The 72089-nt window shown below is 34.5% G+C and overlaps 1 protein-coding gene across 1 annotated transcript; it reads left to right on the top strand.

The window, feature by feature from the left end:
• The first annotated feature begins 46691 nt into the window (after window positions 1-46691).
• Window positions 46692-59593, top strand: LOC127872557 (putative nuclease HARBI1). Its single transcript, XM_052415882.1, has 6 exons — window positions 46692-48129; window positions 48298-48407; window positions 55578-55678; window positions 57991-58057; window positions 58616-58672; window positions 59565-59593. The coding sequence occupies exons 1-6, from the start codon at window positions 47750-47752 to the stop codon at window positions 59591-59593; spliced, it is 744 nt and encodes a 247-aa protein (XP_052271842.1). The 5' UTR covers window positions 46692-47749.
• The last annotated feature ends 12496 nt before the right edge of the window (window positions 59594-72089 follow it).

Below are 72089 nucleotides of genomic sequence, written 5' to 3'. Positions count from 1 at the left end.
CTAATATAGCTCAGTAAACACATTGAAGTAGCTAACACAGTTAATTCCCATATATGATCTCTGAAACGAAACTTGCTGAAAACATTTAAAATAACGATATTTATTTTCATAAGATTTGCTAAACATAATTAGAACCAAACCAACATACCGTACACAGACGACACAAAATATATAAAAAAAAGTTGGACAATTTAAATTCAAACAGATATTAGTTTATTTTCACAAAATTTACTTTCACTTTTCTCGATTTCCAGAAAATGACTTTTACATGTTGCATGAAATATTAAGTTATTTATTGGTCATTGCACAATAATATGAACTGTACACGACGACACTTGTGTGCAGTCAGTATACAATACAATAATTGTTCAATAAAAAAGGGACTGAAACAGCGTAACTGTAACGAAACAGCGTGTTAGAATTATATTTTATCAAGAGGAAATGTCAATGCCATACAATTCGCGAGATACCCCGGTACTTTAGTTTAAATTCAGAACGAAACTTTGAATGGACATAAAATTATCTCAATGTTGTACCCGCTACGAAATGTTTATTTACAAATAAATACACCCACGCCAATTTTCGCGCGAGTTTTATGAGGACAATGACATTCATTAATTTCATCTAAAATTTGTAATCGAAAATAGTTGTACACGACGCGTGCAAACCATTTCAGGTGATTTACGCATGTTGGAATACAACTGTCCTGATTGGGCGCTTATTACATCAAGTCTTTAAATAGAAATATTTGCCGAAATTCTTTTGATACTTTCAAAAATTGAGAACATTTGTGTTTATGACATTCTTAAGCGCTCTTATCGTTAATAGTTCCCAGAATTTCTTTTAAAAATGGAAATCGGGCATATATGGGATTATCGAGTAATGGATAAAGACGGGAGAAGTTGCATGTTTGCGATTGAGACAGTTGAAACGTATGTATCGGGGAATCGAGAGACTCGGGATAATACGATTATTACAATCAGTTATGAGTTCTCCATGGCTTCAAACTGTTAATTGCATAATAAATTACGCAATTATCACTCCTCTAGGTGCGGTATCATACAGCTAGGTGCGAACACGGTTTTCTTTTAAACACGGCGTTTAAAAAGACAGAAAAAAAACTGTTATGGGCATGGGTGTGAAATACATGTTGAACTTTGAAAAATGATACTCAGCTAAAACTTCTAACAATCCCATGTTGTTCTAAAGACAAATCAATTTTATTTTTCGGTTCGGGTGTGCTTGGCTTGTTTATGTCCGGATGTAGTTAATCTACATTTAATAAACATTATGATACGGAACTTGTAATCAGTTTCTATCCAAGGTAAATTATAGTTAATAAGATTGTTCGCCGAGTGACTCGGCGTCAATTCCCAAACAATTTCTACGGCATCATGCCGAGGCGTGTCTCGGCGACTCGGCCACCAGTTAGTCGATGTCGCGAACACTTGATGTAGTCAAACTCCGCGGATCGCGGAATTTGTTGGTTTGGCGTGAGATGTACTGTAAATGCCATATGACATGCATTTTTATAATGTCACATATTATAATTTGTTAATCGATATCATTTGTTAAATAAGTTTTAGTATCCAGTCGGGTTGTTGCGATCGTATTGTCTTGTCAATAGTAATTCTCTTAGTTAGTTACTGTACATGACTGTTAAAAAAAGATAAGGAGCGTTGTGAGAAAATGTTTATCATGCCATATGCAAGCGCGGCTCCAGATCAGCCAGCGAAATTTCGAAGTCTGGTCAGGAGATACCATATCCGTTATACAGTCAAGTAAAGCCACATCAGGTTTGGTGGTCATATTATTAGTCAAAATATCACAGTATACGAGCATTTGGATGCAGAGACATGACTGGACCCACTGTCAGCTGTCATAAGACTCATTTTCGCATGACGCGACTCAAGTCCATGGCTTTCATGGAATTAACCTATGCTCCTACTAGACCAGTTTTACCAGTTATTTTTGATGCATAACATGTTTTAATTCAGAGCAATATAACGGATACACACGCATACCTTATATCGTTTAGGATTCAATGTAGAATGCACATTAAATATGATTTGTTAATGTGCATCCATGTTTATAAAATCAGCGAAATAATAAATACTTACATATTCATGTGTGTTAAAAGGTTTACTTTCTTAGATGGCATTTTGTTTATCATGTAATTGTTCTGAATCACCATCTCTTTATGCGAGTATTGGTAAAAGTAAATATTGATTTATACGCCCCATTTTCCTTTTAAAGCCATTTTCCATAACCTTTTAAGTTATATATTTCTAGACGGTTTTTATTTTTTTTTATTTGTCACACAAGTCTGCACATTATTAGGATTCTACATTGTACTATATACGCTATGATTAAATTTTATTCACAAACAAGACGCATAGCATAAACTCATACAATATTTAATAAAAAAGGCAACTCGCCATTGAGTCGATTTTGCCGCTTTTCAATCTTTGTTTGTAAACATGTATTTTATTTATATGATTTAAAACTTGCAAATAAAATTCTTGTAACTACAAAATTAATAAAATGTATACAAAAAATGTTATGCACTATTTTCTCGCGATAACTTCTGGTGACGGTAAATTCTGAATTTTTAATTATTAATTAGCTTCTAACTATCAGTATGTCGGCTAGATGCATTTCACAGCATTTACAAATGACTTGATTATGAACACATTGCTTTATTTTGTAGTGATGGAAGGCTGTTTTCAGTTGTTCGTTCTATTTTACAGATTTCACTGTCTAATATGTGTAACAATTCAATAACCATGGAGACGAACGCAATTCGCCCTATGGGCGAACATGATATTACCTACTGGTAGAGGCATTTGGATGAGAATTTACCATATATTCATTTCAATTAAGACACATTCTATAAAGAATCCCTTAGTTTACAAATAACAATGATCACATAATGCTTTATCTTTGAAGTTGCTCTCATTTTCTTTGTCACCCAAAATGGTGCCGTTGTTGTAAAGTTCAAATAGACACAATACGTGACCATGTCATTTGTTCCCTTTTAAATACACACTTTTGACAACCTGTTGACAAATTTATGAACTTATAAATTCAAAAAAAGACTGTAACCTAAATTATTTGAAGTGTTAATAATGTAAGGACATTATGGATAAACCAATGAGTGCTTAGGTCGAAAATAAGCTGGGGACCAAATGGTGACTAGTAAAAAACATAGGATATGATACTATAATCCTACATCAGCTGAGTTGCAGCTTTGGTCTAAGAGCTTGTTATTATAGAACAATCAGTGTATCAGTCAATGTTTGGAGGTAGGTCTTATTACTCAGAATTAAATGTAAAATAACAATATTTTACAATATGATATCAGGCTTTAATATATCGTAGACACAAAAAACAACAACATCCGTAAACAAGCTATTTTTACAAATATAACCGCAAGTGCTATGACGTCTTTATTAACACATCAAACGTCACCCCTGCACAACAGAACTGAACAGACCGTAGATGAATGTCTTATACATATAAACATCGTATAATATAAATAAAGCAATGTAACGTGTCAGAATAAATTAATTGTAGTCAAATCAATATTACAATACATATATATATATATATATATATATATATATATATATATATATATATATATATATATATTACTGTTGTCCAAATGAGTCATCAATAAAGTATTTGTTCGTGCATTTTAATGTGATGACAAGATTGTAGTATACATTGTGTAACTAATGCCCTCTAATAATATATGCTAATTACTATTTGATCTGAAGACTATAGTCTCAAGTTTAAATGAATGATATTTTTATGCGTATTAATGCCACCATTTTTGTACATTTTCCACCAATCTATAGGGCCACATTGGAAATAAGTTGCAAACCTTTCATGGGACATCCTGTGGTATATATATCATGTCTTGATTTCAACATCTTGTAACTACTTGTTATTTCAGATCTCTGCCAAATACACTGACTATTTACTTGTAACTGAATTTAAATGATTAACTTTGACTGTGATATTCTAAATGTGATATATCAATGCATTGTGATCCAAAACCTGTGATAATTGTTTTCCAATTGTTAAATGTTGTAAATTGACTGTATTGTATGTTCTGTACTTGTATGACATATATATATACATATGCATGAATAAATCAATATTTAGAAAAGTGTGTCTGACACTGTTTCCAGACATATTACAGTTAAATTACTTCATGTCAGTAATGGCAGTCAGGGATGGAAACTATCTTTTTACAATTGTTGCCTGCACTGTCGACCATATTTAGTATTTTTGTTTCCCAGCTAAAGAGTACCGACCTAAAACCATGGGCATGCCTGTGATATGTATCTTAAAGTTTCTTAAAAGATAAATAATATATATTTTAACAACACCACTATCAGTTTTAACATTTCCAATACAGTATGTCTTATTTTGAGAGGCCATTCTGAATTGAGTTCATTTCCAAGGGCAAAGTTATGCCTTAATATATTAATATTACCAAACTGAACATTGTTACATTGTCCCTAATTTTAATGGCACTGGATTGTTTAAGGCTTTGAAAGGCTAGTTGCCTGGCCGGGATAACAACAGCTGGAATTAAAATGCCTAGGATAAAATATAAACAATATCTGCCAGAAGTACTGTATGTTTGCCATCATCAAAATTCAAATGTACAGAAAGAATCGTTTTTCAAATTCAATCAAGCCCCACTCATTCCATTCCATGAAACCTTTCAGGTGTCTCAATACTTATAATAACCCCACTGAGGGGCGTATGGCTATGGTCCATATACAATTTGTGACCGCCTGGCTGGTCAAAATAATGCCATTGGGACCATCGTGGAGTTTACTAGTTCTTATATTACACCGAGGAGTTTTCTCTGTACCACTGTACAGTGTTGTATGATTGTTTATGGTATAGAATATAAATATATTGATTAAATCTCAAAGTTTGTCGCCTGCAGCCGAACATCAGCAATGTTGCAATGAATATAATTTAAGAAATACTGATTCTTTAAAGTTTGAATAATGTTGTTGTTTTCACTGCAATAAATAACTAATTGGATAGAATTTGAATATTTTGCATGTAATAATATCTTATCTTAAACAATAACATTAATAAATATTATATTATACTACTCCTTAAAGATATTGGTCCTATTATATCTATATTATCGGTTAATTTAGTTCAAATTTATTGGTGTGTAACCCGAACTATATTTTCGGTGTAATATCTTCCGCCTAGAGGCGTTAGAATATCCTTCCACCAAATACACCCGAGAGACAATCGCCGTTATGGCGGAATTGTCCGAGGAGTCCCGATTGTGCTGCACTTCTCTAACATAAAACGGAATGCAAACAGCATTGTTTGAAAAATCATTAACTTTAATTGCCACACATTGACCTATATAAACCTTTCTGAATGCAACTCCATATTCATTACAGTAGTAAATATATATACATTCTTATAAAGGCAGTTCTTGCATTTCCATGTGAGCAATATACTTGTTTTATTCATTCCCTATGAATCTTTCAATGTAGATAATTGCACCAATGTTTAGTACATAAAATAACAATACATGCTTCAAATTGTCGTAATGAAATGTCACAAGTTAGAATTAAGAGTATGATATCAACTAACTATTTCGACTTATTTTAAGTGAATATTTAGCGTTTGCTTTAAATTTCCTTTTATACTAGCGTATGTGCAAATGTGCCCTACAATGGTGATTTAAGGATACAATGGTCATAGAGGAGGCCGGATGGTCATGGGCACCCCAAAAAAGCAAAATCGGGGCGACCTACTAGCCAAAATTAGGACGGTCATTAAGCAACGACACGTATTTAAGAATGGGAAATAATCAGAATAGATATGCCTCATTAAACGACTTATTCCAAGTTACAATTGCTAGGACATGTAAACATTACCATTGATCTTGATGAAGACATCGTGGAGGATGCTATTGGTTAAAGGAGATGACTTATCCGACAATGAAGCAGCGGGAAAAAATGGCTGACAATGAACCGGCGTTTCATGGACAAGTTAGGATTTATCGTGAAATAATAGATTATATGTAAATAATGGACAATATTACTCAGCAGTTAGGTAATATCTATATAAATGTTTAACGATTACTAAAGATGAGTTTATAAACAAGCTTAAAAATACAAAAATGCATCGTTAACACAAGTGCTTATCAGGCAGTTGAGTGCACTCGAATTCGGACAAGTACTTCGGATTCGAAATAAAACAATCAACAGGTGTACAACCCGAATATTGTTTATGTGTAAAATGGACGGGTATAATACGGACCGTTATGCATATGTTTTGGCTGTCATATACACTGTTTTTTTATGCTTAGGTGAATAAAAGGAATTGTACAGATGCACAACAGATTAAAAGGTAGCGGTTTACAATTCATGATAAAAGTTAATGTTTTGTTTTAAAGATCATTGTCATTGTCCTGAAGTGCAGCGTATATAAATACCCCCCCCCCCCCATCCAACGATTGTAGTTTACTCCTGTAACCAATCACATTGAACTTAATGATGAGGACTTACTTAGTAAAAATCTCATTATCATCAATAACATATATTTAACATGCTTTCACCTACGTTAATGAACAAAAACGGAAGTTTACATCAAACTTCACAACTCTATATAATAAATTATATGAAATATTTAAGAAATAGTAAACTCCACTGAGATCCTAATGGCATTATAGTGACCAGCCAGGCAGCCACAAACCGTATATGGACCGAAGCCGTAGGCTGAGGTCCATATACAGTTTGTGGCTGCCTGGCTGGTTACTATAATGCGATTGGGACCGAAGTGGAGTTTACTATTTCTTATATTACACCGAAGAGTTTCCCCTTTACCATTGTACAGTGTTGTACGCTTGTTTATGGTTTTGATCAAAAAGAGATAAACTGAAGAATTTCGCAGGAATATTGACGTCATTTCGTTAAAAATGACGTCATTTTACAGTAAAACAGTGCAAATTTAGTGATGTGTAACCCCGAACGGTCCATATACAAAAATAGTGACCGGTCCATATACAATAGGTTCCTCTATCGCATTTTATAGACTGAAACCGGTCATATAGATATAGAACGACCAATATCTCTGAGGTGTAATATATACACATGTTAAATAAGAATGTCCTGACGCGAATTATAGTTAAACCGTTCATAATTTATTGTCACACAAAGATTCTCTCAATCCTTTGATTTCACGTACGGTTACATTTACACAGGATGTCCGGTTACAAGATCAAATATGTCTCTCATTGAAGCTTTTGTTGTCCACATCTTCATATAACACTTGTATAATTGAGATCACACTTTTAAAACTGGTCTTTGCAATATGACACCGTTATTTAAAGAGAGTATGCATGATTTTGTAGTATATTGATAAAAATATGTTACAATAAAAAACAAGAGGGCCAAGATGGCCCGAGTTCGCTCACCTGAAAGGAGTCGGTTCATTCAATCTTTACCTAATGTCAAACTTGACCTAGATATTGACCAGACAAACATCCTGGTCAAGTTTCATCATTATTGAACCAAAGCGCTGGCGTACAGGTAGGGAGTGTTTTTGTTTTTGTAAGATTTGAAATGGTGCCCTTTCATCGAACTTGACTGAGATCTTTCAGCAACTTTGATAAAGAATGCTTGAGAAATGTGAATGCTAGAGTGTTTACAAACCAAATGTGGACGGACGGACAGCGGACAAAGACCAATCCTAAAACCTCACCTGAGCAATCAGGTGAGCTAAAAAGTGTGTTTCACCGATCTGAGCCATTTTCCAACTTGTCAAAGAAATTAATAAAAACCAATGTATTGACTAAGTTTCACGATGATTAGGCAAAATATGTGACTTCAATAGTGTTCGATCACAAGGTTTCTCTCTATATAGTCACATAAGGAAAACTGCCCCACCCACCTGTCAGCCATGTTTATTGACCCATCGGGACCATTTGCAAACTCATCTGAAATATATATAAAACCAATCGTTTTACCAAGTTTCATGATGATTGGGCAAAAAATGTGACTTCTAGAGTGTTCACAAGCTTTTTTTACTATATCAATATAAGAAAACTGCCCCCCCCCCCCCCCCCCCGCCAAACATGTTATTCAACTGACCGGAACAATTTTCCAACTTAACTCTCGTATCAAGGAAACAAATGTTCTGACCATATTTCATGAAAATTGGGCAAAAAAATATGACTTCTAGAGTGTTCACATGTTTTCACTATATACATAATAGAGAAAAATGACCCGCCCACTGGCCGCTATGTTTTTTCACCGATCTGGACCATTTTCGAACTCGTCCGACATATCAATAAAACCAATGTTTGGATTAACTTTCATGATGATTGAGCCAAAATTGAGACTTCTAGGGTGTTTACAAGGTTTCTGTATTGCCATGTAAGGAAAACTGCCCCGCCCACTGGCGGCCATGTTTTTTAATGGACCGGAACCACTTTTGAACTCAACCAACATATCATTAAGACAGACATTTAGACAAAGTGACATGAAGATTGGACATTAAATGTGACTTCTACAGTGTTTACAAGCTTTTTTTGACCTAGTTTTTGACCCAGCATGACCCAATTTCGAACTCGATCGAGATATCATTGGGGCAAAACTGACCAAGTTTCATGAAGAGCGGACAATAAATGTGGCCTCTAAAGTGTTTACGAACAAATGTGGACGGACGGACGGACGGACGACGGACAAACACCGGTCACAAAAGCTCCCCTGAGCAATCAGGTGAGCTAAAAAAAACATCCAACCTCGAATAACAATTAACACATAAATGATACACAAATCTACACTGTATTATTATGAAAACATTAATAATCAAAGGGGAGTAACTACTGTAAACTTAAATGCAATACTGAGAAGAGTTGTCTTACATGTTACGTGACCTTAATTCATGATTGTTTACAAGCTTTTTTACTATATAAATATAAGGAAAACTGCGCTGTCCCCTGGCAACCATGTTTTTCAACGGACCGGAACCATTTTCAAACTAAACTCACGTATCTAGGAAACAAAAGTTCTGACAAAATTTCATGAAAATTGGGCAAAAAAATGTGACTTCTAGAGTGTTGACATGTTTTCACTATATACATATAGAGAAAAATGACCCGCCCACTGGCGGCCATATTTTTTCAACGATCTGGACCATTTTCGAAGTCGTCTGAGAAATCAATAAAACCAGTGTTTTGATTAGTTTTCATGATGATTGTGACTTCTAGAATGTTGACAAGGTTTCTCTTTAGCCAAATAAGGAAAACTGCACCACCCGCTGGCGGCCATGTTTTTCAACGGACCGGAACCACTTTTGAACTCAACCAACATATCATTAAGACAAACATTTTGACAAAGTTACATGAAGATTTGGCATTTAATGTATCTTCTACAGTGTTTACAAGTTTATTCTTTTTATTGACCTAGTGACCTAGTTTTCGACCCGGCACGACCCAGTTTCGTACTCGACCGAGATTTTATTGGGACGAAGCTTCTGACCAAGTTTAGTTTATTAGGATTGGATTAAAGGTTGGTGTGTCGTATGAATAGATATCGGTGCAGGAAATTTAAAATGAGAGGTAAAACTAAATTTACATTCATATCGAACATGCATGATATACATGCTGGCGAATTCGACTGTTAAGAAATTTTTGATTTCAGAATTAAATAACGGGCTAATTTCGCATTTTTCGACACATGTTCTTATTAACTTTTATTTTAATTTATATTAAAATACATGTATAATCAGTTTGTTACACATTTTATATAAATTCATAAATATTTGACAAAATCGTGCATACTCTCTTTAATTATTGATTAAAGTCACATTAGTTAATATTAGTGTATATGTTACATATTATTATCCATCAATGAAATGATCACTCCACGATAATTGACTGAATAACTAGTCTAGAAATGTCTACAGTTTCTTCCCGACACTCTTGACACTCTCATCCTGGCTACTTGGTGGGGTTCTGGAATACGTCGGCGTCCTTCGAGTCCACGAGCGGTTCCGATTCAGCAACTCAACATGTAAGTTTAGTATAGACTGAAGGATTCTGTTTGTCTCCTTGTGCTGTTGGTTGTTTCCCTTATTGGCATCGGTTTACCCCCTGATTCCTTTGTTTATGGTCTTAAATACGTTGAGTGTTGATTTGTTCTATGAGTTCACATGTGTTGTTGATCTTATCTGTTTTCGAATTTTTGTTGTTGTGGGTATTAGTCGTCTTAATGTTCTTCTGTTCAATTTTTATATTCGTTGCATGTTCAAGGTTTTCTTTACTATCGCTGAACAGGCAGAATAGGTTCGTATTGCAAGGGAGTGGCTGTTGGATAAAGAGTTTGATATTGTACTTTTTCCATTTAAGTGTGGAGCTGGCTGCTGTTGTGGTTCATGATCCAAACGAAGGTTAGACAATACATATGGCCTCTAGAGTGTTTACAGGCTACATGTTTACTACGCATGACGCACATCACACAACGAATTACGATCAAACGCGGGTTACAAAAGCTTATCATAAGTATGTAGTTCTACAGGGAGCTTAAAAGTTATTTAATGATGTGATTGCATCTCACATGGTTGAAGATACTGACATTAAATAGTGTTTGTCACTGAAAAATTGACAGATAAAGATCGAAAAGGTATCAATATAATGATTAATACAGTTAATTTATAATTATTAACAAAGTCCGTCTAGAATAATGTTCACATAAAAAAGTAACAAAATGCGTAAAACAATATGCATTTACGGGGCGTTGCTGCAGTTTTGCTGATTTTTTTCCATCTAATAGATTTTGTCCAAAATTTATATTCAAGATACATAAATACAAAAACTATATGAAAAATGAAATAAAAACATAGGGTCACCGGCCTTGTTTTGATTGTATTCACCATAATATAAAATGTACTTTTTCAATAAAACTGAAAAATCTCTAATTGCGTAAAAAAGTAAAAAAAAAGCTAACCCCACCTGGGATCGTACCACTGACAATTGTATTATGAATTTTGTTGATGATACTAATAAAAAATATTGAGTTGTGATATTAGCATCATCGGTGTTGATATACATATATCTTCGGTTCAATAAACTTCCGAAATACCCCTTAATATTTAAAATAAATAAAAAGAGCAATTGCAAATGTCCTCGTCCAAACGATAACACAACAAAGAGAACGCCCTTTAGAGATTGCCTGTATGTGGTGCTTAGTGGCGTATTGTCTAACGCTTGAGCGTCTTAATAACGTAGAATGGTCTCAGTATGAAATAACATATTATCAACGTGAGTATCTACACGGTGCTCTTTATTCCTGTTTGTGTTAATAATTCGGGCATTATCTTTTCGCGGACACAAGTTCGTTACCAACCTAATATTTTTGAGCAGAAAGTATTTAAATATCTTCTGCTTTATAAGTCTATTGAAACCGCTTGACCCCCCCCCCCCCCCGTATTGGCTAAATTGACGTCAGAAGTTAAAAAAATGTTACCATATACACATGACTTGCGTAAAAGCTATTCGCATTTGCTAAATGGCGTGAAAAGATTAAGCAGAAATGGGTAGGGGATGGAAGAAGATTGATTTACTCGTTGAGCTGGAGGTTTTGCTAAACAAATTACAGTATGGTCAGTTTTTTAATATGTGTCCCATTCCTTTGACAATATATAACATTGTTGGCGAACTACAAAATGGCCTCAGTGGTTATTTGTACGTTGTTTGTGAAAGCGGCTTTTGTGAGAACTCTTACTGTCAAAAGTGTACTAAATTGAAAACACAAATCTTCAATGAAATAGGGAAGGAGGAAAGTATTCTTTTCTCATGTATGCATTGCAGGATCGCGATGCCCTTCATGCGGAAAATAATAACAAAAATGGATTCCTTAGGATCAAGGGTGGAAAAGTTGGAAAAATCGCTCGGAAATGGAACATGTGCCAAGCATATAATAAAAAACATTATTCGAAAGGATAAGGAAGAGGAACGGGATCATGAATCCAGGAGACTGAATGGTGTGGTAAATTCTCTACCAGAGGATCTCAAAGACATCATCGAAGGACAAAATGAGTGAGACATCAGGGGAGTAAACATTATTCTTAATAATAATTTGAATTTGAATGTAAAAGTAGATAAGATTATCAGATTATGTAAATTTTCCCCAACAACTCATCAGCGCCCGAGGCCCCTTCGTTTCACAGTAAGCAATTTTAAGGATAAACGTTCAATCCTGAGAGCAGCAAGTAAATTAAGAGAGAAAATGATGGTTAAAAATAATAGCCATTAGAAAGGGCAGACTTGTCGAACTACCTGTTGTAGGAAGTGGTGTGGGCGACCATAACTATGTCCCCGACCGGCTTCCTCCACCCAGAGGTGGCAGGAGAGATTCTTTTCAAGGATATTGATTCAAATTTTCCAACATGTACATATGTTAAAAGTTCCAGTTTTGATGTTTTAACTGTTAAAGTTGATCTTCCGTTTATCGCTGTTCATGAAAGTAAATCGGATAGTTTAAATAGTATTTCAGACTGTTCATCAAATGTATATTCTGAAAATTCAAGGTTATCAGAGACCAGTTTGTGAATAAATAGTTCTATTAATGACATTGATATTGTTGATTTAGATATTACTGACAGTTTAAGTATTACAAGTACTTACATGAATGTGTATGCTGCATGAGACAAATTCATTGAATACAAGATCCACAGACAATTTTGCTGAAATATAAATCTGTTGATGTTACACGAAGAAAACAAATCACATTACTGTTTGATTGATCATATTATAGGCAAATGGTGTTTTAGTTTGTTTGATCTAAAAATCGGTAGTATCGGTCAAGTGCAACTCTTAACTTCAAAGTTACATTTACCAGCTGCGTTTATGATACCATCATAATTTTAACTAGCTGCATCTGTCTATATATTGCTTTAAGCTATTTGTATATTTCCATCATTCAAAAGTCTAACCCATTTAAAAAGGCAGAAACTTATATTAATAATAATACGACTTTGATCATCCAGTATCGCCTAGTTAGAAAATTCGCTATTACATGTCGATGACGCTATTTTAGTCGATAACGATAATTAGGGGTCTATTTTAGCCGATAACGATAATTAGGGGCTTATAAAATACACGAGATAGTCTATTCCCAATGACCCGCATCTTTTATTGACTTGTATATAGGCACACGCCTGCAGACTTACATTTGGCACACGCTTGCAGACTTACATTTTTCGCGGATTCTTTATTGACGGCTTATATCTTTCTTATTCTTTTTGATTATAAACATTAAATCATAACTTTAATCATGCTGCTGCTGCTGATGATGATGATGATGATGCTAATGTTGCGGATGATTGTGACAAACAGTTCTTGTTATGAACTAAGAGACGTTTGTGTTCATGAGGGAGAACACAATTGAAATGTTTATGTGAGGGAAATGGCGTCTACAGTTCAAATGGAATCAGCCGAGTACAACGAATAACCTTCAACAGGTACATACACCTAAAAAAACTATTGTATTAAATAATAAACAAGAGGGCATGAAAGGCCCAAAGTCGCTCACCTGAGATAACAATATATTATTGGGAAAGATCGGAAAATAAATGTGGCCTCTAGAGTGTTAACAAGGTTTTACTAAAGCCATATAAGGAAAACTGCCCCGCCCCCAAAGCCATGTTTATTAACCAATTGGCATCATTTTCGAAGTCATCCAAGATATTATTGGGATAAATCTTCTGACCAAGTTTCATGAAGATTGGACAATTAATGTGGCCTCTAGAGTGTTAACAAGATTTTACTATAGCCATATATAGTCATATAAGGAAAAATTCCCCGCCCCATGGCAGCCATGTTTTTCAAGCAAACGTTACCCTTTTTTTGATCATCCAAGATATTATTGAGTCAAATCTTCTGAGCAAATTTCATGAAGATCGGAAAATAAATTTGGCCTTTAGAGTGTTAACAATGTTTAAATATAGTCATATAAGGAAAAATGCCCCGCCCCCTGGCAGCCATGTTTTTCAACCAACCGGCATCATTTTCGAACTCGTCCAAGATATTATTGGGATGAATCTTCTGACCAAGTTTCATCATCGCTATTCATTATTTGCATCGAGTATCTATCACATCACATCCAATCAAATAAACACATAAAAGGCATATCACTAGATCCTGATGAAGATATTAAACAGTCCCTATTTGCTGACGATGCAACTTATTTCTTAAACGACAATTACGATTCTTTCCATAACCTAATAGAGTCACTAACCATCTACGGAATGACATCGGGTCTTAAACTAAACAAAAGTAAATGTACTGTGCTACGAGTAGGTAAATTAAAACAAAGTAATGTCGTATATAAAAAAGAAATGAAATTTAATTGGACATCCGATGAAGCCACAACGTTAGGAATTACTTTCAAAAATAATGAAAAGGATACAGTTCTTAAAAACATACTACCTAAATTACAGAATTTCAAAAACTGCTTAAAATCATGGCATCACCGTAAACTTACACTAATCGGAAAAAACACAGTATTGAAAACATTTGCACTTCCTAAACTAATTTATGTATTAACAGTTCTCCCAAATCCACCAAATGATGTTATTAACGATATAAAATCAGCAATATTTAATTTCATATGGGACGGTAAGCCTGATAAAATAAAACGAACTCAGTTAATTCAATCTGTAGAAAATGGAGGTATTCAATTAACGAACATTGACTCATTCTTGAATGCAATCAAATGCAGCTGGGTTAAAAGATACCTAGATAATACCAATACGAGTAATTGGAAATTATTCTACCAGAAAATCCTAAAACAATATGGTGACTCCTTACTCTTTGAATGTAACATCAGCAATACTATCTTACATGAAATTGCAAACAAAAACATATTTCTGTCTGATGTTCTATCAGCATGGAGTGATGTCACTCATAACCTAGAAACCAAAACCAGCAGTAAAACTATTTTATGGAACAATAAAGACATAACTTCAAACAATAAGACGTTTTTCTATAAAGATTGGTTTGAACGAAGCATTAAATATGTCGACCAATTATATGACTACAGAATCAAGGATTTCTACTCTTTTGATGATATATGCTACATATACGGAATACCTTCAAATAATTTTCTGAAGTACTACACACTAATCAAAAGCAGACCCATGCATATTAAATCTGAAATCAATACAAATAATACACCATGTACTCAAAAAACATTCGTAGAAAACATACTTGGAAGAAAAAACAAACCGAATAAAATATTTTACACACTGCAAATTAAAAAACCTACAGAAAACTCCAAAACCCAAAATAAATGGCAAGCCCTTTTCGGAGAACATGAACTTAATTGGAAACACATATTTACCATGCCATATAAAGCAACTATTGAAAGCACACTGAGAAATTTTCAATATAAATACATCCATAGAATAATAGCTACAAATAAATATCTCTTTAAATGTAAATTATCTAACTCAAATCTGTGTGACTTCTGCGGTGAAAACATCGAAACTATAGAACATCTTTTTTGGGAGTGCAAACACATCCAGCCTATTTGGAATCAATTAGTATCTTTTCTTGAACAACAGCAACTAAACGTTAAACTATCTTTCTTAAATGTAAGTTTCGGAATTTACTCATTGAAATCAATAGACTGTAATAATATTGTGAATTTTATTCTTATATTGATGAAATATTTTATCTTTAACATGAAGTACAAAAAACAAGTACCAAATTTTAATTGTTTTGTCAATAGTCTTAAACTAAAAATCCAGATTGAGAAAGAAATAGCCCTCAGTAATGACACATTACAAATCTTTGAACAAAAATGGAATCGGATTAAATTCTTATAATGTTTGTCCACTTATATACATTTCACTCTAATGTTAGTTTATATTTCTAAAATATTTTTGTATATAATGTTTTCCATCTTATAAGATCATTGTGAATATACAACAAAACACACAAGTCCAGTATGCTTTCTTCCGACTTTATACAACTCATCATTTTTCATAACTATTCTTCTGTTGTTCTTTTTTTTCTCTTTAAAAAAAATATATATTAGCATATCTTGTATAACATGTCTAAACTTAATTGCTTTGTACAACCACTATGTTGTATGATAATATACATGTATACATTGTATGTATTATATTGAATAAAAAAAAAAAAGTTTCATGAAGATTGGACAATAAATGTGGCCTCTAGAGTGTTAACAAGATTTTACGATAGCCATATAAGGAAATTGCCCCGCCCCTTGGCAGCCATGTTTTTCAAGCAAAGGTAACTATTTTTGAACTCATCCAAGATATCATTAGGACAAATCTTCTGAGCAAATTTCATGAAGATCGGAAAATAAATGTAGCCTCTAGAGTGTTAACAAGGTTTTACTATAGCCATATAAGGAAAAAATGCCCCGCCCCCTGGCGGCCATGTTTTCAACCAACCGGCATCATTTTCAAACTTGTTCAAGATATTATTGGGATGAATCTTCTGACCAAGTTTCATTAATATCGGACAATAATGTGGCCTCTATAGAGTTAACAAGATTTTACTAAAGCCATATAAGAAAAAATGCCCCACCCCTTGGCAGACATGTTTTTCAAACAAACGTTACCATTTTCGAACTCAGCCTAGATATCATTGAGACCAATCTTCTGACTAAATTTTATGAAGATTGGACAATAAATGTTGCCTCTAGAGTGTTAACAAAGATTTACTTTAGCCATATAAGGAAAAATGCCCCCCCCCCTGGCGGCCATGTTTTTCAACCTGGCGACCACAAAAGCTCACCATGAGCACGTTGTGCTCAGGTGAGCTAAAAAAAGTTCTATTAACATTAGCATAATTATCATCTATCTCCCTTTCTGTTGAAAGTGTCTCGATTATAATAATGTTTTTTTATCTAACATGCAATGAACAAGTCCTGACCGGTAGCGCTTGATGTATTACATCTGATCGAGATAAAAATTCAATTAGGGTGTGAAAGCATGTTTATGTAACTTGCAATCGATTTCATGAGAATTTTAGCAAACAGAATCAAACCGAATGTATGTAATTTTCAATTTTGATGGTGACAAACAGTTCTTGTTATGAACTAAGAGACTTATGTGTTCATGAGGGAGGAACACATTTGAAATGTTTATGTGAGGGAAATGAGGTCTACAGTTCCAATGGAATCAGCCGAGTACAACGAATAACCTTCAACAGGTACTAAAACCTTATCAACAAACTATTGAATTAAATAATAAAAAAAGTTCTATTAACATTAGCACAATTATCATCTATCTTTTTTGTGTTGAAAGTGTCTCGATTATAATAATAATTTTTGATCTAACATGCAATGAACAAGTCCTGATCGGTTTAGAGACTTTAGCGCTTGATTTATTACATCTAATCGAGATATAAAAAAAGCCATAAGGGTGTGAAAGCATGTTTATGTAACTTGCAATCGATTTCATGAGAATTTTAGCAAACAGAATCAAACCGACTGTATGTAATTTTCAATCGATCATTAAAAATATGTATATTATTGTTATTCTGATTGTAGCTGTTTTAGTTGTATTTGTTTTGATTGTTTCTGTTAGAGTTTTTATTTAAAAGAAAGTTGTCTGAAAATATTCCTGTTCAACTTATATCCCTAAATCAGCTCCCATTACATAATTCAGATTGCTCCGTAACTGTGTTTGATAGATGTGATAAAATGGACTTATCATTTTTTTATTTTTTTAGATGTTCTACATATCTCGAAATTGGTAATTTTTGGTTTAATTTTTTGGTTTCTTCCAACCTTTTCAATTCGACAATTTATTACTGTTCATAACAATTTAGTAAGAGTTTTAAGAAGATTTAAGCAACAACAACAACAACAATATCACCGTCCTATGAGAAGGCAACGACCGGATAGACTAATGTACGATTAATTATTCAAATGTTTGTGTTGTTGTTATTGTTTTGTTTAAATATGTTCTGTAACTTTTTTTGAACTATTTTTCCTAAAACTTTGATCTAATCAATCATTTCTTCTGAAACATTTTTTCATTTAAGATTTAAAAATAAAACAAGTTGGTTCATTCAGGTATTTTCAAATACGTCAAGTTGTCTGCACAGCAAGCTAATGTAATAAGTATTCGGCAAACACATTTAAGGTGGGCCATTCCAGAAGCATTCGCCAGGCAACCAAGAGACTTTAATAGAATTGAATCGTGGAAGGCTACATAATTCAGACAGTTTCTTCTATAAACAGGGAAGATAGTTCTGAAAAACATTTTAAGAACTGAAAACTACAAGCATTTTCTTTCATTAAATGTAGTTATGTCAATAATGGTTAGTCCACATCTCACAGAATTTCAGCAATATGCACATGATCTGTTACTTTATTTCATCGAGGAAGAACAATATATGGAAAATAATTTCTTATTTACAATTGTCATTCTTTGAAACACCTTAAAAGTTGTCTTCAAACATTATTCAACATTAGACCAGTGTAGCGCCATTGTATTTGAAAACTACATGCAGATATACGTAATCGCTATGCTCGTTCCGGAAAGCAACCATAAGTGCAAATTGATAAGCGCTTATAAAAATTTCAAAATGTAGAATTGAATCAAAGAAAAAAGCTTCAAATAAAGACAAAAGCACTAAATAAAAAAAAAGGTCTACTTTGTTCAACAACCCAACAACTTATGTGAAGTTTTATCAGAAGCAGAAGCAAAGAATGAAAGAAACAACAATTCAAAGATCTGTCGTGTGTACACGAGATTACAACGCATGTTCGAAGAGCCTTGTGATTCAAGAATCATTGGGGGTTTCAAGGGCATTAGAAGAAATTCTCGTATTAAAGTGTTGGCAGACAGTGATTTTTCACGACAAGCAATCATGGCCAATAACAATCAGAGTGGAGGATTTCACTTTTCCTTGCAATCCTGCATGACTTATTTTAATTCCTTTTTTTTAACTTCTTTTTTCCTGCACATCTTTTAAAATAACTTAATTTTCTTTTAATCAGCATTTGATTTCCCTTATAACAAACATTTCTCTAGTATGCATGACCATTTTCAATTGTATTTTCTTCTAATTTGTAATAACTACTCAAAATAAAAGTGTGTCTGTAAGAGGAATTATTATTCACAGGATCATCTACAGTGCCCACTTTGCAGTGGTCGAGTTTGTTGAGGAAGACACTGTGAGAGTCATTCACAGAAGCTGGATAGAGACTTACTCCGATGTGATGAAAAAAGAACATGTTACTTAAATATACTAGTTTTGAAATCTGAAACTTTGAATAACATTAGCCAGAAGTGCCTCGTGGACAATTGAAAATTAATATTGGCAATATCAAAATTTTCTAGGGATTAAACTGGCAGTTTTCAAAACAACCTTAGTATACATGCACACTATAAGTTTTATAATATTCAAACATGAAAAGAGATCTGGATACATTCATTATACCATGGTAATTGCCGAACTTTCCATAGCAGTTATTTATAATATGTATGCACTTGGTGACTATTCTACATTTCTTGCACATCGATTGTGTTCATTCTGCAGGTTATGTATTGTTACTGGCCACAAACTGCTGGTGGTTCTAGAAAGGCTCAGAAGGCAGAACTACTGGATAAAGGGTCATGGCTAAAATGTGAAATCAGGATTTTGTCACATGCAGGTAAAATATAAAACAAATTCTTTCAGTCTAATGTTTTCTGAAGTAGAGAACATGCCGAATGTTTTTACAGTTTAGAAACAGTGAAACTTGTGAAAAGCAAACACTTCTTTTTACTTCTTAACCATGTTATTTGAATGTACATGTAGTGTTGTGTTGTGTACCCTGACAGGTGAAGTCACGTTTAAATGTGTCTGCAGTTTAAGTGTTCTATTATGGACTTATTCTGAGAATACGCTGTTGAAATTTATACCGAAATAATGAGAATGAGATGACCAAGCAGTTTGTGTTATTTTAGTTACGAAATTATGATTGATCAACTTAAAATTTGAAGATAATTTAAATATCACCTGTGTAACTTTGTAATTGGACTTATACCTCGGATTAAATATAGCGGACACTATCGGACATTCCATTGTGATGGTCATTGTTATGAGGGGCAGTGGTTATTGTGTCTATAGTGTGGAGGAATAATGAGCGGATTAGCTAGGAGCTACACTACTGTATGTACTGTGTTTATTTAGCTTGTTAATCAACGGGGGGCAATTGAATTTATTGCACTCAACCATGGGCGTAGACATAAATACATATCGTGCTCGTGTTGGTAGTTTCGCTTTGAGTTTGAGAGTTAGATGTCGAACACAGAAAACAAGTAAATACCAGAGCTATCACAATGGGACAGACATACACTTACAAACATTAGTCACGAGCATGTTTCTATTATATGCATTCGGTGCATTATATTGTGTTATGGCATCTGTGCGATATGTAGAGGACACTTTTGGTGCCAATGATTATGATGTCTGTCACTCCACCACCTATATATCGCCACAAGAGACTATGTCTATTTGTACATATACAAGCACATATGCGGGTTACTTTGCTAGAATCCTGCTTTTGTCGTCATATGTCGAGTTAAACCCAGGCCCTGTTACTGATGTTTCGACTGAAAATATGGAGAAAATTTTGTCAGCTATCCATACCACAAATAATGAAATTCGACAGGTTAGGTCGGAAGTCCACAGTGTTAAGACCGAAATTATTGGGTTAAAATCTGAAATTTCTATTATTCGTTCGAAGGTTAATCGCGTGGAAGAAGCACACAATAAATTGATTACAGGTTGGATAAACTAGAGGAACAAGTAGGAAATATATCGGAAATGTCTGATGTCCTGCATATGGATCTGCAAGCCTTATCCATTAACGATGAATGTAACGAGCGGCGAATAACGCACATCGAGACCCAATTAAATATCATCGAATCTGATCGGTTAAAATGTGCATTGAGATTATTTGGACTAAAGGAAACGGAAACGAACGAACAAGAATTGCTTGCACTTGTAGCGAATGAGGTTCTAGACGTCACTGCGGAAAGTGATTCCCTCGATTTAACATCCATAGTTTCGGTTCGGCGAATTGGGGAAAAGCGAGAAAGACAAGCGAGAGAAGATGGCGATGATTAGCGTGAACACGACGATACGCGCATGGTACTGGTGCAGTTTTCACGAAGCAATGACAAATTTAAACTGTTAAAATACAGGGACACTCTTAGGGTCAAGGGCATTAGAATATCAAACGACCTCTCGTACTTACAACGACAGCAACTTAAGGAAGTAAAAAAGAAAGGTCTCATTGGTTATTTTAAAAATGGTCAATTGTGCACTAAACGCAAAAGTGATAACAGCCGTATTTTTCGTCATGCAGTACGTCGGTTGGAGTTTAATGAGCAGTCAGATGGTGTTGTCATGAACATTGGTAACCCAAATGAAGTGACTCAAATATAGGGGTGCGGCCAAGGCTCAAGAGCAGGAACGAGTATTCACCGAATATTGACTTGGAATATTGAAGGTCTAAAAGCCAAATTGTGTAATTTTGATATTTGTATGCGATTAAAAAAATATGACATTTTCGGTTTACAGGAAACTTGCAATGTGGACACGGATTATTGTTTGGAATATTTTACAAATCATATACTGTATTTTTGTAAGGCCAAATTGTCTTTAGTCGTATTATTATTATTCGTATTGTAGACAATTTTGAGCACGGTGTTATACTAAAAATTGACAAATCATTATTTTACCTTCATAAAGATGTTATATTTATGAATGTGTATATACCCCCGGAGTCGTCACCCCTTTATGAACGGAGTGATAACCATAGGTCAATTCTGCAACAAATCGAAGATATTATAAGTGAGATTAATTTAACGAATGCAGAATACATAATATGCGGAGATCTCAACGCACGCACATCGGATATGTTAGACTATATAGTTTGCAATAGCAATATTCCATTTTTTTTAGGATCTTGATAGTATTCTTGATGGTGACATTGGTATTATACGCGTAATTGCGACTCCGTAGTAAATAGATACGGGAGAGAACTGATTGACTCATGTAAAGCATATGGATGTTATATTGTAAAAGGTCGATTTGGACCCGCAAGTTCTGATTACACGTTTATAAATTCGAACGGGCGAAGTACAATTGACTATTTCATTGTGTCACAAAGTCTGTTTAGTTATATAGACAGCTTTCTTATTTTAGACTATCCAGAGAGGTGCCATTTACCATTGTCATTGCGTGTAAAATGTAAAGCGCCATGTACGAATACGTCAAACTACAAAAGGGAGATTAGTAAATACCTTATAAACGATGGAACTGCAGAGTGTTATGTGCAGGGGCTTACAGAAGCAATTTTGAGTGAAAATTTTTGTCTATTGGAAAATAAGTTGGACGATGTGAACGAAGATATAAATGTAATAATCAGTGAGTTTGAGGGTGTTTTTGTTAAATGTAGTGTACGTTTTAAGAGAGTAAAACGAAATTTTGTAAATAGGCGAACTCCGTGGTTTGCTGCGACATGTAATGTGGCCAAACGTGACTGTAGGAAATTGTTACAACGTTTTAGATGTAGTCGAACAGATAACGATCTAGAAATGTATCTCAATGCTAAACAATAGTTTAAACAGTTGTGTAAGAGATAGCGCTGTTTATATAATAAGCGGACAATAAGCAAGTTAGAATCGACATGTAACCGAGACTTCTGGGCGTATATAAGGCGACTGACGGGCAAGCCACGCAGCGAACCAAATATTACACTGGAGGAGTGGTACGAACATTCAATCGGGACTCCTCGGACAATTCCGCCATAACGGCGATCGTCTATCGGGTGTATTTGGTGGAAGAATTTGTCTAACGCCTCTAGGCAAAAGATATTACACCGAAAATATAGTTCGGGTTACACACCGTTAAATTTGCACTAAATTAACTGATAATATAGATATAGAAGGACCAATATCTTTGAGGAGTAACATAATATAATATTTGTTTCTGTTATTGTTAAACATTAGTTGTCATTTCATACAAAATATTCAAATGTAAATTAAATGTTTAGAAAGCCAATAAGTTGTTTCTTGAAGTGTAAACAACACCATTATTCAAACTTAAAGAACCAGTATTTCTTAAATTGCATTAATTATCGGTACAACATTGTGGATGTTCTGCAGGGCGACAAACTTTGAGATTTAATCCATATGTTTAGGTTCTAAACCATAAACAATCTTACAACACTGTACAGTGGTACAGGGAAAACTCTTCGGTGTAATATAAGAAATAGTAAAATCCACTTAGATCCCCCCCCCCAAAAAAAAACAGCATTATAGTGACAAGCCAGGCAGTCACTAACTGTATACAGACAAAAGCCATATGGCTCTCAGTTGGGTTTACTATTACCAGTATTGAGACACCTAAAGGGTTTCGCAGGATGGAATAAGTGGAGAGCTTGATTGAATTTGAAAAACAATTCTTTCTGTGCATTTGATGATGGCAACCATACAGTACTTCTGGCAGATATTTTTTATATTTTAGCCTAGGCAACTTAATTCCAGATGCTGTTATTCTGGCCAGGCCGATACTCTTTAGCTGGGCAACCAAAACACTAAATATGGTCAACTGTGCAGGCAACAATTGTAACTAGAAGTGGCGCGGCAGAGGCCGACGCGTATCCCCATGCCGCATGTTTGACCCAGTAAGCATTTTAATGAACCTCGTGGTGAATATAATGGATCAGCCTTAAGTGTAAATTGGTTATTCCAATACTGTGGAGAAACCAATAACACCTATAAACAAATTAAGAATACAGTTTTTAAGCTCCCGGTAGGGGGCATATAGTTTTTGAACTGTCCGTCAGTCTGTCTGTCTGTCCTTCCGTCTGAAAACTTTAACATTGCCCTAACTTTTGCAATATTGAAGATAGCAACTTGATATTTGGCATGCATGTGCATCTCAAGTAGTTGCACATTTTGAGTGGTGAAAGGTCAAGGTCATCCTTAAAGGTCAAACATATGGCTTTAAAGCGGCGCAATAGGGTTATTGTGTTTCTGACAAACACATCTCTTGTTTTTAATTGAAAAACCAAAGACATTGTTTGAATTTGACTTATTTAAGGCATCGTGTATACATTTTAAAAATCAATTTTCCTCAATATGAAACAATTTTTTTAAAAGGCACCAATAAAACCTCCTCCATCCCCTATGCACGCTAAACCAAGAATCAGTTTTTTATAAGATTATCCTTCAAAATGGGCAAAAGTCCGGGGCAATACTGTCAAAATGCCCTTTAACAACTCTTGTGACATGCAGCTGTAGTCTATTTTCTCTGTATTTTTTTACAGCGAAACACATAATGGCATCATCATAGATGTATAGCTCAGAATTCATTTTATACTATATAAATATGTTATGTGGTCTTATTTATACAAAATAACCTGGATATTTATGAAAAAACACCATCTCCCTGTAAAAAGAGATGGCATTTGTTCGCCATAAACATTTATATATTCAGTTAATTGTAAGCAACAAACATGAACAATTCAGTCCCCCAGTCATCGAGTTTTTAAAGAGTTCAACTTTGCTTAAGTAAAAATGCATCAATGTTGATTCTAACAAAAAAAGGTAGTCATTTATGCCTAAACAGTTCTGCTTTCCAGAAGCAAGGACGTCAAACACAAACTTTAAACCATTTATAGTCTTAATTATTAAACAAGAGGGCCATGATGGCCCTGTATCGCTCCACTGCTGAAAAAAAGGCTGAAACAAATATTCTCGGCATGTGCAAATACTTAAATATAGGCCCTATTTAAGCACATGTACACTTTTGTGTCACACCTGGGCTGGGTCACATTTAACCCCAGGGGCATAATTTGAGCAAACTTTGTAGAGGACTACTATATATCACTACATACAAAATGTGTTAGCCCTAGGTTTTAGAGTTAAGGACAAGAATATTTTAAAAGTTTTCACAAAATAAGCAAGATATAAGCGTATATAATGTTCAATTTTGTGACCCGGTGGTCAGGGTCAAATTTGACCCAAAGGGCATTATTTGAACAAACTTGGTAGAGGACTATAAGATGCTAATGCATAACAAATTTGGTAGCCATAGTCCGAATGGTTTTCGACAAGAAGATTTTTAAAGATATCACAAAATAGGTGCTTTGTATGCGTTAATTCAATTGTGTGACCCCTCGGGGCAGGGTCCAAGTTGACCCCAGAGGCATTATTTGAACAAATTTGGTAGAGGTTTATTTTAGATGTCACTACATACTAAATTTGGTAGCCCTAAGCCCAATGGTTATGGACAAGAATTTTTGAAGTTTTCACAAAATAGGCCTTATATAAGCATATGTTCAATTTTGTGACCCCCGGGGCAGAGTCAAATTTGACCCCAGGGGCATAATTTACACACATTTGGTAGAGGACTATTAGATGACTCTACATACAAAAGTTGATAGCCCTAGGCTCAATGGTTATGGACAATAAGATTTTGAAAGTTTTCACAAAATAGGCCTTATATAAGCAAATTTTCAATTTTGTGACCCCTGGGGCAGGGTCAAATTTGACCCCAGGGGCATAATTTGAACACATTTGAAAGAGGTTCACCCCAGAAACATTCCTGAGAAATTTCATTAGAATTGGACCAGTAGTTTAGGAGAAGATGTTTAAAGGAAAAGTTAACGCGCGGACGGACGCACGCGCGACGAACACAGGACCATGACATAAGCCCCGCTTGTCTTTGACCAGTGGAGCCTAAAAGATATTCGGCGTATATCCTGATTTTGTAATAAAGTACGAAAAATAACAATTTTATTTGATTCTGTAGTAGAAACAAAGAAGAACCATTTTCTTTTTAAAGTAAAAGTTTTATAATTATTTTTATTTTATTTATTTTTTTACATTTTTTTATTCAATATAGTACATACAATGTATACATGTATATGATCATACAACAAAGTGATTGTACAAAGCAATAAAGTTCAGACATGTTATACAAGATATGCTAATATATATACTTTTTTTGGTTTCCTTAAGATTAAGAAAAAAAAAACACAAAAAACAAAAAAAACTGGGTTAATATGTTTTTTCTTTGGTTGTTTGTGATAGGTGTTGTTTTTTTTAAAGAGAAAAGAAAAGAACAACAGAAAAACAGTTATAAAAAAAGGATGAGTTGTATAAAGTGGGAAGAAAGCATAATGGACTTATGTGTTTTGTTGTATATTCACAATGATCTTATAATATTGAAAAAAAGATGTGTAATGTGTCATTACTGAGGGCTATTTCTTTCTCAATCTGGATTTTTAGTTTAAGACTATGAACAAAAACAATTAAAAATTGGTACCTGTTTTTTGTACTTCATGTTAAAGATAAAAGATGTTTAAAGGAAAAGTTAACACGCAGACGGACGCACGCACACACAGCGAACACAGGACCATGACATAAGCCCTGCTGGTCTTTGGCCAGTGAAGCTAAAAAGATATTCGGCGTATATCCTGATTTTGTAATATAGTACGAAAAATAACGTTTTTATTTGATTCTGTAGTAGAAACAAAGAAGAACCCTTTTCTTTTCAAAGTAAAAGTTTTATAATTATGATAAATTGCCAGGACATAATTATGGGCCTTTGTTTTTGACATCTGATATCTTGTGAACCTAATAATGGTGCCCTAATACGAATGATACATAACATGAAGTAAAACAAAACAAAATTACTGCGTGTGTGTGAGATAGAGAAAATTATCAAAAAACAATGAAAATTTTATTTGCATATTAAATACAACACACTTTGACAACAAAAAGTATTGTTTGTATAATCAATATGAACATAATCTAAGTTGCTGCTAATATGGAATCCAGGATTTGAACCTGGATTTCCTCTCCATATAGAAAGGTGTGTTTGCTTACACTATAAGGATGTTCCAATTAACAGCAATAATATTGGTTACAATTATTTTTGTCAACTATATTAATTGTTTAATTAAGTCTTGACACAAAATGTGTAAATAAACCTTTTAAGCTTTTTAAAAACAATTTATTCTCCATCAATGTTTTAAGGCAACTGTCACATTGATAATGACATGTATCATAAGGGCTCGCCTTTAAAGCTACTCTGGATCAGGAACTCATGTTTTTCCACAAGCACTGAACCTGAAATCAGAAAAAGATTATTTTAAACCACTTTTTTGTTATAGAAACAATTAAATGCCTTTTTTATTTCAATAGATTATTGATCCCCATAAAAATCTGGACACATAACCCAACAACTTGTTGAAAATGTGTTTGCTTATTTACATCTGTGAGTACATGTGTTGGTACATGTGACAGTGAGGCGGTAAGAAACTGCAACAACTAAATCAAAACAAATATTCAAATAACTACAATGGTATGTTTCTTATGCTAGCAATTAAGTAGCAAATAATGAGAATAACTAAATATGACATTTTGGGCTGCACTAACTATTAAGATCTATATAATGTTCAATGAACTTTATAAACAAACAGGGCCGAGTTGCAACATTTTACATGATAAAACGTTTGATTACTTGTACGGTAAGAAATAACACTTTTTAATTCATGTAACATGCATCAAAATAATCCCAAAAAGTTTTAACAAAAAACACAGAAATATTAATTGACTCGATAGTAGATTGACATGAACAGACAGTAAAATAGAGTTTTGGAATGGTCATGTTCATCAGATCATGTACAAAATAGGGACAATCATAGCTCTACACAGCTTCCAACTTGTATTTTAAATGTAAAAGAAACAGATAAATAAAAAAAGATGTATACAGAACATATGCTTGGAAAGTTCTGGGATTATTTCATCAAAATTTCTCCAAGAAAGTATAATGTACTGAAAAGTTTAGCTTAATAAAAAAAACACTTAACAATATATATATATATAATATTACAGATATTCACATATAAACATTGTTACTGAACTCAACAGAAAACACTTTAAAAGTTTCAATGACTTAACATATCGTTGTTAAAAAAAAGGGGCGCTTGCTGCACTGGTTACAACACAATTATATAACGCGATAATTTGCTCACAAAATGTCCATAATCAAGAATTAGGTAAACATTGGGGGCAGTCAATCGTTTGGCATATGGGTGTTTGAACTAAATTGCATCCGACAAAATGGCAGCAAAAGCTATTGATGTTATGTACATTTAAAAACACGCAGAACTAGATATAATAAGCGCTTGGTGAAATCTACAATTAATTATGCTCACCATCTTGAAATAAAAAGTTCTTCAGCAAGCGTCGATTCTTTTTTGGGTCTGATGCGCAATACACAACTGATTGATTATTATGCCACTTGAAGTGATTAATAGTAATTACACATGTCACGTAATTACAATTACGTATTGTTCGTGGAAAAGACACGGTAACCAACAAAGTTCATTTCTGATTTCTTTGCGTTTTATTTCTGCTTATTAACACAACACAACGTTTCCAAAATGTTTGTCAAATACAAGATACATGCGAAGCCCGCAACGGGCCCATCCCGCGAAAGCCAGCAATAATGCGACTTGTATGTTCGGCCGTTTAAGTGAGACTGTTTATTAACACAACGCAGATGCCAATTTATACAATAATGAACAAATAAATTGGGTGACGGCTGTCTGAATGATTGACTTAAACATGAGTTGAATTACCTGATACGGGATGGCTTTATGTGTGACTTACATATCTTGTGCATATATATGCCAATAATTAAGCGAGACCACGTTTGTTTAACTGTCACCTGTCATTTAACATGAAAATATACACAAATTAACAGTGTTGCATGTGCTTACAATAGACATAACAAATTAGTGAACCCAGCCATGGGCCATAACTTGGTGCATTTTTTCGTCTAATTTGACGACGACATATGATGTCCATTTATGCATTTCTTCATGAAGACAGATATTATGTATTCAGTTACACCGATCAAGGAATATACATGAAATACACCAATTATGCGACATGAAATACATCAATTATGCGACACACCTCATTTTCATTAAAGAAAGATTTTATATTTTATGATTTAAAATCTTTAGAAAGATCAAATCCTGAATGACAAGTGTCTTACAATATCATGTATCAATGTTAAATGACGTTGATCGATTGTCCACGTAACACTACAGGCGTTGTTTGACTAGTGACCTCCTGTGCTGTCCATTCGAAGAAGGTATTGCCCGGGTTGAATATGTACCTGTTGCTGTCAAGTAGATGTCTTGGTTTGTTGTTTTCTGTCTATGTTGATTCATGGGTGATGTTATCTACCATTGCTGTCGTGAAGAAGCTCTATCTATCGCCAAGCTGTGTAGGCAAATCGCACGTGGTCGGTTGCACTCATCTGCGTATCAAGGTTCACATCGAGGCTGGATATGTCATCGTGGTTTCTGTTGTTTTTGTCGCTGAACCAGCCGTCATCACGTCGTTGTTTCTGTTGTTGAATCCATCGTGATGTTGTCTCTGGATATGGTGTTGATGCGTACCGCGTTGCTAATCAATTGTGACGTCTGTTAAAACCTTTGTGATCGCATTGTTGTTTCTGTTGTTGTTAATTGTACTTTTGTTCTTGGTTCCAGCGTCTTCATTTCTCTTGGGACATTAAGATCTTCTATTGGCCATAATGCTCACGAGGTATTAACTATAGCAGTGTTCTCCTTGATGTCTTAGGCCTCGGAAGTATCATTCCAAATGCGTTATCTACGCACGTCAAACAGTTGAACGGCTGCATCTACTCTATAGTGTTTAACGTCACAAGTATTGTGTCCAGTGTTGCGGCACTTGTTGTCCTTCGAAATCTTCTGGCGTTGGTCTTCTTTTAGCGATAGAACCAGGTATTTACTTTGAGAGTAAACGCCGTGATGTTCCATTCTAATTATGTTGTTTGTTTCTTCTATTCGTTGTGGAAGGCGTTGTCTCGCGAAGTCGCTCTTCTTCGGCGTTGTCTTCAAATCTCGATATTTTTATCTGCGTCGTGGTGATACAAGTATCAGTTGTTCAAAATCATGGCAAACATTTATAAATATCCCCTTAGTTATTGTTAAATATCGTCATGACAACTTACTGTGATATCTTATTCAAAAAAATAAATTCTTTACAACGAAAAAATATTAGTCAATTCCTCAAAACAAACTTCGGATAAGTACATGACAGTTTGACATCTGACAAGCCATTTACTTAATATGACTTGTGTACCGCCTTAGGCATAATCATTTTACGCACGTGCGGCCAGTAAATTTTTGACAGGCGCGCGCCACTTTATTGACCAAGAGTAATGGGTAATGATAGACGTACCTGTTCATAAACCTCATCTTTATCACTATAGTTTTGCCGTTGGGCATAGATTTATTGACATGTTTGATCTGTGCACTTGTAAAAATGCGCAAATATGACAAGGCAGACTTTTATATATATGCATTCATAATATAAGAACACGTATCGGTATACTTCAAAATTCAGGTCTTTGCTCCTAATAGAACTACTCAAATAATTCTTATGCGACATCGCATCTTCTGTCCATAGCGTAATTTGCTTCGATGGCACAGGGATAAATTCTCTTACTCATGAGGACGCTAAGGTTATCAGAACCTCGGGCTCGGTATGTCCGAACGCTGATCAGTCAGCCGTGCTCATAAAATATAATTGTAACCCTTAAACAATTATATTAGAAATTTAATGCGTACATATCGTTATATTTTAACTGCGCTATACGCGTCAGTTCGCATTAAATTCTTACTTAAAATTACTCAAGACCTTCAATATTACCGATATCCTACATATATTTGCATCAACACAATGACGTATATACATATTTACATATTTTTTTTGTGTCTGCCCTATTCATATTCGCAATCAACATTATTTTTCTTATTTCCTATTTCTTTCTTTTACAATTCTGAAACTATTTTTAAATTTTCCAATAATTTTATTTATTCGTCCTCTTTAATTTTCTTTATCATTCTAATAAACAAAACCCGCCTTATTTTCTTTATTAAAATAATAAACAAAACTGTTTGAATACTCTTATTTTTCTCGTACATTTTAATTTAATGAAAATTTACAAACATTCTAACAATTTAAAATGTATTGGTATTCAAAAAAAACCATATGTCCGTACATAATCCTATATTCTAACAATACCAAAAATATATATAAAAATTCTTTAAATACTCTCTGTGTGTACACCTTTAATTTAATGATTTCCATAACTCATAAAAATAATGTAAAACTCAAATATCTCTTTTTATTCTCGATTCACCGCTATTTATAAAAATGTACCGATAAATGCAAAATTGGCATGATTTTTATATTTGCAAAATTTTTCATACATAATTTATTATCATCATTATTATGTTTAACATCTAACTACATAAAATTCTTTAAAACAATTCTTAAAAATTTCGTTGTCATGACGCCTTTTACTTTCATTTTCTCCTTTATAAATTTTGAAATTCCCTCTCCAAGTTTGCACTAATTTTTTTTAAACAACTGACCTGAATTCTTGTCGCGTTGTGGTTGTGATGTTTTCATTTTTTCGGCACGTGATCGCACTTGTGATCGTACTTCGGTCGTATCCATGGTACACGGCTCCATAAAATGTTACTGTGTCACGTAATTACAATTACGTATTGTTCGTGGAAAAGACACGGTAACCAACAAAGTTCATTTCTGATTTCTTTGCGTTTTATTTCTGCTTATTAACACAACACAACGTTTCCAAAATGTTTGTCAAATACAAGATACATGCGAAGCCCGCAACGGGCCCATCCCGCGAAAGCCAGCAATAATGCGACTTGTATGTTCGGCCGTTTAAGTGAGACTGTTTATTAACACAACGCAGATGCCAATTTATACAATAATGAACAAATAAATTGGGTGACGGCTGTCTGAATGATTGACTTAAACATGAGTTGAATTACCTGATACGGGATGGCTTTATGTGTGACTTACATATCTTGTGCATATATATGCCAATAATTAAGCGAGACCACGTTTGTTTAACTGTCACCTGTCATTTAACATGAAAATATACACAAATTAACAGTGTTGCATGTGCTTACAATAGACATAACAAATTAGTGAACCCAGCCATGGGCCATAACTTGGTGCATTTTTTCGTCTAATTTGACGACGACATATGATGTCCATTTATGCATTTCTTCATGAAGACAGATATTATGTATTCAGTTACACCGATCAAGGAATATACATGAAATACACCAATTATGCGACATGAAATACATCAATTATGCGACACACATTTAATTAATATATCAGTGAACTAAATCTTGCAATAGACTAACACTAGTGTACATTATTACATTTTTGGATTTGATACATCGACATGTATAACTATGCTGTTTACAAATTTAGATAAGAGTGGGTCTCACTAAACACTGCAAAGACACACACATTCTAGCAAAGGCTACAAAGACAAGTAAAGTCAGATCAAAACACAAATAAGTTAACCAGTGTATCCTTTATTTAATCAATTTAAGACTATTAGGGGAATATATTTAGGAGAAACAAAGATTTTAACATAAATAACTGTTTTTATTTGGTCTACAGTAGTTTTGATATAATTCCAGGCAAGGTATAACAAAGGCAATCCAAGAGTTAGGTGGGTTTATTGGACCTTGCAGCATGTGTTTGACTTTGTGTACCTTTGCTACACTTTGTGTGTGTGTTTTTGTATTGTTTAGTTTGAGCCTTACGGCATGTAAACAAAAGCTTCTTTTAATTTTAGAGACATGTGATTAATGCTATAATGCTTCTTAAACTAAGAAAAAAAAAGTTTCGGTGTAATGTTTAGAGAATGTTTTTAATCATGTTTTTAATTTATTGTAATTAACATGTACATGTTCTTTAAAATATATTCATATTTCGGTTCAAATGATATGCATCCATTGTTTACAGTGATTTTTGTATTATTAGCTAATGTACAATTCGGATGTAAGCATTTGGGACCTACTGGCGGGAATTTTAATATGAATTTGACTGGTCATGATTCAAGGTAAACTAAGGTCAAAAGTGACGTTAAACAGCTATGCTGAAAAAAAGAAAGGAAGTCTTCCTTAACTGGGCTCAATCCACTGACCCTTGGAGTAAAACTCAAGCGCTTAAACCAATGGGCCATCAGTGCTTCCATAGTCAGTGGTTTATTTTATCCTTGAAATATCACACAATCAAACAATAAAAAAAAAAATCTCCCAAATTATTTGTGTCATTAAATGCAATATTGATAAATGTAAACATTCGATCTAAAAAGCTCCAATAAAACACAAGAATAAAATTAAATAAAATAAAAAAGTAACCCTCAACTTGGCTAGAACCATTGACCCCTGAAGTAAAAGTCTATGATGTATTTTATACTGTATGTAAGCCATCCTTGTAGTGTCACAAATTATAACGAAAACAGTCAATTTAAAGGTGCCAGTTAAAAATCAAGAATAGAATTAAAATAAGGAAAAAAAGTAGCCCTAATCAGGGCTAGAACCACTGACCCCTAGAGTCCTTGATTTAAAGTCTACCATTTAGACTACTCAAACATCCGTGCTTATTGATTGAAGGATGTATTTTATACTATATATAAGCATTCTTTATCCAAAGTATTCAATCGTTTCGCGTTGCAACGCTGTATAATTTTCAGGCTTTTAAATCGTCAAAAGATGCATCCTCAAGTGCCCAATTTCGACGCAAATAAGCAGTTTGTTGAAGTTTTGTTGCTAAATATAGGGATTTATGTAATTAATTTTGCTATTTTATTACACATTCACCTTTTATTTACACATTTTAAATTTAATTGATTGTGTTATCAAAAAAAAAAAATTCGTTGAAAAACGAAATGATCCAAGACTATGTAACGGCGGCCATATTTGTTGATAGTGCCCTAAAACGACGCATCCGATTGGTTACCTGATTTTAATGTAAATATCACTCCTGTGGAGACTGAATGCATAAAATATTAACTCGTGATTGTTGTACTTAAATTTGTATCACTGTTTAAGCAATATGGAACTGAAATTAAATAAATAAATAAAGGTTTTTAATTTTGGGATGCCATACTTTCTGGCAGTGGTTTTAATAGGGTACCCTGTCAGCAACCCCTTGTCATAAGCTGTGTTTATGGAAGTAGGTGAATATAACCTGTACTTCTTTTGTGGAACCTACAATTATAATGAAGTAAATGAAAATAAGTAATACACATAATATGCAATTACCAACATAAACACTTGCTACATGTAGTTCAAATTGTATTACAGCATAACCAAAAACATATCCGGACTTCAAATCAAAGTTTACGCGTACACCTTTTTCATAGTGAAAATTAATTTATTTATACGATGTTTTGTCAAATGGCAAGTCACGTGACTTATGAATGAAATAGTGAACTTTTGCAGACGAAACCGATGCATTATCCCACGGTCTTATTTACAAAGACAATTGGGTGTACAGTGTTCAAAAGTTTTGCATTAAGTAAAATACATAAAAATCCATCAATTGCAAACTAATCAACCATATCTTACCTTTTAACCCGATATTTTCCACATAACAAACAACAACTATAGTAAATTGTGCGTAGTTTACCATGTGCTATTGTATGACGTCGACGGATGTCGCTTATGTATCAAACAGAGGCAAAAAAAAAATCGCGTCGAATTAGGGCAGCGTCGATTCGGGTCACTCAACGACATATATGCCTCGTTCTCATACTTTCGTGTCTTCTCATTGGATTCGTGCTCAATTTAATACGTCATTTTCGCTCTCGCAAAATACTTCGCGTGTCAGGATTCTATTCAAGTAGATCGAGCGTTTACAACTGATGACTGTTTTGCCGAGAAAATGAGTTTTAAACAAGAAATGTTCCACACAGACATAGATATTGCTTAAATTGTGGTAAAAATACCATTGCAGAGTGTTATTGCATTATAAATCGCCAGAACTTAAAACAAAAAAGTTTAGAAATTCTGTGTAAGTGGCAGAAGCATTTCTAAGGAAGGCCACGCTCTATTTAATTCGGAGCACTGAGAGGTACCCGACAGGGTATTGTAACTCCATATGCCAGACGCGCGAGACAATTATATTTCAATAAACACGTTTGCATTGTTTTGTTGAAAGTAACCATGGTTAAAAATATTTACATCCCTGCTCTTATTTGGAATTGTATATTTAAAAATAAATCGCTTCCATCATTAAATACACATTCAATTGTGTCTTAGAGAAAGGACATTGCAATCCGTTACGTAAAAAATAACTTCCCCACTGGAAGCCCCATTTAGAACGCGGTCAAGTGAGGAGCACGAATCCAATGAGAATAATCTTCTGGATGATGCAGATCATTGGCCTTCACCTTCACGAGTTGAAAAAAATAGTTAATATATAAACAAAGACGATTTTCAGAAGGTTTAATACTGAAATAGTATTTTATTGAGGATATAAAAGTTATACAATGCTAAAAATACTTGTCATTGTATGCGCATGCGCGAAATACATAGTTAAGGGGCACGAATGTACGAGAACATAGCATAATGGCTATTTTAGAGCATGGTTTATGTTCAGTATTACTGTTTCCTTGCAAATATCATAACTAAAACCAAAATATGCGAATCTGAAACATTGTTTTAAATTTTTTTTCAATTTACCAAAACGAGAAAATTTAAAATTAACTTAATGTCATAGTCCAAATAATTAGACGTAATCTACCGATGTATACATGTATCGACCTCATATTTATAGGATAGCTGAAATTACTCGCGTTCAGAATAAATCTGAGCCAAGAGTCTGCCAAAACAAATCTGAGCCAAGAGTCTGCCAAAACAAAAATCATCAAAAGACTATTTCGGCAATTTATATAATATTGACCAAATGAAGTCATCATTCATTGATAATTAATACTAAAGGAGTACTCAACGTCAATACTGGAAACTTTCCATTTAAACAAATGTAATTATGTTGTGGGAATTCACAGATTTACACTTAATATTATTTAAAGAATGTAATCTTGAAACAGACGAGCTACATACAACACATTTTAATGTTTCTTCTTTACGTCAGGTTTGAAACCGTCGGGCCGCCATCTTGTTTTCAAAAGTAGTTCCAAATCCAATATGACGGCCGCCTTCGTACATCAGAGAGACGGTGTGGTGTAGCCCACTGTCCGATTTGTTCAGATTGACGAACATTTTAAGGGTGTTTTTACTCTGCCCAATTATGACTCACCGGCAGAGTAAGGCGACAAACAAGTCATTATCGACGATATCGAAGACGTTATATTTAATTCATGTATAACTTATGAAGAAATATATGCTTCTATTAAAAGTCTTAATCTTAAGAAAGCTGTCGGTGGTAATGTTATACCGCAGCAACTTATCTATGGTAAAACTGTGTTATTGCCGTTTCTTAGTAAATTGTTCACTATATTTTATATGACAGGCGAATTCCCAGAGAGTTGGACTAAGTGTATCCTTGTACCTTTGCATAACAAAGGAAAAATTAATTCTACAAATAACTATTGAGGTATCTCATTACTCGATGTTGTTAGTAAACTGTATATATCGATTATTACAACGAGACTTACATTTTATGCTGAAGCGTACGACAGGTTATACGAATCTCAAAGTGGTTTTAGGGTGGCGCACTCAACCATTGATAATGCATATGTTATATGGAATTATTCAGAAATATTTTTGTTTGAAGAGAAAAGCTGTTTATGATGCATTTGTTGATTTCCAGAAAGCCTTCGATTCTGTGAATCGTCCTATTCTGTATAATATTTAACAAAAGCAAGGTATAAAGGGTAAATTATTTGATGTTATACAAACAATTTATGTCTCTGTAAAATCATGTGTTAGAACATCACAGGGTTTAAGCCAAAGTTTTTCGTGTCCTTTAGGATTACGTCTGGGCTGTAAGCTCAGTCCGATTTTGTTCGTTCTGTTTATTGATGAATTACATACATTATTAGTTGAAAACAATATCCGCGGGATACAACTGTTTCCAGATATAGTAGAAATATTTCTACTTATGTTAGCCGATGATATTGCACTTTTGTCAGATACAGTCATTGGTCTACAAAAGCAACTGAATGTCATGCAAACGTTTTGTTCTAACATTAAGTTAAGTGTTAATATTGAGAAAACAAATATATTGTGTTTTTAGAGAGGCGGACGTCCTTCTAGAAATGAGAGATGGTCTTATGCAAATTTACCAATTGAGATAGTAAATGGTTTTACATATGTTGGAGTATATTTTAGTTCTAAATTATCAATGTATAAAATGGCAGAGGCGATGTTCTTGAAAGCTAAAAAAGCTCTTTTATGTCTTTTTGATTCTCTCCAACAGTTTCAGTGTTTACCTTATAGAACTTTCTTTAAGCTGTTTGATTGTAAAGTAACGACAATATTATTGAATGGTTCCGCTTCCTGGGTTCCAATAAATCTGCATGCAACGACGCTGTACTTGGTGATTTGGGGATATATCGAATGTATATTTCATCATCAAAAAGGTGTATAAAATACTGGGTTAAGTTGTTGTGTATGCCAAATGATAGATACCCACGCCTTACATATAACATGTTAATGTAGTATGATAGTTTAGGTTATTATAACTGGGTAACTGATGTTAGAAACTCATTGTATTCCAATGGCTTTGGTTATGTATGGAAGGCACAGGCAGTTGTAAATGAGCAGCTGTTTTTAACCAGGTTTTCCGAAGGAAAAAACTGGTTATAAGATTGGCGAATGCGGGCGGGCTGGCTGGCTAGCGGGCTGGCGGGCTGGCGGGCGGGCGGAACAAGCTTGTCCGGGCCATAACTATGTCGTTCATTGTCAGATTTTAAAATCATTTGGCCCATTTGTTCACCATCATTGGACGGTGTGTCGCGCGAAATAATTACGTCGATATCTCCAAGGTCAAGGTCACACTTTGAGTTCAAAGGTCAAAAATGGCCATAAATGAGCTTGTCCTGGCCATAACTATGTCATTCATTGTGAGATTTTAAAATCATTTGGCACATTTGTTCACCATCATGGGACGGTGTGTCGCACGAAAGAATCACGTCAATATCTCCAATGTCAAGGTCGCAACGACTAAAAATAGATTTTTTTTTAAAACAAACTTACAAAGGGGGTTAATTTTGTTTGTTCATTTCAAAAGTTCAGTTTGAGTTTTCTCCCTTTATCAGATTTTTTTTTCACAATGAAAACCTGGTTTTGTGACAATTTTTTCCCTTGTTAGATTGTTATGCTAGGGAGCTGAAAAATCAAAGTATTATAAATTGGAGAGCACGGTGTTTTGAAAATAGTAAAGTGTATCATTACATAAATTACAAAGGTGAATTTGGTACTTAACAGTATGTAAATGCTATTGATAAACATATATTCAGGAAATGCTTCGCAAACTTTAGGCAATGCTCACATAGCCTTATGATGGAGAAAGGTAGATATTTTAACTTGGAACGTGATTAGAACTTGTGTTTATTGTGACGTCTGTGTTGAGGATGAGTATCATGTTGTTATGGTGTGTTCATTATGTTCAGAATTAAGAAGAAAGTATTTTCCGTTTCATTACTTAAATGATGTTAGTCAAGATGTATTAAATAGACTTATGTCAACAAGGAATGTAACAACTATTCAAAAGTTTGCTATGTTTATATATTATGCATTAGAAGAGAGGTGTCAGTTTATGTCTATATATGACAATTAATATTTTCTGTAAAGTTTATGTTTATATTTATATGACTGGTACAATAGCGGATTGTTTAAATTTGTTGTCCTTTTTTTCGAAAGCATACGGTATATAAATCAAACATGATGTTTGTAATGTTCCTTTTGATAGTTACATTATTGCTTGTGCCTTGAGACTGCCTACTACTAGTATTTCGTTTCGAATAGGTAGTCTAGATTGAGGCAAAATGACGAGCATTTCTTTTTTGTTTAATCTTTAATTAATTTGACATATGGTCAGTCATAGTTCAGAATTTTTTGCGGGTAGGCGACTTTTGTTAAGTTTATAAGCGAATCTTATGGACGAGTCGGATTATCTATGACAGCAATGATAAAAAGAAAACGTTATATTTGTTATCACATGCCTTTAATTTACAATGAATATAGCAAATACTTCGTACACATTCATAACGTCATTGGAACAGGGCAAATTGTATTTTGTGTATGATAACGTAAATGTCGGTAAAAGAATATATAATATAAGTTAAGACCTAATTGTTAAGAAACATGGTGTGTATATGGTTGTATTGTGACTCTTGTCAGGTGCACATAAATGCTGCTATGTATTTAGATTGCATCTTGTATTTGGGCCGGTGGCCACATATGTACAATAAATGAATGAATGTAGTGTACATGACAATTTTCAACATACGTAAAATGTTTGTATTTGTATTTTAAAATTATTAATTTCTTTAACACATGGTTTGTTTACTTGAGCAATTCCTTATTTATATTTTGTAAGCCACGTATGAAAAAGCCAGTATGATGGCAAGATAGGCTGAGGAGACTTCCTATCTGAAATTAGATGATGAAGACAACAAAACCAAGCAGATTTATATCTGATTCATCTGAAGGTAAATTTTAAGTAGCTTAGCACGTGTTCTTTTTTAAATACCCGTATAATTTTGTCCATGAACAGATAATACATAATATCTAGTTTTACTATCATAGCCACTTCGGCAGCACAACTTTGTTTTCGCAGAAACCATGCTTCTATTTCCAGATGATACGCCTGTGTAAAAAAAGCAGACCAGTCCAAGGAAACAAGCTTCAAATGTTCCTGCAACTTTACCAAAGTCTCCACAGTACCAGGCTCCAAGTTTAAGTACAGGACGATAAAATGTGGAAGTGCTTAGACTTTCATGTGCATTTTCAATTATCAGTTAATTGCATACTTTTTGTGACGGCAGCTATGACATTAGCACAGGTCTCACATTCACTTTCCATTTCCTCTGCTCTACTCACCCCTCCCAAAATTGGCAAATAATACATAACAAGAACACCGCATATCGGGTGCCACACTCGGCTACGGGTGCAGTTTTGAATAAATGAAAGCTTGTCAGATTTGTTTTAGAGGTCACCGTGACCTTGACCTTTGACCTTGTGACCCCAAAATCGGTGTGGCGTGTAGAACTCATCAAGGGCATCTACATATGAAGTTTAAAAGTTGTAGGTGGAAGCACTTTGATTTTAGGGCCAGTGTTAAGGTTTTAGCACGACGCGGACGACAGACGGCACGACGAGGTGGCTATGACGATACACTGCCACAAACCACTGTAAACAAGATATATCGTAACAAAGTTTACTGTACAATAATATTTGCTAATATGTCAAGCTTTGTCAGCTCCCTTTCGTGTTCATTGCAGGCAATGGGGAAATTAAAATGACAGTGTGCATAACCGGGCAGCTTCACATCATTGTTTTTGTCATTAGACATGTTGTTCTTTCAGTTTCATTTTTTGTATGCTTAACCTTTTCTTCAGAGGTTTTGTACATATATGTGTGTGTAGCTTTTTTGAACATAATACGTGCCTTTCAATTCATGTGTCTATAATATAATATTCTATTCATTTGGTAGATTGCGTTTTGTTTAACTTGAACTTATATTTTATTTTTATTATTTATAACATGCAGTCTGCCATGAATAAATAAAGGTGAAAGAATTTATCAATGACATGCGTATTTGATTGGTTTTGCGCACACACACATGCATATATGTTCACAGTACAGGATACATACACAAATAAACCAAAAAGCACAGCTGCACATTTACAAGCCATAATTACAGTTGTATATATGTTTTTCTCTCCAATGCTATTTCTCATGATCAGCTTACATTTAAGAAGTATTAAAGGTACCGACTTTGTGTTGCTTTAATGATACAGGTGATCAATACAAATTAACTATTGCAGCCGAAGACGACCAATGACTTTTAAAACATGTCAATCCAGTGAAAGTACCACTTCGGCGGAAATAATATCACTTATCACAATATGGATTTACATGCAATAAATACCTTCAAAATTAACACAGGCTGGAATTACATACAATCAAAAGCTTCCTCTCACCTTCTAAAGTATGTATCTGCAAATGTATTCCGCGCAGCAGCTGCTTTGCCTTCTTGGACAAGAATACGGGGCTGGGGCTGTCCTTTCTGACAAGCACGGACTGGTATGCTGTCATTATGATCATCATGCACACAGCCTGATATACAGCAATTCTGAGAAACTGGTAGTCTCAGGCAGATGTTATGCAGAACAACGCAGGTTCCGATGAGCCTGCAGGCTTTGTCAGGAGAATACCTGTAAAAAGCATTTTGTTTTCAATGTTTCATTGTTTTATGTGCTTTGCTCATCTTCTGTAAACCCTTTCACCAACCAAACCCTCCCACCACCACCACCCATTAAGCACCATTGGTTAATTCATACTAGACCATTGCACTGTGCTGACTAAAGAACACATGTATAAACTTAATTCTATCTCACAATGCAGCCTTTCCAATTAAAACACACACACACACACATCCTGCATATACATGTCCAAATGTACCTCAGCTCTCCATGCAGACAGTGCCATGTGCATTTCAATACACCATTGCAGCGTTCAATCGTATCCCGTGTTGAAGAGAGTGCAAAGTTGAATCTCTCCTGTGTTCGTCCTCTTGGGTCGATGTAAGTTGTAAGGTGTAGATTTGGAGAGATTTGGGAAGATAAATTAATAAGTGGTGTGTAACCTATATTTGATTTAAAGTATTTTTATTTGGAAATTACAAGACAATAGTGCCCATCACACAAACATGATGTAAACTAATTATTTTTATGTATATTTGGGAAGATTTGGGACGATTTGGGTAGATTTTGGTAGATTTGGGTGATTCGAGCCGCCGACTTAACCTTTACAGTCAGTTTTCTGTTCTATCACACCCAAGTAGAAAGTTCAAAAAGTCGTCTTGTTTGTTTTGCCGTTTTATTTAGCATTGCAAAGAGTTATCAACAAGGAGTGAATTCCAATCACCGGGTTGTTTCGCGACCCATTCAGTAAACTTAAGCATTTGAAACACGTATTGGACCTTCACCAAATGATAGTAGCCTTCTGCGTTGTATTTCGATAGTTCGCGTACAATAGCAGATAGCATGACAAAAACAGTCACAAATGCATTCCAACTAGTCGACATCAATCATAGCCGTCATTAGTTCATATTTTGTGGGAACGTGCTACGTTACTGTTTTGTCCACATGCATTGCCACGCATTCATCAATGTCACATAGAGTTTCATTCGTGTCCTCAAACTGCCTTTCTTGCAAGTAGTTGGCTACAATCGCGGCAACGAATTCACAGCTGAACAGTATTCGAAGATCAAACCAACTGGTCAAAATCAGGTACGCGGTTGAATATTATAGTATACTACGCGCTCTTAGTAGAACGGCTTTTGCACACGACGATCCTTTTATCCTTGCAGAACAAGCACAATTACTATAACAATAACCAGAGAAACGATCACGCAGGCAAATGCAGCAAACACAAGCAAAACACTGTTGTGTCGAAATTCACCCAAACGGATTGTTGAATAATCTGAAAGAGCGTTTGTTACAAAGAACAGTTCCGGTAGGATATCGCTTTTACAGCAATATCAATGTACACGCAACTTATATTCTCGTTGTACGATGGTCTTAAAACACTAAGGCATAGTTGTATAAGTGCAGCGTTTCGTTAAAATCCCCAATTTTGAATATCAAGTTTCTAGACAACACATCATCTGAAGTGTCTTGTGTTCTACTTATTAGATAGTCGAACGCGTTAGTAAAATCGTCTTCTGTTTCTAGCGTTGCTGGAGAACATTGACCGTCTTCGTCGACGAGGAAACACGTGTTTGGCGATGATATAGATGCAGCCGCGTTTTTTATGAAAAGCACATTACTTGTACGAAGGCGTTTCAAATAGTGGTAGTGTAACAAACTTTCCCTCAGTAGCTTTTAATATTAGCGCGTTAGTCGATTCGCATGAAATGAGTATGTATTTTCGCTAGAACAAACGAACGCATTTAGCTTCAGTCTTATCGAAGAACAGAGCTATCTTGATAGAACGTTCAATGTTTGTCAATACCAGTTCATTGCTTACTTGGTTGAAAATGGTTTGTAAATGAGCGTCTCCAACAATGACCAAATCGTACTCGTTATAGTCAATGCTGTTGTCGCCTTCACCAACCTTTAGTGGCGATGAATATGTTTTACTGACCATAAATTGCTGTTCCGTACTGAGAATGTGGCAAGCGCCATCTTATATTTTACCAACGGTTTTACTAGTGTGGGAGTTATTACAATAACACTTTTGCAGACCGATCGAAGAAACCCGTTGAACCCTTGAGTTAGCGCTAGCAAATATGAACAGATATTCAATGATTTACGACCGCATGCTTGCCCTGAAAAGAATCCAGATACACTCATTGTTATATGTCTCAAATAGTAATTTTTGTTGTAAGTTAAACGAACAAGGCAAATAGTTTAAAACGCAACATTGCTGATTTTTATTCAAACAAAACCTTTATAACATTTTTCATCTACAATCCAAAGGTCTCAGGAATATACAAAACAAGACCGTTGGTCAACAAATCCTTCTGAACACAAAACGTTCTAAAGTGAGGTTGAACGTGAATATTGGGTATGCGCGTTCGAACCGCCTGAGAGAGTAGATTCTCTTGTTCATCGTTTCCCGACTCTGTGATAAAGTACAATTTGCATGGCTCATTACTTGTTTGATTCTCCTGTACAGGTTCTTCTGGGCTGGTCGTCTCAACAATTTCCTCCTTCACCATTTGCAAATCGGGCATGCTGATAGTTTTTTGTTCGGGAAACGAATCTGTAACGGTCTTCTGCACATGGCCAAGTAGTTCTGTCAATTGTTTCTCTTCAGTCTGACCAAGCATCTTTTTTGACAGACGAGATTTATCTTTTGGGTTTGCTGCGAACTTGCGCTTGCGATTAGGAACGGTATTGCTGAGTCTGCATTTTCCGCCGTCAATGAGCTCAGTTTTCACTTCAAGACTGTTAATGTGCTGTCTATACAAAGGATGCATGGTGAACAGAAATTCTACCGCTTGACAAAAGTTCGAATTTATATAACCATATTTTGGTTTCATTGCGGCAAAACTCAGCTTCCGTTCTGCCAGTTCGATGCTTGGTCTCAACGCTTCATACATTCCACCACAGCTTTTCACAATCTTGAGACAAATGGTGAGCTTTTTCTGAGTGCTAATAAGTTGAAAATTTGTACTCGGTAGGACTCCTTTGTTCACCAGTTTTTTGTTATGTCGCTTTCAGAACAACCCAGCAATGCCACGACTGCTCGGAAGTAGCTGTTTAGTTTCAGTCGCATGTATGTCCTATCATGTATCAGCCCTTTTTCACGCGTAGAGCTGCAAATTGTTCTGGTATCAACATCTTCAATATTTTGAAGTAGCACATGTCATTCTCGTCGTCTGATGAAAACATCAGATCGACATATCATTCAAACGCGGCCAGCGTCGGTTCATCGAGAAACACATGGTCTATCGTTGGCTGGTAGTTCAAGTAATCGTACAGAACGGAGCTATGGAACGGAGTCCCTCTGCATCCGTGAAAGGACATGTCACGCTAAACATGTACTTCTTTGGTGACCGCTGGCATTGAAGTTTCTTTTCTCACGAATGAATTCCTAATATAGTGTTTTGAGATGCATGTTGTCGCTACGGTTGTCAGATCGCAAATGAGACAGATTCTGCTGGTCGCACTCCTATTTATGCTCGCGCGAGCATTATGAAGATTGCATTATATGCCAACGTTATGTTGACCGTCCATTATAGAGATGGCTCAATGCAGAGACAGCAAGAGCGAATGTGAACTGCATTCACTTATTAACAGTAACAAGCCCACGTTGTTAGCTGCCTATCTGAATACAAATTATGACTTTAGCGACTTCTGTTATATCGCTATGAAAGACACAACTGTTTTGCCTGTTGATTTCACACAAAAAGATATGAACGGGTTTTCATTCACTGCTCGAGATCTGAGTACATCAATTATGTCAAACTCAGGTTTACTGAGTACATCCATTATGTCAAACTCAGTTTTACAAACTCAAAAAGCCACGGTGTTGACTTTCTACTATGTGAGGAAACCAATTACTTAAGAAAATCGTGGCAACGAAGTACACCAGTGTCATATTTACTTTTCAAAGACATGTACCAAAGATATGGCGGCTACAAGCTACCACTTGATATACGCTTTTGCGGTTACCGGAGTACTGAAATTCTCAAAACATACAGTTGAAAAACTAGCATCGTGTTTGGTAAAACGATATGGTCGAACACTTGTACCCATGTGTACTATTGAGTTTTGGAACAAAAAAGTGAATACTTTCGACTGAAATGCATTCGCGACAAAACAAACCTACTCTCACAGCAAGATGACCCAATCGGGAAAGACATTGAGCTCTTGGAGCAATCAAAGTACATTTACAATTTCGTAAGTGTAGAATATCACTCTGTCAGCAAAACGATCAAGATTCTCTTCAAATATTCGTGCGACAATAGCTTTGGTTTGCTGTCTCTCACCCAGTGACTGGGTATAAAAGGCGCTCAGTGACTGCCATGTCATGTCATCTGAAAAAGCATCAAAATGTCGAACAAGCTCATTCGAAGTGCCAATCACAGAGGACTGGGATGAATTGCGCATGTCAAAAAAAGTTAAACTGTTAACAGTTGTCTGTTGTGTCAAAACAATAATATAGGTTATATAGGTTGTAAAATTGTGGTCCGTTGCACAAAAAATACAATGCTAGCGGTTGAACTAAACGCTTTTAGCTTGTTTCGCCACACGCTACATCTGAGTCTTGAGCAGTGGAATAGCGCTGTTGAAATGTATCTGAAAGACATTTACTCCGATGTTGAGTTTTTTTTCTCGCAAAGAGATCAATGCTGGAAGAAAACGAATTCCGACATGGTCAATTACGTTGATGTTTAACTAATTTTGACAAGCCAGAAATATGGTTTCTGCTTGACGGACCAAAATCAGATCAAGCGAGTTCATACTGTTAACAGCGTTTTGTTGCAATCGAAAGCAGAGAGGGCGTAACACGTATCGTTTGGTCATGAGCGTTTCAAACAGAAAAATGTATTAGACGAATAAAAAGAAATATACAGGACTTTACAGGGCGCGGTATTCTGCGTCAAATACGCATAAAATGCCAGCCGTCATATTTGTTAATTCGCGCCCCATGTGAGGCACAATAATTTAAACGTATCGGTTCTCGTTATAGCAACAAGAAACGACAACTCGTACATCCTAGAACATCACGTACTCCACTTGCCTCGCATCAACTAATCGTGCTATCGCGCATCGTCTATTTTAAGATGCATAGATATGAGATTACATTGCGTTAATGTGAACTAATTATGTCGCTATGAAAGAAAAGATTACTGAGGTTACGACAGCTTATTATCTGGCAAGCAAGATTAAAGTTGCGCGCCCGTAATGATTTTTCCCACTTTCTAAGATCGAAGAGCCTTTTTTACCCGTTTACTTATGGATATCTAATTTAAGCGCATTCGAATGAACAGTTTCAGTGGTCGAGCGGATAGACTAGCAATCGTTTGGGATCATCAGGGGCCGTATCCACAAAGATCCTGAGGGAGATTTTTGCCTAAGTTTACATACTTTCCCCTTAATTTTCGCTATTTTCCCTTAATTGTTAAGATATTCCTCAAGTATTATCCACAAAACAAAATGCCCTTATGTTTTGCCTTAAGTCGGCATTTTCGCCTTAACTTTTAAGGAACCTCCGGAGGACCCTTAAATATTAAGGAAAAAACTAACGTAGCGTCCATTTTAACGCGGAATCCTGTTTTCAAGGAGAGAAGTTAGAAAATCATCACAATCGGTGGGTGTATCTTATTTCTTTTGATAAATTTATCGATAGTGCAGTTGATTTAAATAGTAATTGTTTCTACCCGTTTATATTTGTTAGCGAGACAGGAAGTTGCAATGTTTACTTCCGTATGTAAAAAAATAAGGAATTGATCGAGGAAGTTTTCGCACGTTGGTTTCAAGCTGTTATTTTGTTATACAAATGTAAACACTGATTTAAAAGCAGTTGATGTGAAGTGTTTTTGTGTTTATGAAAGAATCATACTTGTTTGTTTGAGTCAGTAACGAGGAAAATCCGGAAATGTTGAATTGGGTTTACGGTCATTTCGTAGCATAGCCGTTTCGTACTCGTAGCTAAGCATTTTCAGTTATTTCGTAATCATTAATCGATCATTTTGTAACCAAATCGGTTATTTTTGTAACCAGTAATTAAAATTGATTGTGTTTTCTATTATCAATTCAATTGCCATTTTTAACGTTATGTTACAAAATGACAGACGCCCAATCCCCCCATTGTATTGAATTTGGAGATGAAAAAACAACATTGTCGTTTCGGAATATCCGGTCACCAAGATGATACTGTATGAAATAAAAGTTACAAATCTTGCTGGGCTTAATCTATACTATATCGGGACGAACACTGTTCCAGTATTTGTATGTACTTTGCCTTGCAAGATAATGAAAATCAATCCATAAATGGCAGGATATATTTGATGGTAAGTTACTTTTCTACCATATAGCAATTCATACAGTACATTGTGATATTTTCAACATTTTGGTTATACAGCTTGCAGCAAAATGGCAGTTCGGGAGTATCGTGAGCGAATTGACATTGCACAGTTGACCAATGATGATCTGTACAAGAGGTATCGTGTGAACCATGCCACATTGGCATATATAATTGCCCAGCTGGATGCTGCCTTAGCCCCCAATACTGACAGGAGCCACAGCCTTTCTACTGGCTACAAGGTCTTGATCACACTGAGGTACCTGGCTACCGGTGTGATACAGCTCAACACCGGTGATCTGCACTCTGTAGCTCAATCAAGTGTTTCGAGAGCAGTATCTCAAACACTTGATGAACTGAGCTCCCAAAATGTTGTGAGGAGACACATTAGATTCCCAACAACCATTGAGTCATTAAACAGGAATAAACAAGGATTTTTTCATATTGCTAGGTACTTCACTTTATAAGATATTTGTTGTTCCAATTTCTGATAATGAAAATACTTGATTAATCCTATTATATAATAGGAATATCATATAATTGTGTTAAATTGTGCCCTTGCAACAGGTATTTGTTCAATTTATTAACAACTGCATTTTCTGCATGTTGTTTTAATTAGATTCCCAAATGTGATCGGTGTCATAGATGGGACTCATGTACAGATCCAGGCACCATCTATTCTATTTAGACAGAGACAACCGCCATTTTTGTGTGCCGAGAAATCTCGTGGTATGTTATAATGACGACGTCATCGTGATGCTATTTTTATGACAGGGAACCCGGGGATGTCCCTGACAACAAACTTAAGTCACTCCTTAGGCGAATTATGTTTCACTGAGGGAAAAAAATGCACGAGACAAAAACTTACCTAATCTTTTTCCTAAGGAATTTTTAAGAAGAATATTTAAGGGAAAATCTTGCCTTAGGTGATTTTTCGAACTTAAGTAAATAACTAAGAAAATGCCTAAGGATCTTTGTGGATACGGCCCCAGCGCAGGTTCGAATAACGCCTACTACGCATACTTTTTGCGACGCGTTTTATTTCTTTTCTTACGTAATTTTATTTAATATAGCATATAAGATATGTTTATTGTTAAATATGTTGCAATTTGTATGCACATTCTAAAATTTGTCAAATTTAAACAACAAGTATGGCTTAAGTGGGTTTTTTACTGCTGAAAAAGAAAATAATTTATCTTTTAAAGTCTGCTTATTTCTTTGTATTTTTGTAAATACAACTGCTGGAGAGAAAAAAAACGTTAGGGCTTTTGTATCTCGTTGGCTCGCCTTACTTAGGAAGCAAAGTAAATATTATCGAATGTGGTAGGATATTGTGATAAATCATGAGGTGTATCAATTATGGTCGATAAACAGGTATGCAATTTAGTATTTGATTGTCTTAAAAACGTAGTTCTGAAACAACGGTTTTGCTTAATCAATACATACACTTTGATTGAATAATACGATCGTTTAATGTGTGAAAAGTGGAGATATATCCTTGGTATTGTTATTGGAGCGTAAATACTATGTATTGATCATTATATCGCGCCGTATTGAATAGTTTTACTTAATGTTAATAAACTCAAATTAGTATTTTTTCACCGAGTCTGCTGATTTCACACGATTATAGGACTGCGCAATGTGATTGCGAAGTTGAGTGGAGCACGTAGATCTCGTGCTGCCGTGCCTAGCGCTCTCGGAATATACTCGCATATTTCAGGTAGCTGATACGAACTGTTCATGGGCCTCTCTGTGGGAAAACGGGGATTTATGCATGTGCGTAAAGTGTTGTTCCATTATGGAACTTTCACATACCCAAGGGGTGCAAATAAGCTGGACAAAAGCCGAGCGTGGGGTTGGTTTTGAAGATATCAGTATATTTTTTTTAAGCATGGAAAGTCTACCTAAATATTTGCGTGTACTTCAGTGAAATGATGCTGGTTACAAAAATAATACATTCGATTATATTTGGAAAGGTGCCCATTACGGGTGCGCTAAACGACATAGTCGCCTGTCAGAAATGGTTGGTAAACATGCGAACAATTCTACCCACAATAGTGGACACTACATTTATTTTGCAGTGCGCGATATGCCACGATATATCCACTGAAGTGAATCTGTGTCGCAGATGTGAGGGATTGGTCTGTGTGAAGTGTACGAAGTTCGATGACCGGTGCAAATGGTTTGGGGAGATTCAATGCTATGCCTTAAACCGAGGAGCGAGACATTTGCAGTTGTAGCATGATAGACATGACAATGAATTTGATTGGCAATGCACTAATAGTTCTATGAATAGCATTGCTATAAACTATTTTGGTTCATTTGTTGGCTTTGAATATTTATTGCGTGTGTATAAATCCTGTGGCTATGTGTGAAATTAGTTATAAAAATATAAATGTGTGTATTTTATGTTTGATGATATGAATACTGTAGTTCTCACATAATATTTGCATCGCTATTGTATCAAATTAAATCCGTTTTAAACCTTACACTTATGCGTTGTTCGTATTTATTAAGAACAGTATTGTCGGTTTATAGATAACATTTTCGTTAGCTAACAGTTAGTGCACACATTTATAGTTTTGCTTATCGCATAATATAAGCTGAATAACCGAACACAATCGAAATTTCTTTTCAAAAGTTTGTATTGTGGTACAAATAAAACAACTCATTTTTTCAGTAACAATCTTGTCCCACCATACGCAGAAACTGGCATTTTGGCGAGTGCTTGTCGTGTTCTAGTCAGAAATCATCTTATAATTTCCAGTTGCAACACCTCATTTGCAGCGATCATGTTGATAAAGACAGAGACGTAGATGACAGAGACGTAGATAACAGAGATTGGAAAGTCGCCCATGTTGTATAAGAAAGCGTGCCGTGTTCTCACACGTTACGGGATTTCGCGAGACTTGAAGAAAAATATAGACGACGCCATTTTGTTTGCGAAGCGGGTAAAAGATACACACTAAAGAGCGAATTTAGAGCGGGTACTTTGTTGACATTAACTGAATATGTTATTTTTAAATTGCTGGGTAATGTGTTCAACAGACCAGTTCAGTAAACAAGCGACATCATCGGAGGTAACGGTAAGAATCGCTACAAACATTACTGCATTTTTACGCTATTCTCGGAAAACACACGTTTTGCTCCAATTTCAGTAAACTTGTGACACATTTAACTAAGAAAATATGGCCTGGATATTATTAAAATTGTTTTTTTGTATTAAAGTACTGATTCGGTTTAATGAATTCAAACCTTTTTATAGTGACATTCTGTTAGATAATACAATTACAACAGATTGTATTTACCCCATTTTGCCGATGCATTTGATTTTTTTCTATTTAAACTCCTCATAGTTTTAGCGAATAAAACTTCGAATATAAACTATGGATCACATCATACATGGTATCATTTTAAAGTGCTGATTGGCTATTATGTCTGCCCATATTTTCATTGTAATATTCCATTAAATATTGAAGTTGTGCAAGTTTTAATTTTACCCTATTTTTCACAAACTTGCTTTCAGCCATTTTGGTTTTCCATAAAAAACATGCATACTTTCAATGACATAAGCTAAAAAAAGGGTGTGTTGCATCATATCATTACTTATAATCTTTTAAAGTGCTAATTTAATTGTATTTTTTGCACATATTTTCATATTGGTATCCCTTTACATAAGAAAATTACACCAGATTTTGTTTTCCCCATTTTGTGGGTGAATGCTTTAATGATCCAAACTCTTCATAGTTCTAGCGACTAAAATTGACAACATGTTCTATGGATCATATCATCAATGGTAATGTTATAGGACTGATTATTCTCCCTTTTGATCAATTATTTCCCTTTTTGTTATTAACACTTTAATATAATGGTGTTTAAGGGGTTTGTGTATTTTTCGTGTTGGGTGGGTGCTTCTTAGACTTAAATTCTAGTTGAGGGCGGGAGTGGGTTTGTTTGTACATTGTTATATTTTTGACATTCATATATTTTTTATACTCTGTACTCTTGGAAGTCATCTTCCTCTGAAGGAGTTTTTGCTCCGACTTAGGACACCGCCTTACAAAGGTAATAATCCAGAATTCCACTTAATATGATTTCCCAGTAAAATAGAGTATTTAATAATAGAGAAATTAATAAATGATTTATTTATTTTATGTTCTTTGAGTTGCCTTGATCCCAAAAGCCTTTCTAGGTTTTATAGTTAATTGAACCCGAGACTATTACATTGGTGGAGATGCCGGGGAATTATTTAAAGGGACAAGTTTAATTTTTGGGAAATAGGTTTAATTTCTGGGAAATAGGTGAAAGAGTATTGCAAAGATTTAGCGATAATTGGGTTTTTATATACATTGAGATTTACCTTTATGGATCATAGATATTGTGATTTGAAGTTGAAAGTTTTGACTTAATTCACAGATATTGTGCTTGGGATATAAGACAATTTGAGATATTGTATTGGATGATTGGGTTCTTTTTTAATGACGTGGTTTTGACCAACAATAGGTATAGTTGATAGATATAGTGATTTGAGACTGACTAGATGTAATATCGTTCTTTATTGAGATTGAGAATATCTGAGATTGAGGTCAATTTTATTGAGATTATTTGCATTTGAGGTTGTTTGATAATGACTCAAGAATTAGAATAGGAGGCTATAGAGATGGTGTGTTTACACATGCTTTTGATGAGCATAGGTTTAAATCTGATAAATCTGAGATTAGGTTTACAAGCAGTGATGTCATAACAATATCGCAATCCTGGGAAGTAATGATAGTCTGCGATGGGATCCTGTATCACACGAACATTAGTTATCTGGGAGATGTAGTCCTTTTGCTGGTCGATCCTCTGAAACTAAGGTCTGATATATTTGATGGACTGCATAGGCAGCGTTATTCTGGTCATTTAGGAAGGGATAGGACTGTCGAATCAATCAAGCGCCTTTTCCATTTGCCCGGTCTCTCCAGTGATGTAGCCAGATAGGTGAAAGAATGTGACATAAATGCTAGAGGGACGCCAGGTCCTGGAAAAGGAAAAAATGCATCGTCTCAAATAAAGGCGAATCGGGTGATGCAAATATTTGCTGTTGATATCATGGGTCACCTCATAACAACTAAGAAGAATAATGAGTATATTCTGGTATGTGGAGACTATTATAGCAAGTGGAAAATGGCGTTTGCATTACCTTATCAGACTGCATATACAGTGGCTGAAGTATTGGTAACTCGAATGTTTTTGGTTTTCGGCTTACAAACCCAAATTCATACAGACCAAGGAAGAAACTTTGAATCCAAATTGTTCAGTGCCTTGTGTAAAATGTTAGGAATCGCAAAAAAACTAGAACATGTGAATTTTACCCAAATCAGATGGCATGCTAGAACGGTGTAACAGAACTGTTATTTTTTTATGTTAAAGTTTTTTCTATCTTCCGAGGAAAATTTCCGTGATTGGGACGATCATTTGGACTATGTTATGTCGGCTTATAGAGCTACACAACACAAAAGTACGGGATGTTCCCAAAATTATTAATGTTAGGTAGGGAAATAGACACTCCTATTGATATCGTGTATGGCCCACCTCCGAATCAAATAGAGTCGGAATGTCCAGTTCAATATGTGGAATGGGTGAGAAACGCTATGTGTAAAGCTTTTGAAATAGCTCATACAAATTTGGGGATTTCAGGGGAAAGGCAGAAGAAATATTATTATCGTTATCTTCAATCCAGAGAGTACCAAGAGGGAGAATGGGTTTGGAGATGGTATCCCCCAGCTGCCAATCAAAAACTGGGTATGGGTTGGAGGGGACCTTACTTGGTTTTGAAGAAAATCACTAACTTGACATACTGCATACAAAAAAGTGAGGCTACTCCAAGTATTGTTGTTCATGTTGATCACTTGAAGCCGTATGAAGGTACACATGCTCCTGAAAACTGGTTAAAACGGGATCTGGAACAAACAGATGAGAATGGGATTTTTTTGAGAAAAGTAGTCACAGACTCTGTTAATAAACCAAGAACAAAATCAGGATTAGACTTTTCTTCAGAAGAAAAAGTTACTCCATACATTCCACATTCCCGACGGGAACGTATCATTAAGCCAAGGAAAATGTATGATTCAGGCTAAAACGTGAACTTTTAAGTTAGAATGCAAACAAGGGAACAATTGACATGTATATATTCTATAATAGGAGTTGTCGAGTTGAACTGATCATCTCTTAAGATTGTTAGCAGATACTGTGTGGCATTGACTAATTGTTAACACGTTGCATGTTCATTTTGCAATCAATATCTGCATATAGGAATAAGTCTTTACTTTTAATTAAAATCAATATTATGTTGATACATGCAATAAGAATGGAGGGGTGATGAGGGTTTTCTTTGGATTTACTTATCAAGTTATCCATAATTTTGTTATTTTAATTTTTGTAATGGTACTATAAGGGAATATAGATATTAGTTCTTGTTTTTCAAAACAAGAATAAGTCTTGTTGATTGAAGGGGAAAGGGGAATAGTAAATGTTGATTATGCATGTATTAAAAAAAATGTGTTAAATGAACAAGTTGTTCATATGATTAAAATACATTGTATATAAAGTTATTTTGAACATACTGATATAAAAATAGTTGTAGAATTGTCCTTGGTATAGGAACCTGTAAGATCAGATTTGGCAAATCATTAGTGGCATGTTGTAATTAAAAAGAATGCAAGTTATAGCTTGCACATTTGGCAACCAGAATATATAACTGGTCATACGTAATTATGACGCTTGAATTAAACTTTTGTACAAATGCACAACGTTACACAATGTTAGAAGTGTACTTGATTTCCCATGGCTGAAGTCTGGTATCTGCGTTGATCTCATATATTGGGAAAGGAAACTGTAAAACAGAAAGCATATTAAAAACCTAGTTTGAATAATAAAATATTATAAATGAATACGGGAGATAAATTAATATTTTCAGATGAATGTGAACTTGTTAGTAAATCATAAGTATTATTAATAAGATTTGAATACGATTGTTCAAACTTGCAATGCTTGTCAAGATTGCCAATAAGATTAGTTTTAATTATTGAATGTCATGAGCGTCCGTTTTATATCCTGAGACTGAATATCCGGATCATATATCACTTTTTGATTGTCTGTCTTTATTTTGTTTAAACTCTTGTGCGATCTTTATGATCACAAATGTTTAAAATTAAAGGATAAGACAATCTCATGAATAGCTTGAAATTATCGTAAATACTCACTCGTAACCTTAACAAAATGTATCTTGATGGTATAGCGCTGTAGATTATTTAGTAAATAACTTGTTGATTTATATTATCGAAGCACAATGTCGTTGTCGGCTTCGGTGCTTGTCGACTTTTTGCAAATATACAATTCTCCTATTGTTGAGGGGCAGAATAAATGTTAATACGATTAATTACGGAATTTGAATTGAAAATTCGTATTAAGTATTGCTTTAAGTTTAAACAAAGAAAATGTTGATATCATATTATAAAATTATTGTCGCTAACTTTTTGTAAGGGAAAAATAAATAAATAAATACATTTTTTCCTATAATTAACTATATGTGTGCTAATACTAAACTATTTTGCAGAATGGAGTTAACCAGGCCAATATTTCCAGAACATGGCAACTACCAATGCCCTGTTCCAAGTTGCAGCGCCTCCGGTTTTGCCAAACTGAAAAATTATAATGAACATTGGCAAAGAGTTCATGTACGAACCAGTCGACTCTATAGATGCCTCGTATGCCCGTCCACCACTTACAAGCTGAGCAAGGCTAGGAACCATACTCGCTCATTCGGGCATCGCCATTGCTGTATGGCCGTCTAGGTCTTTAACGGACATTACATACCACCTGGTGAAACTCTACGGCCCAGAGCTGCTTCTGCTGAAGAACGGGTAGAGTTGGCGGCCAGACGAGAACAGGCGAGGAGGGACCGGGAGAGCAATGTAAACATGGACATCGTAGAGTACTTCACTCAACAATGGGCTGAGGTCCATGAATTGGACTATTATCACGACTAGTGTTTATCGTGACTGACTTTTGTGTAATATTTTAATATTAATGTTTAATATTGTGTAAGAGCAATTGAATTAATCCTTAAATAAATTTCATTTCATTCAATTATTTTGTTAAGGGGGGAGGAATGCAATAGGACTGATTATTCTCCCTTTTGATAAATTAATTCCCTTTTTGTTATTAACACTTTAATATAATGTTGTTTAAGGGGTTTGTGTATTTTTCGTGTTGGGTGGGTGTTTCTTAGACTTAAATTCTAGTTGAGGGCGGGAGTGGGTTTGTTTGTACATTGTTATATTTTTGACATTCATATATTGTTTATACTCTGTACTCTGGGAAGTCATCTTCCACTGAAGGAGTTATTGCTCCGACTTAGGACAACGCCTTACAAAGGTAATATTGGAATCATGAATTCCACTTAATTTGATTTCCCAGTAAAATAGAGTATTTAATAATAGAGTAATTAATAAAGGATTTATTCATTTCATATTCTTTGAGTTGCCTTGATCCCAAAAGCCTTTCTAGGTTTTATAGTTAATTGAACCCCAGATTATTACAGTATCATTTTAAAGTGCAAACTGAGTTTTAAGGCTTCCAGTCTTTTCATTTTGATATTCCTTTCTATCATGAAATTATCCAAGTTTTAATTTGCCCTGTTTTTCAGGTATTTGCATTCAGTTGTTTCATTTGATTTTCCGCTAAAACCTTGCATATTTTGCATGACCAAAGCTAAAAAAGGGTGTATTGCATCATATCATTACTTATATTTTTTAAGTGCCAATTGTAATTTATTAAATCCCATATTTTCATTGTGATTTTCCCTTTCATATAAAATTTACACCAGATTTTTTTCCCCACTTTGCAGGTAACTTCTTTAACCCAAAAACTGTTTAAAACCAAACTCTTCATAGTTGTAGCAACTAAAACATAAGATAAAAACTATGGATCACATCAAATATGGTATCATTTTAGAATGCCAATAGAGTGCTATGTCTGACCATATTTTCATGTTGACATTCCTTTAAATATTATTGCATAAACTCTATCTATAATGCCCTCTGGCGGGATGCAGAAACTTGGCAAAAGGAGGGCTTAAACGGGAGAAATCGTGTATTAACAATGCGATTAACGTGCCGTTCAAGCCCTGTTATGTGTTTTTCATATACATAATCTGGTCCACGCGCAGGTACGTCCCTTCTCCAGCCTTCGACGACTTTCCAAGCATAAATGGGGAACTGAATAAGCACCAGTTTCCTCATGCATGCAGGGATGATGACTATTTCAATCCACTTTTCAAGTTATACCATCTGCACTCTCTCTTGACAACAGCTTTATTTTATCGGCAACGTCAATGAAGTTAAGGTTATTTACTCAACACTTTCAAAAGACTATGCTGTAAATGTAAGTGTTTATGTACCTTCAACGTTCCTGCTGTAAATTCCAAAATAATTCCTCATTTCTTACTTTGCGCGGCTGCCTTTCAACTTTGCATTAATCCACTGTGCAAACACATTTTAAATCGAAAACTGCCTATCCGAAGGGAAAGCCTCGTCATTTCGGATGATGACCGAGTGAGGCATATGTAAAACATAACCTTGAACTGTATTGTAATAATCGAATTATTGTGTCGATGTCGTATGAACAAAACATATTGTTTTCAATGTTATTAAAACTTAGTATGTGTGATTTGTTAATGCAATAAAAGCGAAAATACAAATTTTCTCGGACATGATCATCTGCGGGTGCTCTCAAAATCGGTTTCTGCCCGAGTGCTGCGAAAAAAATGGTGACATATTTAAAGTTATTGACATAGTAAATCAATGGCCAGTGCCTATGTATCTGATCCAATCGTTATCGGACGGTAAAACACGCACAGTCGCAAAGTAAGCACCGTACAAGGTGTTATTTAACTTTAGGTTTACATGTACTTGTAAAACATGTAACGTATTTAATAAATATTTCGCATACTTGCTGCACATGAGTTAGTGAATCATATCATATGAAGAACTATATGGATGATACACATTTTCGAGGGCATGATCATCTGCGGGCGCTCGAAAAATCCGTTCCTGCCCGAGTGCGCAGCATGAGGGCAGGAACGGATTTTGAGAGCGCCCGCAGATTATCATGTCCGAGAAAATGTTTTTTTTATATAATTGCATAAACAAATCGCACGTATAAAAATAAATAAGAATATTAAGATTTCAATTTTGATGCAGGTCAATGACATAAACAAATCGCACGTACCAAAATAAATAAGTATATTAAGATTTCAATTTTGATGCAGGTCATTGACAACCAACAAGACCAACAAGAAGAAAACCACAATGAGGAGGGTGGCAGCATGGGTGAAGGTAAATACTTGGTTACTAAATTAAACCCCAAACCACAATGGCATTCAACCTGGGGCCTCCACGTTTCTAAGTAAATCTTCCCATCACTTAACTCGTAGGCAGTATATTTTAAATGTCCCTCATATGCCCCCCTACTACACACTCAGTCTCCCACCACTATCGCAATTCTTCCATGAATTTCATTTTGCCTTCAAATCTGTGGGATGTCTTTCAGACAACCGTGAGTGATTATGTTGTTTGCTAATGTAACCTGCAAATGTTATCTAAACAATTCCCAACTCAATGGAATTAGAAACAGGGACCTTCTGGTTATATAAGCCGCCAGCAAATGCTCTTTAGCGTCGCTACAAAATGTATAGCAAGGCAGTATCAGTGTCCCTTATATATTACTCTATTAAAGTAGTAAAGTAATATAAGAATAAAAATCATTGAAAATTACAATTATTGAACCAATATTGTAATTGCTGTTACATTCTTATATAATTCTATATTTATGACTTATTATGACTTATTAACAAATAATCCACTTACTTTAAGTTTTAACATTATACTTTTCAGTTGATGATACAGCTGACAGTGAGAAGTCTGAAGAAGAACTTAATCAGTTAGATCAAAGTGTGAAATGCAAATCCACTAAGCAGTCAACACAATGGGCAAAAATAAAGTTTGGGGGTATTTTTGAAGTGTTTTTTCAATGTAAGGAGTTGTATTTAATGCTTTATGGTGGTTTATATGGATATATGCGTGACATATATCGCTTGTGAAATTAAATCGATATGCTACCAAAATCAACGAATACCTTATTAATTTAACATAAATGATGTTTATGAGATTTTTAGTGTCAACAAAACAGTCCATGGTTGAAATATGTATGTAGGACTGAGTGCACGCTTAGCGTTTAGTGCATGTTTCTGCCGATTTACTTCAGATATAATAATAAAGGGAAAATACACATTTTCGAGGGCATGATCGTCTGCGGGCGCTCAAAATATCCGTTCCTGCCCAAGTGTGCAGCACGATTGCAGGTACGGATTTTGAGAGCGCCCCGCAGATGATCATGTCCGAGAAAAAGTGTATTTTCGCTATTATTGACCTTTGAATTACGATTTCTTCTTTAATTCACTGGCTAAAGAAACGTAATATCAATGTGGACCTGGAGAGTGTGTCTGGTGATGAGCTAGCGCAAATACTTCGAAAATTCTATGCGGAGGTTCGCACGAATGATGGCAAAATGTATTCTCCGGGAACCCTGCGTGGTTTAAGGGCAGGCATTCAAATATCCATTGCTGGAAGGAAACCCATACAACAGGACAGTTAACATTATAACAGGAACGGTCTTCATGCTAGCAAATCATACGCTAGAAACAATGGGTTGGAAATGGAAAGTTAAAGCATATGCCTGCAATTGAAAAGGGGGACTTGTAAAAAATTGAGACATATTTTCAAAAATGACCCTGAATCTTTAACAACACTTTTTGGTTTCTGTTATGTTATTTTTTTTTGCCAGGCGAGGACGCGAAGGTTTTCGTGAGCTGAAAGTCGACTCATTTGAAGTAAAAACAGATGACAAAGGGGTAGAATATATTACTGAAAGACATTGAGAAAAAAGTAAAAATTGGCGGGGTGGCTCATCAAGTAAGGCATGAGACTATTCAGACCAAAGAGGTTATGCCTTAAAAATTTGATGTTTTGAAATTAACCTCGTTGATGTCTTCAAGTTTTATCTGTCAAAGTTGTCTCCATCAAACACTGTATTATTTCAAAAGCCTTTGAAGAAATGGAGAGGGTCAACAGTGTGGTATTGGAATGCTGTTCTTGGGAACAATTATAAACAACATCTCATCCGTCTGCAAGCTGTCTAGGGCACACACGAACCATTCTGTCAGAGCTACAGCAGTTACAGTCATGTATCACGCTGGAATTGATACTAAGCAAATATGCAAGATAACCAAGCACAAGACAGAAGAATCTTTAAAACATTATATTGAAAACCAAACAACTGAACAAAAATGTAAATGTGCTGAAGCATTAAGTGCAGGACTTTCAGCCACAGAAATCTGCATATGTGATCAATCAAGTAACAGCCAAACTATTAACTTATACAGAAGCACCAACACGCTCTCAATTCCAACCATGGGAAACCACACCTTCAACCTCAATATAACGGGAGGCACATGCAACTTCCAATTTTTTAACAAGTAAAGAAGCAGTTGTGGCAAATTGAAGAAATTGTGTTTTTGGTCTCATATTGCGGTTTATTGAAGTTTAATTTTAAAAATGTTTTGTTTTACATTAAAATTGTATGTGCCATTATAGTGTTTAACACCAGGGGGCTATTTCATAAACGATTGTGTGTAAATGTTTACTTACGAGAGAATTTTGTAATCTTGATAAGCAGATGAACTAGCTCGCTATGCTCGTCAAATAAACATAATGTTAAAATGATTTATTCTAGTGTTCTTAGAATTGATGATAATATTTAAGAAACTATTTGTGTACATTGCAGTTTATTGTCGAATAACCCACGACCGGAAGTTTAGATGTGTAGTGATATGAAACAATTCAACTATAGTTTCGGCCGTGGGTTATTACATAACCAAATATAACCTACACAAATGATTTTGATTATAACACGGTTATTTTTATAACTTTGATGAAGGAATAAGCAAAACAAGAAGGTTGAATCGTTTTATATTAATTTAAATTATTTGTAGGGTGTGGTTGACATTTATCGAGGTAACATCTAAAACAATAACGAATGACTACGTCCGGTTGTGAACACTGAGGTTGCATTACACCATAAAGTTATTAAAGTTACTAATAAAGATTAATACAATGTATCTTGTTTATATGAAATTTGCCATGTTCCGTGTTAGAATTTTTGTTAGTAACAAGTGTGAAAGTGTTGAATGGGCAAGTAATTGTTTGGAAGATTAAATGTCTGTGATATATATACACAAAATAAGCATCTGTGTATCAAAGTGTCAGTGATTTAAAGGTATTTGTTTCTAATGAGTGTTGATTTCTGTGAAATTTGTTTTTTACAAAATGTTTGATAAATTTAATTAGTTATGCCAGTCCTGAGCCGTTTCTCAGCAACTGTTGTAAATATTAAATTTCATGGAATTTGCATTACATTTGTAAATCTTTATCATCATACTATGGTGCATACATAAATTGCATTTGCATTGATTAAGTAAACTCAGTTTATGCACCCTTTATTGCTTAAATATGACATTTTTCTCAGTAACTACCAGTATGTGTACGTCATGGAATTTCATAACAATTTTTTAATGATAGTGTATTGCTATAGTGCGATAGTGCATATTGAAGTTTCATCAGGATCGACTAGGTAACACCAGAATTATGACCTTTAACTGAGGTGACTATGGTCTGTAATTACTAAAATTTGAGTAAATGTGTTATTGTCATACTTTGAAAGTGCACATGCAAGTTTCATTAGGATTAATATGGTAATTATAGAGTTATTCCCCCTCATTTAAATTTAAATTAGAAATTTTGACCACACCAAGCTGTTATCTATGAAACTGCATGTATGTAATAATCAATTTGTCCCGTAATACCAAATATGAATTTCTTTCAATGGTAGGTTAACAAAGTATTCTGTTTTGTACTGAAAGAAAGAATGCATTAACATCCTACTAATTGTATACATGTATTGCCCACTGTAGTTATTGAATAGTGTTGAAATAAATAAACATACATTAATTGAACAATTTGAGATACATAGGCACTGGACACAGTTAAACTATATCAATAACTTCATATGTGTCACCATTATAAATTTGTCCGGGCATGTCAAATGTGAATGATCTCTTTCAATGGTAGGTAAACAAGGTATTCTATTTTGTACTGAAAGAAATACTGCATTAACATCCAACTTATTGTATACATGTATTGCCCACTGTAGTTATTGAATATTGTTGAAATAAATAAACATACATTTATTGAACAATTTGAGATAAATAGGCACTGGACACAGTTAAACTATATCAATAACGTAGTATGTGTCACCGTAATAAATTTGTCCGGGAATGTCAAATGTGAATGATGTCTTTCAATGGTAGTTTAACAAAGTTTTCTATTTTGTACTGAAAGAAAGATTGCATTAACATCCTACTTATTGTATGCATCTATTGCCCATTGTAGTTATTGAATATTGTTGAAATAAATAAACATCAATTTTATTGAACAATTTGAGAGACATAGGCACTGGCCACTGTTTAACTATATCAATAAATTCATTCGTGTCACCATATTTTTCGAAAATGGTTAGACTGCAAAAATAGCCAGGTTGTTGCAGATAACCTGGACGCGCTTTCCGGTCAGCCATCACTAAGGGAAGTAACACGCGTCGACATGTTTATCATTGTGGCGTCACCATCTTTGTAGTATTCTATTTTGTACTGAAAGAAAGAATTCATTAACATCCTACTAATTGTACACATGTATTGCCCATTGTAGTTATTGAATACATGTATTGTTGAAAATAAAATAAACAAATTTATTGAACAATTTGTTGTCTGACTTGTATATTTTAATGGATTAACTACAATCAGCAATGGCACTTTAATATTTATGACAAACAGTATGGATGGTTAGCATATTGGACCATAAAGAAATTCTTCAAATTAAAAAAATGTGACAGAAGTTTCAAATTATAAAGCCAGTTAAATTTTAACATGTATGGAAACAAATAGGTATGTCATCTGCTATGGTGAAGCCCATGTGTTTTCCTTATAAGACACCTGCATGGAATAATAACTTCAAAACATTTCGAAACCACAAGGCAAACAGCACATATATTTACTTATGAAACGATGTCTATTGAGCCTTTTCAAGATTGTTTAAATTACAAATTATAATCCTGGGGTCAAAATTAGCCCTTCCCTGGGGGCACATAATGTACATTGTATACCTTAAAGACTTGAAAAATGTCTATAAACCACAAGGCCTAAGTTAAGATACCAAGTATGAAACATCACCAAGTGGACCTCTACCCAGATTTTTCAACTAAAATAATGTCTTTACGGTCAAAATTAGCCGCTAAGGGGAACAGTTTGTTTTCCTTGTATTTTTATAGAAAAAAACTTTTTTTTAAATCTCCAAACACTTAATTGGATTGATCTGCTTTGACAGTACGAGTTTTTGATATACTAATTTACAGATTTTAGTTGACTCTGAAATTGATGAGAGAAAATATTCTTGCGGTTGATTACTAATGTTTTCAGATTTCAGCTTTTCTTTCCATTCTAGTGGCACACTTTTTATAAGACTAAAGTATTTTAGAAAATCTCTGGTACTTAACCCGTACAAGTTTTGTAATTGCTCAAAACTATAAAATTACCTTGTTCCATAGTCGTATATTTGTTCTATATGGTTGATTCCTTTAATATGCCATTCTTTATAGAAAAATAAACCGTTTGAATTTTTTATAAATGAATTATTCCAAATAATGTCTTTTCCGATTTGTGTGATTTTATTTTGTGCGTTAACCTTATGCCAGACCTTTAATATGTCCTTTAAAATACTGAACGAATGTTTAGTGTGTTTATATCGTCAGGTTTGATGCGATTCTTTAAAATAAATTAATTACCATAATTTTCTAGAACAATACTGTATAATTTGGTTATTTTTGATTCAGGTTGATGTATAAATCGTTTAATCCAAGTAGATTTGAGACCATCCACAAAGCTATCTATATCAATCATTTTCAAACCGCCATTTTCATATTCCTGTATAATTTGATCACGTTTTATCCTGTCGGGTTTATCATTCCACAAAAATGTGAAAATATTTGTTTTTAAGGTTTTCATTTTATTTTCGTCTGGTTTTCTAAAACTTTAAATGGATATATTAGTTTTGGTAATGCAAAAGTTTTGATTACTGTGATTTTTCCTATCAGTGAAAGATTCCACTTTCTTTATGTAAACAGTTTTCAAATTCTTGAATTTTATTACATATATTGTGTTCACGCGTTAAATAAGTATTATTGTATATTGTTATTCCCAGTGTGGTCGCGCTTTCACAGTTCCAATCAAATTGTTTATGTGGACAAAATTTTACATTTTTGTTTATAAGTGCACCTAATTTCATTACAGAGCATTTATTGTTATTTAATTTTAAGCCGGATATAGCGGAGAATTTGTCAAGGGTAATAATTAAAAATTCAAATGACCTTTGACTGCCATCGAGAAGAAAGCAAGCATCATCTGCGAATAATGTTTGTTTGAGTTCGATGTTGCCAATGTGAATTCCTTTTATATTTGTATTATGTCGTATATAGTTAGCTTGTAATTCAATGCATATGATAAAAAGATAGGGTGAGAGGGGATAACCTTGCCGTACTCCCTTTTTTATGTCGAAGAATTCAGAGAAATATCCATTATCAATTACACAAGATTTTGCATTATTATAAAACAGTTTCACCCACTGTATTAAAGACTGGCTAAAGCCCATGCCATCTAAACATTTGTACATAAAATTATGGTCTAAGCTATCAAAAGCTTTCTGAAAATCGGAGAAAAATATCAATCCTGTTTCATTTAAATCGTTCACTTTATCAATTACTTCATTCAAAATTCTTGTTTTCTCCAATATATCTCCCTTTTATGAATCCTGTTTGATCTGAGTTAATAAGTGTTTGAAGAAAAGGTTTAATTCTATTAGCTATAGATTTACTTGCAATTTTATAGTCAACGTTTAACAAAGAGACTGGTCGCCAATTATTGATAGATAGAATATCTTTATCTTTTTTAGGCAAAAGTGAAATAAGCCCTTGTGTTTGTAGTTCAGTTAAATGTCCGGTATCAAAAGAATAATTTATCGAGCTGATTAAGTATTTTTTATGTCAGTCCAAAAGAGTTTATAAAATTATGTTGTTAGTCCATCTGAGCCTGGGCTTTTGTTATTTTTCATGTCTTTTAGTGCCTGGAAGCATTCGTTTTCGGATAAATGGTCGGGGTATTGTTCTCTATCTTCGTTTGATAATTTCGTAAGATCTTGAAAAAATGGGTCACTGTTTTCTTGATCCAGAGTTACGTCTATTTTATAGAGTGAGGCGAAATATTGCTTAACGTGTTCCAAAATTTTTGCATGATCATGTTCTATTTCATCATTAATTTTAAGCTGTTTAAGTACTTTTTGTTCCGATCTTTTTGATTCTAAATTGGAGAAATATTTAGTATTTTTCTCGGCTCCCTCAATCCAGTCTGTTTTTGCCCTTATTAGAATGCCTTTGATTTTCTCTTCATTTATAGCATTAAAATTATCTTTTTCTGTTTGATATGTTTGTTGTAATATTACGTCATTAGGGTTCTTTTTTAATTGTTCTTCAATATCATGTAATTTTGCTTCGATTTCTGATTCTTTTTTTAAACTAAGTTTCTTTTTATATGTTGAGTATTTTATGCTCTCATCCCTTATCCTACCATTAATTAATTCCCATAAAATATTAGGAGTCGTTTCTTTATTAAAATCAACTACCTCTTTTATTGAATTTTTAATTGAAGCTTTATAATCTTGATCAAATAGAAGTGAGCTATTTAGCTTAAAATAACCTGGGCCACGTGTTAGCGTATCAAAAAGAATGCTGAGTAAAACAATTGAGTGATCCGATTTGAAGCCAGGATTGATAGTGCATTTTTTCGCATTACTAACCAGTGAAGATGCTAACAGAAAATAATCGAGTCTGCAAAATATTGGCGGGTCTGAACTCGAATGCCATGTATATTCCTTTGCATTTGGGTTAAAATTTCTGTAAATATCCACTAAATCGTGTATTTCCTTTATATCATTAATTTTATCAGAACACTTTTTATTGGTGTCATTTCTACCATTTAATTTGTCTTGCAAAAAGTTTTGCACGGCATTGAAGTCACCACCCACTATCGGCAAGAATTCATCTAAGTCAGCAATAGTATTTTCAAGTGTATTAATAAACGTAATGTCATCATTATTTGGTGCATAAATGTTTATTATAGCTATTTTGTTATTGTTGACAAATAGTTTTAACACCTGAAGTCTTCCTACTATAATTTCATTATGTTCTATAAATTGTATTTCACTTTTTCTATTAATCAAAATTCCTACTCCTAAACTGTTGGTACTTTGGCCACTTAAAAACGTATCCCCTGCCCAATCTTTGCCCCAGGCCGAATTATCGAGTTTGTTATCATAATGAATTTCTTGCAGCAGTGCTATGTCAATTGATTTTGATTTTATATAAGTTATAACTTGTTCACGTTTATTTTTACAATTAAGACCCTTGACATTAAAGGTGTACATATTAAGACAATTGCTAAATGGGAACTATATTTTAACAAAGAAGTACAAACGAATAAATTGTTTATTCAACCATTTAGACTGACACATGATACCAAGCTAAGATCATTCCAGTATAAATATATTATGCAAATTATTCCAAACAATAGCTATCTATTGTTATGTGGTTTAACACAATCCAATATTTGTGATTTTTGTAGTATGTCAGTAGATTCGAATGTGCATATGTTTTGGGAATGTCCTGTAATTCGACATTTTTGGAACGGTGTTAAAGTGTATATCGAACAAACAGCGAATTTGCCGTTTATTTCATATTTTGATTATGAACATATAAGCTTCTGTAACGTTTCAACAGGTCATTCGAACATGTCACAGATTGTTAATTTTATCACATTGTTGGCAAAATTATATATTTTTAGAAGTAAGTGCCAGAACAATATACCCAATATTAATCATTTTATAACATTTCTTCAGAATAGGCTCAAAATTGAGGAGATAATTGCTTTCAATAAAAATCAAATAGAAACTTTTAGAACAATTTGGAATAGTTTTTTAAGATAATTCATTTAAAATTGTAGTCTGAATATGCATCTTTATGCTTCGATATATTTTGTCGAATTGTATTAAATTATTTTTTGCTACAGTCTCATGTAAGACTCTCGACAGATGTTTGTAGTATTGTTTTTTCTTTGTATTTTTTTTCTGTTATAACTCCATGCGTGTAAGTGTATTGTGTATTGATGAATAAATATATATATTTAAAAAAAAAAATAAAAAATCTCCAAACACACACACCTAGCTCGATATTTGGCATGAAACCTTGTCTAGTGGACCTTAACCAAGACTGTATAAATCTTGCCTCAGGTGTGGAAATTAGCTCCACTCTGGGAAAAATGTTTTCTTGGTGTATGTATATGTATTGAAAACCCAGCAAGTTCAGTAATTTTGAAAACCAGGAGTCAAAATGACCCAAGGTCTCAAAATAATGAGGGGTCAAAATAAAAATGATAATGGTCAAACTACTGAAGTAACTTGAAATGTTCCTAAATGCATGTCAAGTTTTTGTAATTGCTTACTTATCATAATAATGAATAAAAAAAATCACAAAATCTTTATTATTTCCATAAAGAATCATTTCTGAGCCTTTTACCAGTTGGATTGTGGAAAACAAATATGGCAAAATGATGCAAGGCTAACTTTTTGCAGGAGTCAAAAATTAGAAAATTGCAACTTGCTTGCATCAAAATGCAGGATTCTGCTTCAATTAAAATCACTGAAAACCTGAAATATAATCTGTGACACCATGAGATTTAGGGCAAATAAATTTGGCATGAAACGTCTCCACAGGTAAGCAACATATGGCGGCTAGGGTCATCATGGTTTACTTGTTTATTAAAATTTGTATGAAATAGGACGCAGATAAACATATAGATGCACCTGCACAATCCCGCTTTGTTTAAAATTGAAAAAAAAAACATCTTAAATATAATTATGTCTGGAAATATCTTTCAAGCTCAAGGATTAATGTAGACCATCCATCATTGGGGAAAAGGTTATTTCAGATGTACCTCTTAAGTAAATGTGCCTTATGTGCTTTAATTTATTAAAAGGTGGGATCTTTTATTAATAGATTGATTACCTTAATTATGATTTAAGTGAAATATATGAACATGATGGAGTCCTGCAACTTCAAGCAAGTGTTAGCTTTGCTATTTATATCTAGATTTTTGGATAGTGGTTAAACATCTGACTTTTCAACACAAATCAATCTTAAAACCTACAATATTTTACAAGTCCGAACTTTTTTAAATTAAAACCAGCCAAACACAAAATTTAAATTTGAAGTTATTTTTTTAAATAAACTTTGGAATATATATCAATCTCATCAAAGTTTTGATTGAAAACTGGAAGAAAATGTAGAACTTGTGTTCTGTTTTGTGATTTTTAAACGCAAGTCGAGCTGTTAAAGTGGGTCTTTCTACAAGCCTGTGAGCAAAATATATAGTTTATGTGATGACGGGCTACAGTAAATTTCGATTAATAACACAATTAAAACTATTATACCGATATTTAGTATTTATACCAACAAAACAGTTTGCATGATATATAATGATGTAATGAAATAATTACAAGTATTAAACAGTCATTGTAGGACATATTGCTGTTATTTGAACGACCGAGTTTTCTTTGTGTACCGGTATTTGAGGACCTATGCTATCTACCTCAAGTGACTAGATGAGCTTTAAAGATAGAATTTTCTTCGTTGTCTTCTCACTGATGTACAAAATCTTATACACCAGGATTAAACGAGTTTTAAGGATACACGAGAACCTGGAACAGCATCAGTTATGCTCGATTGGTCATTGTCGGCTCGGTTACTACTTACATGTACCCCGGGTACTCTTAAGTATACTTACATGTACCCCAGGTAATGTAAATGTACTTGAACGTATCCGAGAAATTTAACACTAAATCAGTCGTTGTCGTCTATTTTTTTTAATTAATTTTGTTCACATGTATGTCTATTTTCTGTCAAATGACCTCTATATCATCGCATACTCAAAAAGCATATTGAAGATTTTTTTAAAGAGAAGTTTGCTTAAGATAAACGATATCGTATTACGACATGTAATTTTGGGCGGGAATACAACTCGGGTACAGTCTAATATCGCCCGGGTACGTTTAAGTATATTTACCGTACCCGGGGTACATGTAAGTATAATTAAAGAGTACCCGGGGTACATGTAAGTAGTACCAAAGCCGACATTGACCAATCGAGCATCATTTTTTAAATACGTACATAGATAAATGAAATAAATACCTGTATGTCAATCAAGTTTTGAAATCTGTTCCCAATTGAGACTTCTGTCTTCTTTGAGTTCTTCTTAAAGGATTCAATGAAGTTATTATCAACTTTGTTAATTAAACTCCAGCCTTCGACGACTTTCCAAACATAGATCGGGAACTGAATAAACACCAGTTTCCTTATGCATGCAGAGATAAAAGGAAAATAATATTTTAATCCACTTTTCAAATTTTACCATCTGCACTCTTTTGACAACAGCTTTATTGTATTGCCAACGTCAATTAAGTTAAGGTTATTTATTCAACACTTTCAAAAGACTTTGATATAAATGTAAGTGTTTATGTACCTTCAACGTGAGTGAAAATGAGGGAAAGCTTAGTTACTATAATCAAACGTTCTCTTTACAGACACAGATCACCCTGCGGGATCCTGTGGTTAGTTTAAAGGCATGCGATGGGTTGTACTGGATAAGTTCATCGCTTGAGTCAGTTACGTTCCATAAAATGTACAATTAGCCAGTCAATTTCCAAATACATTAGGGAGACTATTAACACAGACTACTTACCTGATTCGTGGAAGACTTTCCCACAACGTAGTCATAGAAATTGTCTTTAGGGCATGCAATAAGTTATATTGGCTAGGTGTAATATATTCAGTTTCATGCGTAAAGTTTTAGACTTAGTTAGTCAATTTTCCAAATCTCCTTAGGGAGACTACTAACACAAAATACTAACCTCCTTCGTGGATGCCTTTGCCACAACGTAGTGTTAGAAATTTTCTATACGACATGCAATAAGTTTTATTGGCTTAGATATGGTGTGAGTGAAAATGAGTGAAAGACAGTTTATTTTCCGCGTCTCCTTAGGCATGCAATTAGTTTTGGCAAAGTTAGATATATTCAATTGCATGCGATAATTTGTAGCCATAGCCAGTCAATTTTCCAAATCTCCTTACGGAGACTACTGACACAAAATACTAACCTCCTTCGTGGATGCCTTTCCCACAACGTAGTGTTAGAAATTCTCTGTAGGAATGCAATAAGTTTGATTGGCTCGGATATGCTGTGAGTGAAAATGAGTGAAAGATAAGTTACTATAATCAAACGGTCTCTTTACAGACACAGATCACCCTGCGAGGTCCTGTGGTTAGTTTTAAGGCATGCAATGGGTTGTGTTGGTTAAGTTCATAGCTTGAGTCAGTCGCATGCCATGAGATGTAGAATTAGCCAGTCAATTTCCAAATCCCTTAGGGAGACTACTAACACAAAATACTTACCTCCTTCGTGGGTGACTTTCACACAACGTAGCCTTAGAATTCTCTTTAGGGTTTGCAGTACGTTTTATTGGCTAGGTTTAATATATTCAGTTGCATGCGTCAAGTTTTAAACTTAGTCAGTCAATTTCCAAAATCTCCTTAGGGAGACTACTAACACAAAATACTACCTCCTTCGTGGATGCCTTTCCCACAACGTAGTGTTAGAAATTCTCTATAGAGCATGCACTTAATTTTATTGGGTTGGATATGGTGTGAGTGAAAATGAGTGAAAGACAGTTTACTTTCCACATCTCCATAAGCATGCAATAATTTTTTTTGCGAAGTTTGATATATTCAGGTGCATGCGATAATTTGTAAACTTACCCAGGCAATTTTTCAAATCTCCTTAGGGAGACTGACACAAAAAACTAACCTCCTTCGTAGATGCCTTTCCCACAACGTAGTGTTTGAAATTCTTTCTAGGGCATGCAATAAGTTTTATTGGCTTGGATATGGTGTGAGTGAAATGAGTGAAAAATAATTTATTTTCCATATCTCCTTAGTGAGACTACTAACACAACATACTTACCTCTTTCGTGGATGCCTTTCTCACAACGTCGTGTGAGAAATTTCCTCTACGACATGCAATATATGTTATTGGCAAAGTTAAATAAATTCAGTAGCATGCGATAAGTTGTAGAATTAGTCAGACAATTTTCCGGCTCTCCTTAGGGAGACTAGTAACACAAAATACTAACCTCCTTCATGGATGTCTTTCCCGCAACGTCGTGTTAGAAATCCTCTCTAGGGCATGCAATAAGTTTTATTGGCAAAGTTTAATATTTCCTGTTGCATGCAATAAGTTGTAGAATAAGCAGTCAATTTCCTAAATCTCCTTAGGGTGACTACTCTCACCAAATACTTACATCCTTCGTGGATGCATTTCCCAAAATCGTGCTGTTAAAAATTTTCTCTACGGCAAGCAATGTTTTTTTTTATCCCTATTGAAATTTATTGGAGGGGATATAGTTATGGTCTCCTTCCGTCTGCCTATCCGTCTGTCCGTCCGTCTGAATGTCATTTTGTCTTTCCGTTCTAAACTTTGTCCGGAGCATAACTCCAAATCTATTTAATGGAATTACTTTTAACTTAAAATATAAACAGATGGTAACTGGAAAAAGTGCAGTGACCAAGACCCGTTAACGAATCCCTGTAGTCCTAATAATGTCTGATTCAATATCTTTTTTGTTTCGTTTTCCATGACACAATTGAAATAACACAAAGGTTTTGTCATTTACGTCAAACTGGTTGCATTACGGTGGCGCATGTGAAAATACAATTCATAGCAGACACAAACAAAAATCAATGTCAAAAGACATGAATATAATATTTTTAAATTGTATGTCCTTCCTTATTGTTTAAATGTTGACATTTCGTCCTGTTCAGCCCTATGTAAACGCAGCAAAGTGTACCGATGTGATTACGCTAAAAACGACGTATCGTCAAAAACTGTTTTTCACTAGTGCAGTATAAAAAGTAAGTAATGGCTTTATTTCACTCCTGCGACATCAAAAAATGTAATAAATCTACATTATACAGTAATGAATGCATTATCTTTCACTGTTACAACTTCATATCTGCACAGTTTACATTGAATACAAATGTTTA

The sequence above is a fragment of the Dreissena polymorpha genome, chromosome 3 (assembly GCF_020536995.1).
Source record: "Dreissena polymorpha isolate Duluth1 chromosome 3, UMN_Dpol_1.0, whole genome shotgun sequence".
Taxonomy (NCBI): domain Eukaryota; kingdom Metazoa; phylum Mollusca; class Bivalvia; order Myida; family Dreissenidae; genus Dreissena; species Dreissena polymorpha.
This window is presented reverse-complemented; position numbering and strand designations above follow the sequence as displayed.

Excerpts from the sequence above, each read along its gene's own strand:
- LOC127872557 (XM_052415882.1), top strand. The coding sequence starts at position 47,750 with ATGGCAGTTCGGGAGTATCGTGAGCGAATTGACATTGCACAGTTGACC. Across the intron at positions 48,408-55,577 it reads GTGTGCCGAGAAATCTCGTG|AACGGGTAGAGTTGGCGGCC; the intron begins GTATGTTATAAT and ends CTTCTGCTGAAG. Across the intron at positions 58,673-59,564 it reads ACTTAATCAGTTAGATCAAA|GCGAGGACGCGAAGGTTTTC; the intron begins GTGTGAAATGCA and ends TTTTTTTGCCAG.